Here is a 72,089-nt window from a genome sequence, read left to right as displayed (position 1 = left end):
GCAGAAAAGCTGAGATGCAACAATGTTTTGGATGATTCAGCCCAAACAGTCAAAGGTCCAAGCTCTAAGTGATGGATGATGAAGGAATGAAGGTTACTCAAGGGTTTTTGAAGGGTTTGTGCAGAATTCGTGCTTTTCTTTAGACCAAATGCAAATGGCCAGGCTTTTGTTGGAAAAGGCAAGTGAGGTTCAGCATGAGTGAATTGGTATGCTGTTGTCACTAGTTTTTTGATGACAGAAGAAAAAATGCAAAATGGCCAGCAGTGTGTGTTTTGTGGTGGGAGAGTAAGGGTTTTCTTGCTGCAGATTTTTCAAAAGTGGCCAAGGATGCGTATGTGCATCAGTGGAGTTTTCTGGTTTGGTTCATGCAGTTTCATGACAGAAATAGGATGGTGGAGCTGTTGGTTTGTGGTTTTGTGTTTTACAGGTTTTGAAGAAAATTCCAAGTGAGGTCTGTTGGGCTTTTGGTTTTTTCTCCTTTTTGTTATGACAGCCAATGGTGAATGCAAGCAAGCAAGGATGATGTTGGAGAAAAATGAGTGAGAAGTCTATTATGTGTTTTTGTTAGCAGGTGGTTTGTTGCCTTTTTGTTGACAGGAAAGTGAGGGCAAGGTTCCCTTTTTGACAGGAATCACAAATAAGAAAAAATGCCCTGCTGTTTTGTATTGTTTTGGCCAAATGGTTTTTGCCCTGCTGCCTTGCTGCTACTGTCCTCAAAAGGACAGAAAATACCTCACCAAAAAGACTGTTGTTGAATTCTGCTTTTGGCAAGGCAATGTCCTTCAGTTATGGTTTTTCATGCTGCTGTTGCTGTTCTCCATGACAGAAAAATCCTGAATTCTGCTGCATTAAATATGGCATGGTATGGTTATTCTTAATTGCACAGCAGGGTGAGGTTTTTTTTAGAGAGTGAGTGGTATGCAATTGGTTATGTGGCTGTGTTGTGTGTGTCCAAAACAGAGAATGATGGCCCAAAAATTCTGCTATGTGAGAGTAGTACAAGGCAAGGTTGCAAGAGGTATGGTTCATGAATTGGACATGTCCTTTTTGCCAAAATTCAAGTGAGCAAGCATGGCTATGTGTACCATTGGTTTTGGCTGCAGAATGTATTCATAATTGACAGTAAAATGGCCTTCTAATCTTCTGTTTTGAGAGTACAAATCATGGTATGGTGGATGCATAAACAAGTATGGTGCAAGCATGGTTAAATGGTACTTTTCTTACAATTCAAGCAACCAAGCAATATTCACATGTGCTGCATAATTTGACTTTGCAAACACACTCAAAATGATATTTATGAGCTGTTCCAATTGGCCAAATGCTGAAAAAATGTTTGAGTCAAAAAGTCAACTCTTGGTCAAACTTACATTTAAATGAAAAAGGTCAAAATTTGCCATTTTGATTGGTGAAGTTTTGGGTCATGAAATTTATATTTTTGGAAAGAGGATGAAAAATGTGGTTTGTAGGAAAAAACCCCACCAAATTTGGCCAAACGGTTTGGGAGATATGGCCTTCTGAAGTTCAAGATTTTCTGAAATCGATTCGATCATAACTTGCCAACCACACATGGGAATTGAGAGTTCTATGACTTTTTGGAAATGGGAGAACAAGATCTTCAACTTTCATGTTGGGCAAAAATTCATTTGAGGCTTGTATCATGATGTAAGTTTGAGGATCAAAACTTTCCATTTTTGGTAAGTTTCAGTTACTGGCCCAGTTTCCGTTTTGGGAAATTTTTGATCTGGCTTCAAATTCTTCCATGATGGTGTTTGGCATGATATATGATGACTAATTGGACATGAATGAAATCTCACAAACCAATTCCAATCATCAAATCACTGATTAAATGGACAGTTGACCAACAGTTGACTTTTAGGGTTTCTGACTGATTATGCATTGACTGATGACTTCCAAACCCTAATTCCTTGAGAATTTGACTTCAAATGATGTCCCAAGTTGTATGAACTCTTGATTATTGACCATGGTGCCCAAATTCCACAAGAATGACCACCATCCATTGCTTTGACTGACAGTTGACTTTCTTTGACTTTTGACTGTCTGTGTATGAACTGCTGACCTCTGAGCCCTCAGCCCTTGACCAAAATACTTCAAATAGGCCTCCAAGCCATGTGAACTTGTTGGACAAACCCCAAGGCCTTGATTCAATGAGAAATCCCTTTGCTTGCTTGGTTGACTGATCAGGAGATTAGTTTGACCTAATCCTTGATTGGCTTGCACTTGAGGCAACTGTGAACAAGGCAAATGCTATGCAATGGACCATGATATGCTATGACCTAATATGAAAATGTATGCATAATGATAGGTGCAAATTTGAGGTGCTACAGCTGCCCCTATTCAATCAGCTGGGAACCCGAATGGATGAGAGCAACGACTGTCAGACTTTCAGGGTAAACAGGGATTGAATACCAAAGAACCGTAGAATTTGCACAGACTGGATATAATATAAAAAGAACCACGTCATTTACCGATGACGACTGCAATTGACAGCTTCAGAAAAGCAAAACCATTTACCGATGGTTGAAGAACTGGGACTTTTGATATTTACCGATATCAACTTCAGCACGACCATTTACCGATGGCGTCTGGGGAAAACAAACTTCTGAGAAACAAAACCATTTACCGATGGTTAGAACTTTGATATTTACCGATATCAACTTCAGTCAGACCATTTACCGATGGCTGCTGGGAAAACAGATTTCTGAAAAGCAAAACCATTTACCGATGGTTAGAACTTGATATTTACCGATATCAACTTCAGCCAGACCATTTACCGATGGCTGTTAGGAAACAGATTTGATGTAGAAAGGAAGCCTGACCATTTACCGATGGTGGCTTTAAAGAAACTCGACATTTACCGATGTCAACCCTAGCAAGACCATTTACCGATGGCATGTTGCAACTGGGAATTCGATATTTACCGATATCGAAGAAAACTGGGCCATTTACCGATGGCATTTCCACTTGGGGAGGGACAAAATCTTTGTGGTGATACCAGACAAGACGTTTACCGACGACTTCTGGGGATTTTGATTTTATTGACCAGACATTTACCGATGACTGGGAATGAGACTCGATGTTTACCGACATCGAAAGATGATGTTTACCGACATCGAAAGATGATGTTTACCAACATCCAAAGAAATGACCAGACATTTACCGATGACTGGGATGAGACTCGATGTTTACCGACATCGAAAGATGATGTTTACCGACATCAAAAGAAATGACCAGACATTTACCGATGACTGGGAATGAGAAATTTATTGGGGAGATACAAATATTTGCAACTGGAAACCAGATAGGACATTTACAGATGACTCTACTGGGGATTTCTAGCTGGGGATCTATCAGACATTTACCGATGACTGAGGAAAAGACTCGATGTTTACCGACATCGAAAGATGATGTTTACCGACATCAAAAAATGACCAGACATTTACTGATGACTGGAGAGAATACCGATGTTTACAGACACCGAAATAATGGCGTTTACCGACACCAAACAAAGAAACACACGCGGGCGCTAGCATGACACTTACTGGTATCACAAGAACGACATCTGAGATATGTCAAGGCAAGGTTGACCACTTGCTGAGGGTTTCACTGGGGAGAAACAAACTTTCTGTCACCAACGGGTGAGGAAATAAACCTCTGTCACCATCGGGTGAGGAAATAAACCTCTGTGGGGAATAAACAATTCTGAATGCTGTCAAGAGCAACTGTAGCAGTCTTGCTGTGCTGATGTCGAATGAAATGATCCGCCTCTGCCGGGGATACGGTCTGGTGAAGTTAACACATGAATGCATATGTTTGAATTTTTCTATGGCGTAATGCTCCATTTAGGAATGGGAATGCTACGCGATTTTTGAGGATGCAATGATCACTACATGCGAAATGCAAATGAACCCTGGCTAAGGAGCCAAAAGATCAGATACTCTGACTCTGTGGGGGAGACTTCTCTTGGGGGAATATTCTGCGGGGAACTCTGCTTGAGGAATGGTAAAGCGACTTCACACTCATGTTGAAGAATAGCACTTGCCGCTGGGGAAAGATAAACTCCGCTGGGGATATCCTTCAGTCCACAGATAGGATAAATGCTGGAGATAAGTTTCAATGAACCTGCCTCACTCGGGGAGGACATCGGCAAATACAGGCCCGCTGGGGGTAGGCAATCCCTAGATCTGTTGGGGAATAGAAAGCACTATCCACAGACGTCTTCGCAGGAGAACATAGCTCTGGTAGCTTCCAAATTTGCTTGGGGAATATATCTGCTGAGGAAACGTCCTCATAGATGCCAAGCACAACAAAATGCCCCAGGGGGTACATAGACAAGATACGCTCAAGTGTCCTCAACATTCAAAATGATTTTCAAATGTTTCGTCATCCTGCGAGTTATTGTTTAGCCTTCATGTTCTTATATGCAATGCTTATCAAAAATTCGGACATTTTTGCAAACAAAACAGTAAAAATAAAAACAAGAGAGCTATTTATCTGAATACGATTTTTATTGATTGAAAATGCGCCTGAAGAGGCAAAATACATTGAGAAGCAATTCCTAGAAAGAGGTAATTGCTTACAAAAGGAAAAAATCTATCCTAATGGCAATGTGAACACGGCATCCACTATTTCCCAATTCTGTTATAACTCACAGATCATCAGTTTTCCTCCCAACTCCTTGCTTTCTGAGAAGAATGACTGGACAGATCACATCTTTCGAGATGGCAGACGACAAAGCTTGATGAAGTACAGACAACTCAGACTGTAGTCTTCGCTTTAATCCCTAATTTTTGCCTGGATCGCCCTTTCGGGTTTTCAATCCACCGGGATACCCATTTTTGCCTAAGCCACCCTTGCGGGTTTTCGCCTTACCGGGTGTACAAATTCTTTTCATTTTATCCCTAATTTTTGCCCGAACCTTTCTTTCTGTTTTTTGGTTCGCCGGGATGCCCCTTTTTTGCCTGGACTCTCTTTTTTGTCCAGCGGGTCAATTTATGCGAAGTATTTTTTGACTACATCTGAGTTGACAGGAGATGGAAAATCTTCACCATCCATAGTTGTAAGCATCAAGGCTCCACCGGAAAAGACCTTCTTCACAACATACGGACCTTCATAGTTAGGAGTCCACTTGCCCCTGTTATCTGTACCGGGAGGGAGGATCCTCTTCAAAACTAAATCACCGACCTGATAGCTTCGAGGACGCACTTTCTGATCAAAGGCTCGCTTCATCCTTCTCTGATACAACTGTCCATGACATACAGCTGCTAGCCGTCTCTCTTCAATAAGGCTCAACTCGTTAAACCTTGTTCGAATCCACTCGGCCTCGTCTAACTTGACATCCAATAAAACTCTCAGAGAAGGAATCTCCACTTCAACAGGTAGGACAGCTTCCATACCATACACAAGGGAGTAAGGGGTTGCCCCGGTCGACGTACGTACTGAGGTACGGTACCCATGCAAAGCGAAAGGCAGCATCTCATGCCAATCCTTGTACGTAACGACCATCTTCTGCACAATCTTCTTGATATTCTTGTTCGCCGCTTCTACAGCACCATTCATCTTCGGTCTGTAAGGAGAAGAATTGTGATGTTCAATCTTGAAATCTTTACAAAGCTCTTTCATCATCTTGTTATTGAGATTCGAACCATTGTCAGTGATGATTCTCTCAGGAACTCCATAACGACATATGATTTCTTTCTTGATGAACCGGGTAACCACTTGTTTGGTAACGTTAGCATAGGAAGCTGCTTCCACCCATTTGGTGAAGTAATCAATCGCGACCAGGATGAAGCGATGTCCATTCGAAGCAGTAGGCTCAATCTTCCCAATCATATCAATGCCCCACATAGCAAACGGCCAAGGCGAATTCATGATATTCAGAGGGCTTGGTGGTACGTGCACCTTATCAGCATAGACTTGACACTTATGGCACTTCCGAGCATACTTGAAGCAATCGGATTCCATAGTCATCCAGTAATAACCTGCTCTCAACAATTTCTTAGCCATTGCATGTCCGCCGGCATGAGTACCGAAGGAACCTTCATGAACTTCTTGCATTAACATGTCTGCTTCGGGTCTGTCCACGCATCTGAGCAAGACCATGTCAAAGTTTCTCTTATACAACACATCATCCTGATTCAAGTAGAAGCTTCCAGCTAGCCTCCTCAGGGTTTTCTTGTCATTCTTCGACGCACCTTCAGGGTACTCCTGAGTCTTGAGGAAATTCTTGATGTCATAATACCACGGCTTCTCATCAATCACAACAGACTCGGCTGCAAACACATACGCAGGCCTCTCAAGTCGATTCACCGCAACATGTGGCACATGATTCCACCAATGAACTTTGATCATGGACGACAAAGTAGCCAAGGCATCCGCCATTTGATTCTCATCCCGGGGGACATGATACAATTTCACTTTCTTGAAGAACGTCAGTATTCTTCTGGTGTAATCTCTATACGGAATCAGATGTGGCTGATTCGTATTCCAATCTCCATTGACTTGGTTGATCACTAGAGCTGAATCTCCAAAAATGTCAAGTGTTTTGATCCTCAGATCAATGGCTTCTTCTATCCCCATGATACAAGCCTCATACTCAGCTTCGTTGTTGGTGACGTCAAACGTCAATCTGGCAGAAAAAGGTATATGAGCGCCTTTGGGATTGATCAACACTGCCCCAACACCGTTACCGTTCATATTCACAGCCCCATCAAACATTAGTGTCCATTTGTCATCTGGATCCGGTCCTTCCTCGACAAGAGGCTCTTCGCAATCTTTCATCTTCAGATACATGATGTCTTCATCAGGAAATTCAAACATCATAGGCTGATAATCTTCAATCGGTTGCTCGGCAAGGTAATCTGACAGAATACTACCCTTGATGGCCTTCTGTGACGTGTACTGAATGTCATACTCTGTTAGAATCATCTGCCAACGAGCAACACGTCCGGTGAGAGCTGGCTTCTCAAAGATGTATTTTACTGGATCCATCTTAGAAATCAATAAGGTAGTATGGTTCAACATATACTGTCTCAGTCGGCGAGCGGCCCAGGCCAAAGCACAGCAAGTTTTCTCGAGCAGTGAATATCTTGTTTCACAGTCGGTAAACTTTTTGCTAAGGTAGTATATGGCATGCTCTTTTCGACCAGACTCGTCATGCTGTCCCAATACACACCCCATCGAGTTCTCAGTCACTGACAGGTACATTATCAGAGGTCTCCCTGGAACTGGAGGTATAAGGATTGGAGGTTTCTGTAAATACTCCTTTATCTTGTCAAAAGCTTTCTGACAATCATCATTCCACTTGATCGCTTGATTCTTTCTAAGCAGTTTGAAAATTGGTTCACATGTAGCAGTTAGATGAGATATGAACCTTGCAATGTAGTTCAACCTCCCTAAAAACCCACGGACTTGCTTTTCCGTTTTCGGTTCTGGCATCTCTTGAATAGCTTTGACTTTCGCTGGATCAACCTCAATCCCTTTCTCACTGACAATGAAGCCTAAGAGCTTCCCGGATCTCACCCCAAACGTACACTTGTTCGGATTCAACCTCAGCTTGAACTTTCTCAACCGGTCAAACAGCTTCTGCAAATTAACCAGGTGCTCCTCTTCTGTCTGCGACTTCGCAATCATATCATCTACGTACACTTCAATTTCTTTGTGCATCATGTCATGAAATAGAGTCGTCATTGCCCTCTGATAGGTAGCACCAGCATTCTTCAGCCCAAATGGCATCACCTTATAGCAAAACGTGCCCCAAGGTGTAATGAATGTCGTCTTTTCCATGTCCTCTGGCGCCATCTTGATCTGATTATATCCGGAGAAACCATCCATGAAAGAGAATACCGAGGATTGAGCCGTATTATCAACCAATACATCAATGTGGGGTAATGGGAAATCATCTTTCGGACTCGCTCTATTCAAATCCCGGTAATCGACACACATTCTAACTTTGCCATCCTTCTTCGGCACAGGAACGATGTTGGCCACCCACGGTGGATAACTGGTAACAGCCAGAAAACCGGCATCCCACTGCTTCTGAACTTCTTCCTTGATTTTAGTTGCCATGTCAGGACTCGTTCTACGAAGCTTCTGCTTGACCGAAGGACATCCTTCCCTAAGAGGTAATCGATGCATCACAATGTCTGTATCTAAACCAGGCATATCTTGATACGACCAGGCGAACACTTCCACATATTCTCTCAGCATCTCAATCAGCCTCCTCTTGACAGAGTCCTCTAAAGCAGCCCCAATCTTGATTTCTCTTTTGGCGTCTTCAGTACCCAGATTAATAGTTTCCAACTCCTCCTGATGAGGTTGGATGACCCTTTCCTCCTGCTTCAGTAATCTGGCCAATTCTGCAGGGAGTTCACAGTCTTCCTCACTCTCCTCTTCAGCTTGGTAGATGGGATTATCGAAATCATACTGAGCCATAACAGAACTGTTCATAGTGAATGCCATAAGGTCGCTTCTGCATGTTTGATGCTTTATTTTAGAAAAAGAGTTCAATAAAGTCACAAAAACAAAAAACATTGCCATTTTTATTGTTTTGAAAAAAAGTGAAATGAAAACAAAAAATAGAAAGACAAGGATCACAAAGTTTGTTCAAAAAATGTCCTTCATTAATGATAATCATTAAAACATGATGAGGCCCTACAAAAATGAATCACTACGCCTTGGGCAGAACGTAGGATTTTCATGCAAAATGACAAAACAACAGAAAATTACTCTGTCAGAAGAGTAACTTGAACCACTTCTTCAGCCGTCCAGTTGTTGATAGACCCCCCTGGTGCACACGGGCGAACCCAGTTGTCCAAATCACAATCGCTGTCACAGTCTTCAATACCGGTTGCGGAGACGTCACCATGATTCATCAGCCCAGCGCTGGTAAAGGTACTCGGACCCGCTTGACCATTCTGCTCTGCTTGGAGAGGCTCATAACCAACACCAAATTTGTCTTCTTTAACTGGCAAATCCACCATCTTGCCCCAGCCTTCAGCTTTGCCAGAATCAACAACCTCCTTAGCCTGCTTGTAAGAGGTAATTGAAGCACCTGGCTTCCTCTGCTCAGCGTACGCCACTTTCTCAAGAGCCACAGTCTCAAACGCCTGACATAGGGTTTCGTGGATCTCGCCATCCACCTCAACATATTTGAACGAGGATAGATGACTCACCAGAATCTCTTCTTCACCGCACACAGTCACAATCTGACCGTTCCAGACATACTTGAGCTTTTGATGGAGAGTCGACGATACTGCCCCTGCTGCATGAATCCATGGACGCCCCAACAAACAACTATAGGCAGGCTGGATGTCCATGACATAGAAGATGATATCGAATACCTCAGGACCTATCTTCACAGGCAAGGTAACTTCTCCGCACACAGAACGTTTGGAACCGTCGAAAGCACGAACGATCAGGTCGCTGGGGTTAAGCACAAACCCTTCTGCATCAATCTTCCTCAGAATCTGCTTAGGCAACACATTCAGCGACGACCCGGTGTCTACCAATACATGAGACAATACTGCCCCCTTGCACTCCATGGTGATGTGCAAGGCTTTGTTATGGTTTCGCCCTTCAGGTGGTAAGTCCAGGTTGGTAAAACCCACACCATGCCTGGTGCTCACATTGGCCATCACACCCTCCAGTTGATTGACAGAAATCTCCTGAGGCACGTAAGCCAGATTCAACATCTTCAGCAAGGCATTACGGTGTGCCTCAGAGCACATCAACAGTGAAAGTATAGAGATCTTGGACGGAGTCTGATTCAACTGGTCTACAATCTTGTAGTCACTCTTCTTGATTATTTTCATAAACTCCTCCACGTCCTTCTCAAATGACCCCTCGGGTGCTTCCTTCTGGACAGGCTCTTCCTCAACCGCAGCTTGCTTACCCTTTGCTCTGGCGAGAGCCTCAGCATTATTGTCCCTCAAAGGCTGCGGTGCGAACAGACGACCGCTTCTGGTGAAACCTCCTGGACCCCCTACATTATCCACAGCTGGACCAACAGTTGCGGGAACTCTATTCGGTAAACCAATTGTCACTGGAGCTTGATTCACTGGTTTTGTCTGACTTTCAGCCCTTCTGTAACTGCGGTGAGCATTATCATACTTCCACGGCACGGCTTTGCTATTCTCAACAGCCCTTCTTCCCGGCGCAACGATAGTAGTTGGAACACTAATGGTTACAGGCACGGGAATGGTAACTGGGGTACCATTTGCTGCAGGTGCACTGACGACCCTTTGTCCACGCTCTTCAGACGGTTTAAAGTAAATGGTGATAGTTGACGCTGTTCCACGATCTTTTACAGCCCTACTGAATTGCAAACAACCTTCATCCATCATACCCTGGATACCGGTCCTCAACTGGTCGCAACCATTCTCAGATTCTGCACAGCCCAAACAATTCTCGTCACAGCCTGGGTAGACACCCCCATTCAGCAAACGGCCCTTCACAACTAGCAGAGAAGTCTGAACATCATCAACATTAACAACCAGATCTTCAGCTTCTTTCCCTTCAATATTGTTCACTCTATGCCCACCATGCTGAGGCATAGGGTTGTTTACGACATTTGGCACTGGAGCGAAATTGATTGCCTTGGCATCGATCAAATCTTGAACCTTGTGCTGGAGAGCTCGACACTTCTCAGTATGGTGGCCCGGTGCCCCAGAGTGAAAGTCACAACGGGCGTTTGCATCATAACCAGGAGGCAGCACTGTAGGCGGAGCCATTGTACGCAACTCAATCATCCCCAACTTGAGTAGTTCGGGTAATAACTCTGTGTAAGACATGGGCAGAGGATCAAATCTTCTATCAGCCTGCAATTTCTGTCTGGGCTGATAAGGACGTTGCTGTTGTTGTTGTTGTTGTTGCGGTTGTTGCGGTTGTTGAACTCTTTGTTGTTGTTGACGAGGTTGAGGTGCCAGAATGGTTACTGCAGCAGCTTGACGGTATTCAATTCTATTCTGATCTCTGCGGTGTTGAACAGCATTAGTTTCACCCTCTCTTCGACGAGGTGCCCCAACAAACGGCTTCCTAGAAGAAGAGGATCCAGCATCTTGAATCTTCCCAGCTTTGATCAAACTCTCAGTCCTCTCTCCACAAATGACGACATCAGAAAAACTACCGAACGGGCAGCTCCCCATCCGGTCCATAAACACACCTGAAGAGTACCGATAAACATATCTGTCAACTCCCTCTCCAGCATAGGGGGTTGAACTCTAGCAGCTAGTTCACGCCACCTCTGGGCATACTCCTTGAAGCTTTCATTGGATTTCTGACATAGACTCTGCAGCTGAGTCCGGCTAGGCGCCATGTCCATGTTATGTTTGTATTGCCTCAAAAAGGCCTCACCCAGATCTCTCCAGCATCGGATCGAATCTCTCTTCAATTCCATGTACCAGTCCAAAGAAGCCCCAGACAGACTATCTTGGAAAAAATACATCCACATCTTTTCATCATCGGTATACGCAGAGATTTTTCGATAATAAGCCTGCACATGGGTGCGAGGGCAAGAAGTACCGTTGTATTTGTCGAAGGACGGTGCTTTGAACTTGTGAGGGATTCTCAAACCTTCTACCAACCCCATATTAGTAACATCAAAACCGAGAGAATTCTGACTTTCCATAGCACGGATCTTCTCAGCAAGAGCTTCAACTTTGCGATCTCTCTCATTAACCCTTCCCAGAACGTCTTCGTCTTCACTGAGCAGAGAGAACATGTCTTCTTGTCTGTCAACAATCGTAGCAGGATTACGGGCCGGAGCACGGACTACTCTGGCATTAGCGGTATCTGGAACAATAGGTTGACCGTTGATTCGAATACCCCCCAACTCATCACCTACAGCATAGTTGTTGACGGGTACAGCAGCAGCAATATTGTTATCATTGACCGGGCCTCCCTCTGGCGGAGCATGGTTGACCGGTGGATTTGCAGCCTCTTGTCTCTGAACCATAGCTCGAAGTTCTTCTTGACCTTGCGCAACCCCTTGCATCATATTCATAAACTGGGCCATGCTTGCCTTCATCTCAGCCAACTCAGCTTGAAATTGATCCATACTTCTCTGTTGATTCAGTCTTATTGAGTAGCGGTGCGGACGTTGATCAGCTATCCTGCCTGAACAGGAACCAAGAGTGAGAAGTCACGATCAAGAACACCTGTTATGTAAAATGATATGAGTATGATGCTAATGATGCGTATGATGCACATGATATGCTCATTTCTCAGGCATTCAAAGAGCCTGACCCATCCTGAAAAGATGGCAACCTGCAGCAACAAGAGAACAAACAGATACAAGGAAATGCTGATATCCTTATATATACATAAGAGTAAAAAGGCGTACAACCAATGTCAACAGAATATCTGAATAAACAACGTACAAAGAAAAAGAATCCCATCCAACAAGCCTGGAGGTGATTCTCGACAAAAGATCCAAGAGATGGCTTACACGCAAATGAATCCCATCCAACAAGCCTGGAGGTGATTCTCAACAAAATACAATCAGAGATACAAACTAAGACAGACGGTCTTCCGGAATGAGGGTCTTCAGGTAATGGCACTGGTCGATCAACAGTGAGCATTCTGAACAGTCTGGTAAAGGAGTGATCTTCTCTTTCAACTGTCTTCTCAGCTCTAAGACTTCTCCTCCAAGGTGGTCCTCTGATTTCTGTCTCAACTCCATCTCTTTCTTCAACTGACTGTCTTTATCTTTGAGTTGCTTCTCCAAGTCTCTGATCTTCTTCTGATAACTGGCTTCTGCTCTCTGCAGCCTCAGACATTCCCTATGCTCCGCATCTAACATAGACTCTATCTCCTCATAGGATCTCTTCTTGCTTCTCAGTCTGCCAGCATCTTCTCCTTGCACCTCCCTGAGTTGATGGGCCAAGTGCAGCTTATCAGCCTGAGCTTTGTACAACTCCATCTGGGTATCTTGCTCCTTCTCCCTCAAACGACGATTCTCCATCAGGGCTTGCTTATAGTGCTCAGCAGGCACACTATCAGCAAGAACCAAAGGTGGTTGCTCCTGCAACGGCTCCATCCTATCGTAGGGCAACAACAAAGTTTCTACTCTCTTCTTGACCCAATCAGTGTAATCGGGCATAGCAACGGCACACTTCTTCCCTAAGACAGATCCATCCTTCACACCAATAGACTTCCAAGCTCTCCCTACCTGCTCCAATCTAGCTGGGTCACTCTTCTTCTCAAAATACACACTCTCAGCTACTTCAGCCTCAAGTGGTCTTCCTTTCATCACAAACCCCAACTGGCGAAGAGAAAGAACCGGGTTGTAATTGATGCAACCCCTAGTCCCTATGAGTGGCACATTACAGAATCCTCCACAGCTCATAATGACGTTACGCACATCCATCCGGTAAGATTGCCACCTGATATCATAGGAGGTAAGAGACATAACCCTCTGAGTCCACTTCAGAGTGCTCTGGGTATCCACAAACGGTCCACTGGCTGGCAGAAGAGACATGAACCATTTGAACAGAAGAGGTAGACAACACCTGATGGCTCCACCCTTACCATGCCTACTGTGGATGGCATAGTAAGTATCTGCTAAGAGGGTTGGGACTGGATTCCCTCTGATGAAAATGCTGATAGCAGTGAAGTCAATGAAATTTGGCATACTCGGAAACAAAACGATCCCATAGATCATGACGGCCAACTGAGCATGAAAGGCTTCCCAACTTCCCTTCTCTGCTTCTTCTCTAGCTACCCTCAATAGAAACTTCAAAGGCAAACCTACAACATCCCCACTGGACTTCCAACTCTTACTAACCTCCTCAACACTCAAACGGAGAGCTCTGGCAATCAATCTAAAGTCAACCTCCTTTGGGACGTCTAAGAAAGGAGTCTGGTGCTGAACTGGGATACTCAACATGATAGAATACTCCTCAAGAGTCGGTGCTAACTGGTAATCCTGAAATGTGAAACATCGGAGCTCTGGATCATAAAATTGAAGAAGCGTCTGCAGAGGCACTGGATCTACTACCGTCTTCAATACTGTCAAGATGTCTCCATACCGCCCAACAAAACTCTTCAGTCGATCGTCTGTAACGAGGCTACCCAACTCAACTAGCGGAGTCAACGGCTCACGGTGGAAACTGTAGGAACAGGTCTTCCGCTTTGGCCCGGGGACCGTTGCCATCTCTATCAGTAGACAAGCTCGGGAATGTACCTGAGAAATGATATGCATGCAAGGATTAGTTTTTTTCTTTTTTTCTTTTTTTTTTTTGGATTTTTTTTTTTGCGTTTCTTTTGAAAAATAAATATGCTATGATGCACATGATGCAGACTGGACTGGCTGGTTGTGCAATCTCTGATCACTAGGTCGAAACTTCAGTCAAAATCAGAACATAAATCCAACTTAAGGTCAACTGAACACTGTCTGAACACAAAGTCACCATCAGAACCAAGTCACCAACAGAACCGAGTCACCAACGGTACCTGTAATGAATAATCCTTCCCCACTCACGGGTGTAGTCTAGGCCAGGGTAAAGCTTGAGAGAAACGCAGCATAAATAACCTTTCGCAGAATACTGTCATATACACACCCGAAGTATGTAACGACAGCATCCCACCAGGGTCTGAACTGCTCGTGATATCAATGTTCCGCTAAGTGGCGCCATACCACCCGCTTCCCACGAATCACTCTATTCCTAGGTATCCTAGATTGCACTCATGGTCTGGGTATTGGACCTTTTACCTCAACTGACTCTTCCCCCCCCACACAGAGAGAAACAACAACCAGCCAGGTGAACAGATGAATAAATGCAAACATTAATGCAAACATAAATGCAAACAATAGACAATGAATGCAAACAGTAAATAATGAATGCAATAAATAAACACAGCACAAAGCAACCAAAACCCTAACCTAGAGAGCGCTAGGAGAGACTCGCTCAGGGAAGACGGACCAGCACAGGTCAACTTCTCTATTATCCCCAGCAGAGTCTCGTATGTGTCGCATCGCGCGAAAAACCGGCGGGAAAAGAAAGAACAACAGAGCCGCCACCGTGCGTTATTCATCCCAAAAGAGGGAAAGGAAACGCTCAGAGTAAACCTGGGAAAGGAAAGGTCTCGCGACCAAAGAGAATGGGTTCGGGAGTCGGTTATGCGAAGGGAAGGTATTAGCACCCCTACGCATCCGTAGTACTCTACGGGATCCACGCACACTAGAAAGGAAATTGGTTGCTAAACACTGCTCAAACACACACACACTGGCTGAAAAGAAAGCGAGAGACTGACTGAAACTGAACTCGGCAGGATGTCGCATCCTGGGCCTACTTAGTCTATCAGGCATAGACATCAGAGTCCAAGTAGTTCGGACTGGGGAAACGACACATGCTCGCTAGGATATTGCATCCTATGCATACGTATCTTCTCGGACGAGAGAAGAATCAGAGCATTCGTAGCTCGGCTGACACGCACACAAACAAAACAAGACACAGGCAAACGTGGAGCCCGACTGCCAATCGATGGACTTATGTCAGCATCCGAACCTAAACACACGCAAAGAGGCAAACGTGGAGCCCAAATGCCAATCACTGGACTTACATTGACATCCGAACCTAAACGACACAACAGATAGATAGGGAGTCTGGGACTCAGCCTATAACTGTCAAACACACACAAACAGACAGCAAATGCTAAGGAGTACGGGGACTCGAGCCTAGCAAAGGTCAAACAACACACACAAAAGAAAGAAAAGGCGCCCGGAGAGATCAGCTCAATCTCCTGCCTACATACTTCATCTGGTATGAAGATCAGGGCGATGTAGTTCCCCTACGCAGGGACAAGGGTTCTAGCCTAACCAAATAACAGAGGGAGACACAACTCTAGGGAGACTACGACTCGAGCCTAGATGTTGTCATGCAAAATCAACCCTAAGTTATGGTTTCTAGCTAAATGGCACAAGGGCCAACCTATCCTAAGCATGGCTCACACAGGAAGCAAGCCACACACACTTAACTTGCACAGGAAGCAAGCCAAGCAAAACCTAACTTGCACAGGAAGCAAGCCAAGCAAAACCTAACTTGCACAGGAAGCAAGTCTAAACTAATCCTAACTTGCACAGGAAGCAAGTCAAACAATCCTATCTTGCACAGGAAGCAAGTCAAACTATCCTATCTTGCACAGGAAGCAAGTCAAACTATCCTATCTTGCACAGGAAGCAAGTCAAACAAATCCTACAAGCACAGATAGCACACACTATACACAAGCAAGAGGCTCAAACAAGGGTTAGGCACTAGGGCCAACTGGAATAGGGTAAAAGGTGCTCTTAACCTTGCCATTGAGAGACTAAGGTGAAGCAGATGAAAGGTGAAGTGAGGATAAGACCTCACAGCTCTTATCCCTGGCCTGGGAGAGCTCAAGACAAGAATGTGTGGGTTCAGAAAGTGGGAACCCTTCTACACATTAAAACTGACTCAACTGTACAGCTGTACAAGATCTTGGGTTTGTATCTGCAATGCATCAACACAGTGGTGTGAGCAAGGCAGATGACACACTGAATAGTGAGGGATAGATTGCGTATCCCTACCTTCCACCAATTGCCTCTTCACTTAGGAGGACTTTGACTCTATGCAAGGACAAAGTTAAACATCCACAAACATTGCCTCTTAAGGAGGACTTCAGACAGTTGCCTGGCCAAGTAACAGGCCAGGTCTTCCAGACTACATGAAGACAAAGAGACATACCTCAATGCAAACTGCTTATACAAGCAAAGCAAAGCAAAAAGTTCACAAGGAACTAAGCAACTAAAGCACCTGAAACAGTCAAGCAGATGTTAGTATGCAACTTCAAACAAAACAAACAGAAACAGACAACAACAGTCCATTAAAGGCACATGGATGTGCAAGGCACAACGCTTAGGGCATGTGAGCCAAGCCACCTACAAAACAAAGAGGTTAGACAATGATACTTGAGCAAGCTCAATCAAATTAATTGGTCTCAATGGCCATTTGATGGTCAACCTGAAAACACAAACTCAAAGGTGAGTAGCAGGACCACTAGGGCAAGCCTAGGGTCAAAAGTAAATGATAAAGTCAAAACAGCAAAGGATAAGCATCCAAAATCATGTTCAAACCATTAAGAAACAAAACCAATTGGGTTCACATTCATATCAATCACTATCATCATTTCATGAACAAATTAGGTCAAAGCATGGCAAACAGAAGCTCATAGAAGTCAACAGCAAGACTTGCATCAAAAATGACCTAAACATTTTCCAAAAATCACCAAATAAATCATGATCAAACCTAACACATAGCATAGTAAGCATGTCAAATTTCATCCCATTTGGGCAAGTGGAAGGCAGTCAATGAAAATCATGAAGTCAAACCAAATTCAAGCATGCACAAAGAAAGTCAACAAGCATGGGTCAACTTCAAAAAATCATATCAAATTGAAAACAGATGAGAAATGAATGAGATTAACACCAATGCCAAACTTGAGATGTCTAGTTATCACATATCAAATTTCATGTCCATGTGATATGGTATGAGGATTTCACAAAAGATTTGGCAATGCATAGCACAAAAAGTTAACAAATGACCAAGCATGGAAGAAAATTCACAATCAAATGGAAAACAGCAAGATTAATCCCAAGAAAATTCATACACAAACTAGACATGTGATAGATGGTTCATGTAAAAATTTGGGGTCAATTGGATAAGAGGAAGCATGTGAACAAAATTAGAGAAAATGCATGATCATGGTATGACACCAAATGCAACACATAACTTCAGAAAATCATAACTCTCAATCCATAAATGATAAATGCACAAACTTTATATGGAAATGAAGGTCAATGTGTCTATTTTCACCACAAAAAATTTCAAGCTCATTGGATGCAATATGACAATTTCACAAAAGGAATGGCACAATGTATCATTTTGCATACATGTTGGGAAAATAATTATCATTTAAAATCCAGCCACTGAAAAATTAATTAAAATTCACAATAAAATGAAGGACATATTCATGAGTTTAATGCAAAAAAATCCCACAATTTTTGGAGTTAAAATGAATTTAAAATGAATTGTTGAAGTTGAATGGATAATTGAACAAAGTATGAAACACATAGCATGGCAAATGGTCAACAATGAGTCAACGAATGGCAGAAGTGTAATTCTGGGCTCATTAATCAAAACTATGCGTTTTGGCAAGGCAAATAAAATGTTCCTATTGGCTCCCAGCCAATGGAACAGTAACACGGCCAACAAGTTGAAAATTCTGAGTTTCACATGAACCCTTAGGGTTTTAGCAACCACATGGCATTGGCAACAACAGCAGCACACAAACAACATCATGCAATCATCAATTCAAGCAACAACATTCACATAGACAGCAGGAAATTCAAATGTAAAGCTCATGAACAGCAGGGTTCTATGGTATTTGCTCTTGAAGCAAGTTCATCAGCATAAAAAAATCATGCACCAACACACAACAGCATAACACTCACTCTTGTAACATCATAGCACAAACAAGCAAAGCATGATATATGTGGATTTCTGGCAAATATTAATGTTCAAACACAGCAGCAGGACATTAATGTTTATCAATCATTATCAATTGAAATTCAGCATAGCAGTACATGTAACTTCATCAGCAAAACAAAATTTCAACAAACCCAATCAAACAGCATGGTATTAGTGTTCCAACAAAATCATTCAGCAACACACAACAATCCAAACTTCATGCAAATTCAGGGAATGCTAGGGTTTCTAATACAGCAAGGCATTGCAACATGTTAACATAATAATCAATGCAACAATCAAGTGGCCATAATCAAACACGACAAACACAAATCATTGATTTTCTGGACATATGCAGTACTGCAGCAGGATTTTAGCAGCATGGCCTTCAACATTGTATCATCAACATCCAAACATGAATCAATGAATAAACCTCAATAATTAAGCCTGGCCATTAATCATCAGTACTAAACAACAGTAGTTAACAAACAAACAAAACACATCACATGGAATTTCTGGGCAGAGCTCATGCATTTAGGTCTTAGCAGCCATAGCATTCAGCATTCTCAAGCAAAACCAAAGCAATTGAAAATCCAAAATAGCACGCAAACAACATTTAACATGGTTCACATGGATTCTCTAGGCATGTTCATAAGGTTTAACAGCAGCAAAATGCATTCATGTGCTTAAAAACAAAATGCACAGAAACAATAAATGAACATTGCAATGTGATCCTTAAGCATCATACATGCCTAATCCACTATTCATTTTCATCAAAGTACATGAACAAACAGGATTCGAGCAAAAAACAACATGAGCACTAAATTTCAAATCAGCATATCTTTTGATAGAATCAACCAATCTCAAAACTAAAGCTATCAGTGAATTCAGCATCCAAAGATCTTTCCAAAACATGCAACAATTTAACAAAACAAAGGGGTCGAAAATTACTTGACTTCTGCAGAAAAGCTGAGATGCAACAATGTTTTGGATGATTCAGCCCAAACAGTCAAAGGTCCAAGCTCTAAGTGATGGATGATGAAGGAATGAAGGTTACTCAAGGGTTTTTGAAGGGTTTGTGCAGAATTCGTGCTTTTCTTTAGACCAAATGCAAATGGCCAGGCTTTTGTTGGAAAAGGCAAGTGAGGTTCAGCATGAGTGAATTGGTATGCTGTTGTCACTAGTTTTTTGATGACAGAAGAAAAAATGCAAAATGGCCAGCAGTGTGTGTTTTGTGGTGGGAGAGTAAGGGTTTTCTTGCTGCAGATTTTTCAAAAGTGGCCAAGGATGCGTATGTGCATCAGTGGAGTTTTCTGGTTTGGTTCATGCAGTTTCATGACAGAAATAGGATGGTGGAGCTGTTGGTTTGTGGTTTTGTGTTTTACAGGTTTTGAAGAAAATTCCAAGTGAGGTCTGTTGGGCTTTTGGTTTTTTCTCCTTTTTGTTATGACAGCCAATGGTGAATGCAAGCAAGCAAGGATGATGTTGGAGAAAAATGAGTGAGAAGTCTATTATGTGTTTTTGTTAGCAGGTGGTTTGTTGCCTTTTTGTTGACAGGAAAGTGAGGGCAAGGTTCCCTTTTTGACAGGAATCACAAATAAGAAAAAATGCCCTGCTGTTTTGTATTGTTTTGGCCAAATGGTTTTTGCCCTGCTGCCTTGCTGCTACTGTCCTCAAAAGGACAGAAAATACCTCACCAAAAAGACTGTTGTTGAATCCTGCTTTTGGCAAGGCAATGTCCTTCAGTTATGGTTTTTCATGCTGCTGTTGCTGTTCTCCATGACAGAAAAATCCTGAATTCTGCTGCATTAAATATGGCATGGTATGGTTATTCTTAATTGCACAGCAGGGTGAGGTTTTTTTTAGAGAGTGAGTGGTATGCAATTGGTTATGTGGCTGTGTTGTGTGTGTCCAAAACAGAGAATGATGGCCCAAAAATTCTGCTATGTGAGAGTAGTACAAGGCAAGGTTGCAAGAGGTATGGTTCATGAATTGGACATGTCCTTTTTGCCAAAATTCAAGTGAGCAAGCATGGCTATGTGTACCATTGGTTTTGGCTGCAGAATGTATTCATAATTGACAGTAAAATGGCCTTCTAATCTTCTGTTTTGAGAGTACAAATCATGGTATGGTGGATGCATAAACAAGTATGGTGCAAGCATGGTTAAATGGTACTTTTCTTACAATTCAAGCAACCAAGCAATATTCACATGTGCTGCATAATTTGACTTTGCAAACACACTCAAAATGATATTTATGAGCTGTTCCAATTGGCCAAATGCTGAAAAAATGTTTGAGTCAAAAAGTCAACTCTTGGTCAAACTTACATTTAAATGAAAAAGGTCAAAATTTGCCATTTTGATTGGTGAAGTTTTGGGTCATGAAATTTATATTTTTGGAAAGAGGATGAAAAATGTGGTTTGTAGGAAAAAACCCCACCAAATTTGGCCAAACGGTTTGGGAGATATGGCCTTCTGAAGTTCAAGATTTTCTGAAATCGATTCGATCATAACTTGCCAACCACACATGGGAATTGAGAGTTCTATGACTTTTTGGAAATGGGAGAACAAGATCTTCAACTTTCATGTTGGGCAAAAATTCATTTGAGGCTTGTATCATGATGTAAGTTTGAGGATCAAAACTTTCCATTTTTGGTAAGTTTCAGTTACAGGCCCAGTTTCCGTTTTGGGAAATTTTTGATCTGGCTTCAAATTCTTCCATGATGGTGTTTGGCATGATATATGATGACTAATTGGACATGAATGAACTCTCACAAACCAATTCCAATCATCAAATCACTGATTAAATGGACAGTTGACCAACAGTTGACTTTTAGGGTTTCTGACTGATTATGCATTGACTGATGACTTCCAAACCCTAATTCCTTGAGAATTTGACTTCAAATGATGTCCCAAGTTGTATGAACTCTTGATTATTGACCATGGTGCCCAAATTCCACAAGAATGACCACCATCCATTGCTTTGACTGACAGTTGACTTTCTTTGACTTTTGACTGTCTGTGTATGAACTGCTGACCTCTGAGCCCTCAGCCCTTGACCAAAATACTTCAAATAGGCCTCCAAGCCATGTGAACTTGTTGGACAAACCCCAAGGCCTTGATTCAATGAGAAATCCCTTTGCTTGCTTGGTTGACTGATCAGGAGATTAGTTTGACCTAATCCTTGATTGGCTTGCACTTGAGGCAACTGTGAACAAGGCAAATGCTATGCAATGGACCATGATATGCTATGACCTAATATGAAAATGTATGCATAATGATAGGTGCAAATTTGAGGTGCTACAGTATGCTCTGAGCGCAACGAGTAGGTACCAATCTGATCCTGGTGATGCTCATTGGGTAGCTGTCAAGAATATCCTTAAGTATTTGAGAAAGACTAAGGACTCATTCTTGATATATGGAGGTCAGGAAGAGCTGGCAAACTCAACACGGTTATAATCAATTACATTTTTATCACATGTGAGAAAATATAATTAAAACTAACACCCTTTCTATGACAAAAACCTTTCACCACCAATATGGATTTATACCTCGAGCATTTAAAGTTACTTTCATGTTTCACTCTATAGATCCACTTGTTTTTCGAACCTCCCCTTTCCTTTTGGCAATGTCACCAAATCATAAGTGTGATTATCATAAAACTATTTCATTTCATCTTGCATTGCATCTAACCACTTTTGATTTTATTCACCTTTTATGGCTTCTAAAAACATTCAAATTTCCTTTCATTGTCAAAGTCACACATTCATTAAAATCATATGTTATAAAAGGTTTTCTCGACCTATTTGACTACATAAGTTAGAATCACCGTCATTTTCATCCTATCACATATCATGTTCATACCATCATCATCACCTGGTTGAATATTTGACTTATCTCCAAAATGTGGATCACCAACATAATCACGTGGCTCACGATTTTGAACATTTCCATCGATAATATTTGAATTAGGATCAGGTAACTGAAATGGATCAACATTAGAAAAGATGTTATCTTTCTCATGCATAGTGCTTTTCTCCACCTTATCAATGTTTTCAATAGTTTATCCTTATATGAACACTACAATATAACTCCTAATAAGCTTTTTACTTATAAGATCATACGAGTTGTAACCAAATTCATCTTGGCCATAACCAATAAAGATACACTGCTTTGAATTTGCATAAAACTTGGATCTTTCATCATTTGGAACATGCGCAAAAGCCTTACAACCAAAAAATATCAAATGATCATAGTGGACTTTCTTTCCAAACCAAATCTTATCAAGAACCTTACTATTCAAAGCAACAGTGGGATTAAGATTTAGAACAAGCATAACTGTGTACAACGCGTCACTCTCTCAACTAGTGTTCGATTCATCCTCTATACTAAACTCTTCCTTTGACGGGTTTAAGGAGGATTATTTTCATGTGCAATACTATGTTTCTTGCAATAGACATCAAAGAGTCCATGATACTAATTATTGTCAGTACGAACACGTTTCAACATATTGCATGTATGGCTCTTAACCAAAGTATGAATTTTTTTGAACTTTTCCAACACTTGGTTTTTTATCTTCAAAGAATAAAAGCTTAGTTTTCTTGAACAATCATTACTAAAAGTAACAAAATGTCACTAAAATATTTTACCTTTAAAGGTCTACAAACATAAGAATTCACCAACCAAAGCAACTCTAACTTCCTTGAGAGTGGATGTATTTTGAAGGATACTCTAGTCTTCTTACCGACCATTCAATGACAATATTTCTCCAAATCTTCCTTATTGAATCTTGAGCACATCCTTTCGGGATAAAAACTTCAACCTTTTCTCCCTGATATGGCTAAGCCTTTAATGCCGCAAAAATGCTTATATATCCATAACATTGACACTATCTTTAGCAACCAAAGCTTTTTTCTAATACAATTTAGAATTTTTCTCCTTTCTAGTCACAACCAAGTCACCTTTGTTGACTTTCCACTTTCTATAAGCAAAGTGATTATCAAAACCATCATCATCAACTATATGTACATAGATCAAATTAAATCGAACATATGGAGCATGCTTAATCCATTAAGCAATAACTATATTCCCATGTTGGTTTGCAAACAAACATCACCAAAACCAGTTACCTTAGATACACCATCAATTTCCATATTCAATACTCCAAACTCACCTGAAGTATAAGAGGTGAATAACTCATTCATTTATGTAACGTATATTGTATCACCATTATCAATTATCCACATGCTCTCATTAGATGCAACATTAACTGACTCATGGTCACAAAGAACAACAAGATCATCACTAGTACCAATAATAACACGATCATCACCATGACCTCTTTGTTTGTGCTTAATTTTCTTGCCTTTATTCTACTTTTTTTCAAAGAAAACAATTCTTCTACATGTGCCATGTTCTTTGACAATAATGAAACTACACATTCTTGTATCGACCCCGAGACTTACTTCTGCTATTATCTCTACCATCCATTGATTCCTTTTTATGACTTCTCCCTCTATTTACAATTACAAGTATTTTAGACTGGGATTAAGAACCTTGTTCCTTCCTTTTCATATCCTCATTAATAATCCCATAATTATTCGTTTTAGAAGAAACAACATCTATAGGAGTTAAACTCGTTATAGAAACCTAAAATGTCTCCTAAGACTCTAGTAAATATAACAACAGAAATAGTCCTAATAACTTATCATCAAAATTAAATATCATTCATAACATTGTATCAAGGAGATATTTAAAATTACTTAAGTAATTTGAAATAGAAGTCTCATCCTTAAACTTCAAACTTATGAAGCCATTCAACAATAACAATTTATTATTCTCTAATTTAGAGGCATAAAAGGACTATACCTTCTCCCATAAAGTTTTTGTATTTGTATCATAAAAAATATGAGTATAAACATCATCTTTCACATATTTTCAAATGAAACCACACACTTTTTGATGTTCAAATTCTCAGTCTTTGTTAGATTTAAAATTTGGTTTTTAGAACCAAAAATAACAAGATGCATTTTCTTCACAAATAACAAATATTTCATCTCTCACTCCCATAAACGCTACTTAATGCCATTCAAGCTCACCATTTTTATAATTATATATTCCTCCATCATTCAAGAAAGCCAAACATATTGCTAACCAAGAGCTCTGATACCATTCTGATAGGAATTAACACAAAAACACATTAACAAATAATACACAATAGATATAAAATTCTTAACTTGCAAGAATCTTTAAGGAGAAACAAAAAATATATGGAAACAACTAAAGATAATAAATAAGTACCAAATGTTTAACGAGGAAAATCCCTCAAAGTAAGGGGAAAACCCATTATCCATTCAAACCAAACAAATAGATCCACTATGATAAAATGGGATTATAAGAGAGTATCAAAATAATGCATAAATAGTGTTTGTGATACCCCAAAATTTACCCTTCCTTTTTCTACCTCTTGCTCAAGTTTCCTTTGCATACATGCATCATCATAACATTAGCATGACCATTACATTTGGTCATTGGCTCACAAGCATGGCCACATTCTTTGGTTTGATCTTAACATTAGGGTTTTCACTTTGTTTTGATTATCAACTAACAAAGCATCAGTAAGAGATGGTATTTGTTTGTTCCCTTGTTCATGTAGGTGATCATGCATCAATTCGAGACAAATAAAAGGTCATTTTGGTCAAGAAAGATGCATGTGTGGTTTATTAATTTAAGGGTGGTTCATGTGTTTATTTCCATGTCGTTTCATCCAATCTTCAAGCCATCCTCAAGATCATTCAAGCCTTAATCAATTTTTCGATAAGTTGGGATGAAAGAGTGTTTATTTTGGCTTGGGATGCAAGAGAGTTTTAAGTTTTCACAAGTTGGCACAAGGTTGGTTGACCTAATTTGCAAGTGTGGCTTACTTTTGGTCCAAACCCCGTAACTTCTTCAATTTTCAACCAATTGACAAGCTTCTTTGAGCAAAATGTTTCTACTGAGTTCCTCTACAACATTTCTTCAGGGCTCAAGCATCAATTCAACCCTTAAGGACCTCAACTTTGGAAAGGTCTAAGTTTCCAAATTGTGCCAAAACCTTGTCATGACCCCCACTAGGTAGCCATGCCATTTTCAACTCAAGTATCCTGTTGATCTCATTCCTTTTTCCTTTTGTTAAGCTTATATCAAATTCATTTGTCCTAAGTTTGGCTCAAAATGCACGAGGGAATTAAAAGTTATGGTGTCATGAACTTGGAGTCCAAAGATGCCCAAAACATGCCAAAACCGTTTGACCAAATGTCTGACCTAGAAGGCATGTCATGACATCAACTTTCAACACTTTCCGTTTTCACATCAGGCCTCCTTTTGAGGTGGTTCTTTTTGCACTAGATTCATATAATTGAGGTAAAAAAAGGCACAAAGAAAATCACAAAAAGCACAAGTGAATTCTATTTGGCCTAGCTTCAAACTTAGCAATTTGAACTTTGTTTTGCACGAAGCCCGAATTTTGCAATTACATGTCATTTTGCATTTTGGGACCACTTACACATGTGCAACTTACTCGTGACACCAAAATGCATGCAAATAAGCTGAAAACGACCATATTTCATCATCAATTCATGTTTTGCTCACCTGTTTTCACATGAGCACCATTTGACACATTTTCAACCCTAGCTCACACAATTTAAAGTCTATTTGGCATGTGTGAGCTTTTCATTTCATTTTCTATAAATAGGGGAGTCATTTGCCTTCATTTGCAAGCTTAAACAGCCAGAAAAATCTTGCCTCACTTGAACCCGGTATCACTTCAAAACCAGTTTGTGGTTTCTTCGATTCAAGCTCTTTCAACCTCAAATCTTTGTCCAAAAAGCTTTATCTTGCATTGTGCTTCCCATTTCTGCCATTGTTTACCTTCAAAGCTTCAGCTGGAAAGATAACTACGAGTTAAATCCTTGAGCAAAAAAGTTACCAGTCTCTTCGCATTGTTCCACTGATTAAAAGCCCTTTAATACCATTCATTTATCTTTTGTATTAGTCATTTAATTTTACTTTGAGCACTTATGCTCATTCATGTTCTTGACCAAAATTCTACCTGCTCAGAGCCATCAATGACTCTGATGCAGGAAGACATGAACGATGATGTGCTGCGAAGCTAACTTCATGCTTGAGTGTTACTAAAAACATGAGTTCATGATTTGTTGAAATCGAGCTCAAGGTTGAAGACGAAGTTTAACTGCACACATTTTTGTGCCAAGATTCAAACTCAACCAATCACATTGTGCCAACGCATTTTTTGAATTTCTTGACCGTTGGCGCCTTAATTCATTTATTTTATTTTTCTTTATCTTTTTCTTTTATTTAATTTCTTTTCCAATTAATTTATCAGTCAATTTTAATTCAATTTGATCCATTTTTTTTACGCAAGGCCTCTAAAAATATTTTGTATCATATACATTTTTCTCACATTTTTGTTAATAATTTTTGCATTTTTGGTTTTTTTTTTTAATTTTTTTTTGCAATTTATTTTTTAATCATTTTCAAGCCTTTTTGCATCCAACTTTTGAGAGATATTCATGTGTAATATTTGAGACTTTGTGTATTTTTCTTGGACATTTATTCATTGTTTTGCTTATGGTTTGGAATTTTCTCTTTGATTTCCCTTTTTAATCAATTTTAAATCCTTTTTATTCCATTTTTAATTCAAATTTTGTCATTCTTGTGACTTTTCTTGAGTGATTGCTTGGTTGATGAGATCTTCAACATTTTAAATAATTGATAGATGGTCCCTTGGTTGATTCAATCTTCTCTAATTCAATATGTTGATAGATGATCATTTGATCATATTTTTGACACTTTGAGTTATTGATAATTTATACCTTAGTGTAGCATATGTGTGAGTCCTTTGACTTGTTGATAGATGACCCCAATGTGAGGACTTGAATTTGCCTTCTAACATCTAACTTCAAACCTCTAACACTTTACATTCTTGCAATTTCTATTCTTGCAATTTACTTTTATGTATCATTCATCATCTCACTTCATACATTATTCATCTTATCTTGTTCATCTTATGCTTCTTATCTTATGCTTGGTTTGTTTGACAATCTCAATGTATCAAAACATGATAAAATGGATATACTTGATCCTTAAGACCCATTCTTGATTTGGAGCGATACTTTGGACTTTTGACTTAGGACTTAGACCTATGCTTGATTTGGAGTGACCTTGGACATCTTGACCTTCTGATCATTTACACCTTCTTCACCTGTTGAACTTTTGAACTTCTGATCTTGTCGTCTTGTTTGTTGTTCATTGCCTTATGTATCTACTTATCACATTCATTTTTTAGGTTAGCACACACATGATTTACTCTTGGGCTACCTAAAAATGAGACCTAGGCTAAGTACACTTTTGCAACCACATGGCTTACTCTTAAACTACCTAACAATGAGACCCTAAGCTAGTCCTTATATGATCATGCATTGTGTTTTATCCATCTTCTTCCCTTTGATTTAGCTTGACCAAATTACACTTGATCAACTAGATCTTTTGACTTCGCACACACACTCTTTGTCTTTGTCAAGTGACCATAACTCTATTGGTCACTTGATGGAACTTGTCTACGTCACCTTTGAGCTCAAGCTTCCTAACCAGTACAAGACCTCAAGCTCAAGTAAAGGCATCAACCATCTGCCTCATCCCCCACAATGCATCCCTGAGGATATGTTTCAACAAACTTGTCAGACATTGACAAGGATTGCATGTCATGAGCCTGAAGAAAAAGAGAAAGGGTGAGAGGGAGAATTCATATCCTCATTCTGAATATTTTGGGTACGGGACGAATGACCCAGTTGCTCAGAGTATTCACCTCTATTCACATACTTTAGTGCAATTCAAGTCAATTTCTTTACAAACCTTCTCCAGTAAGCAGCATTAGCAGAGCATTCTTGCACCAAACACCAACACCTTTGGACTTCCTTTTTTTCCTTTGGTCCAGACACCTTCCTTTGGTTAAGACCCCTTTCTTGGATCAATTCCTTTGGTCTGTCTTTTTAGTCTCTTTTCTTAGACAAATTCTCAATCACTTACCATGTTATTCTCATTGCTTTCGTAAGCCCCTGTCATGTTAGTCTCATTATCGTGACAGGTCCCTTGTGTATCACTTACCATGTTAGTCTCATTGCTTTCGTAAGTCCATGTCATGTTAGTCTCATTGCCTTGACAGGTCCATGGTGCATCTCTTACCATGTTAGTCTCATTGCTTTGGTAAGTCTCTGTCATGTTAGTCTCATTGCCTTGACAGGTCCTTTATGCATTACTTACCATGTTAGTCTCATTGCTTTGGTAAGTCCCTGTCATGTTAGCCTCATTGCCTTGACAAGTCCTTTGTGCATTTGTTTTCCATGTTAGTCTCAGTGCCTTGTCAAACCTCAACGTCTTTTTGTTTGTCTTTTAGCCTCATTTTCCTAGACATATTTCCCTTGCCTTCTTAGTCTTGTTGCTTAGGCAATCAACACTCTTTCAATTCAAACACTATTCAAACAATACTCTCTTTCTCTTTGACCACACCATTTATTGGTTAACGTCGCGCCTTTATTTCCTTATTTGGATAATCACCATATATTGGTTAATGCCACACTCTTTTGCACTCTAATCAATCATATCTTTCTTCCAGTCTTAGTCCTCTGAACTACGAAGCTCTAACTTTCTTATTGCACTATGAGGATACGTAGGCGTGAGGATGCGAATCCTTGGCGAACACTTTTATTTATTTTCCCCCTTTCTTTCTCTGGTTCCACGAACTACGAGGCTCTAACTTTCTCATTGCACTATAAGAATACGTAGGCATAAGGGCCATAATCCTTCTCGAGCACTCAGTCTCTAGCCCATTTTTTATTTTGCAGGTACATGAAGATAGCAACACCCATTCAAGCAATAGCAATCAAAACGGTTTCCATGGAGTACCATGGATGTGAGGGGTGCTAATACCTTCCCCTTGCAGAACTGACTTCCTTACCCGTTTCGCTTTTCCCTTGGGTTTTATCAATATTTTCCCTTCCCTCTTTGGGGATAAATAAAGTTCGGTGACGACTATGTTGTATGTTCGATCGTGCGACGCGTTCAGATATATTTTCAACTAACTTCAATGTCAACAACCAGACAAAACAACAAAGCACAAAAACTTACAATTTGAGAATGAGAAACAAAGAATCCACAAAAAAACCTAGTGCAGAGCGAACACGATATCTCTCTGGTAGTACCTTGCTTCAACAGTGAAAATGTAACACTAAGTCTCACAAACATTTTGTTCAAAAGTTAGCTTGATCCAATGGTTAACAAATCTAGAATCACTATTTTTTTTTACCATATTTGATAAAATTGAGAAAAACGCTTATCACTTCTTTTCTCACTAATATGTGATTTTCTCATCTCTTTTATCTCAATGTACTGACCGTATAATGAATATTTCTACTTAATATAAGCGAGACATTGGGTTAACATATTTGTGAAACAATTTTAAATATTTTGGGTTTCTCTTGATTCATTTATATAGAATTTAAAGTTTGAAAGTTTGAGAAACAATTGAGTAGAAAATATAATTTGTTTTTAAGAATTTTAGAGACTATTTTCTTGTAATTCATTTGTAATATTATGTAACAATTTTTTGAAAAAGTGAGTCGAAGAAATTGCTCTCTTCCTCAAAATAGATTGATTTGATCGAACCGAATAAAAAATATTTTTTGTATACTCGTCTTTTATCTTCATCTTATTTGTTGTGGATTTGTGAAAATTATTTGACACGTTAGTTTTTGTTCGAGACCGTTTATTTTAACAGTTATTGTAATTAATACTTTTTTTAGTTTTTCAACTAAAAATTCTTATTATGGTTGAATCTTTTAATTTTAGAGTAGATTCAAGTAGACTTATAATAATTGTCTTTGTAAATTAGAGGTAAATTTTGCATAAAACTGATTTATGAAACCTCCATTAAACTCTCCAACTCATAACTTTTCTAATGAATGTGACCATACATGAATCAAAACAATCACTACAAACAAATTGCCCAAAACTTTCTTCTTTTTTTGGGTACAAAATTCCTATGAAACAAACTAGTAATAAAAACAAGCAAAGAATGTGACAAAACTAAATCCAAAAAGCAGAATCAAATCCAACTCTAGCTAATCCAAAAACTGACAAAGAAAAATAACATCATGGCTAAATCTTTTCAACATTTGGGAAGATCAGAGGGTGGAGGGGGCAGCTTCTGATTTCGTCCTTTTCCATCCTGAACAACCCATGCCATTTTCAGTCCCCAACTTGTATGCACTTCTAGATGACAATGCATGAACCAAACACCTATTCATGTATCATCAGCAAAATATCAATCTCAGATACCAGAAACACGACAACGATACTAACATGTTGACACAAGTAATAATTTGAAAAAAATGAATAAATTAAACTTAATCACCAGTGTTGATGTCGGTTTCAGACACTGACAAACACAAACACATATTTTTTCAGAGGTTTCGGTACTTTAGAGACGGTTAGAAACATATGTATTGATTAAAAAAATGGACTTGAATCTTTTTAAATGCAACCCACCTGGATTATCTGCAAGGAATCTCAAAGCAACCCATCCACCAGATGGAACACCAGCAGTGTTTCTCTCAGGAGGATCAACCAGATTGAACTTAGAAGGGTCTTTCTTAGGGTCAAAGTTTCCATTCCCTTGACCTACAATAAAGAAGTTAAAGCCATGTAGATGCAATGGATGACTCTCAGCACCAATGATACTTGTATCCTGCAACACCAACTCCACTTTGGTATTGTATGGCAAAACCACAACCTTTGTTCCACTAGTTACCATGATGTTCTTCGGCGGTGTTCCGGTGTAATTGAATTTAAAAGGTGGATTAGAAGGAAAATCAGTAGTGAACACTCCTTTAGATTTGTTGAAAAAATGAGCTTGAAGTAAAGCAGTGTTTGGCATCACAAATGAAACATTGTTAATAGCTGCTGCTACCCTTGTGTTGTTAGGTCCTTGACATGCTTGGTTTTTTGAACATTGGCTAATTCCTAAACCAACTGTGAAGAAAAAGTGTCTGTCAACAGTTTTCGGAAGTTTTGCTGGAAATCTCGAATTCGCCAAACTACGAAACTTCTTGTTGAAGTTCATTGCAAAGACAGTGTCATTGAATTTAGGAAGTGCTGGTTTAAAAAGTTTAAGATTGTTATTGTTTGGTTTAGTGTTTGAATGTGAATGTTTCTTGTACTCCAAGAAACCAATTGCGGTTGTGTTGTCGAAAGATGCAGGACCTGTAGCATAAGGTCTTGAAGCTATGATGAATTTGGCATTTGGGGTTATGGATTTGGTTTTGAGAAGGACATTGGTGGTTTGGCCCGGCGTGATGAGCACGATGTTTGTTCTGAATGGCTTTACATAGACAGCATCGGCTTCAACAACATGGAGGGTGTGATTAGCAATGCTGAAAAACATCTCATCATTGAGTGCAGCATTGATTATTCTGAGTAGATATGTTTTTCCCGGCTGAACCTTGAGCTTGAAGGTATCTGCATTAATTGAATGTAACCATATGTGTTAGTCAGTGTCATGTTAATGTAAGACACTAATATATATCGTCAGACACGTTTTAAACTAGAGTTTTGATGCTACGTACCTTTAGCTGAACAGTTGTTGAGAGGACCCGGAAGGCCATTGATGGTGTGAGCGTCTGAGGTATTAGGTGCCAATCCTGTTTTTATTGCTTGATTAATAACAGCTTCTGTGTCTGCTTTCCACCATTCCCCTACCATGTTATCAAGGTTAACATTAACATACTAATATAGCAAATAAAAAATGTACACTTTATAGTAAGTAGAGTTCTAACTTACCTAATACAATGGGAACTTCTTTAAATGGATGAGGGAATGGATATGGAACATGTCTTTTGGGAAGAATGACAATAGAACCATGAAGAGTAGCTCTAAGCCATGAGATATGTGCATGCCACCACAATGTTCCTCTTTGACCTATGATTGTGAAGTTGTACACATAACTTTGGCCCGGAAGAATTGGACATTGTGTAATGTATGCAGGTCCGTCTGCCCAACCACTTCTTATTTGGCGAATTCCGTGCCTGAAAAAATATTTATCAAATCTTATACGTGTATTGACAATGTAAAATATATTAGATACCTAATCAAATTTTATAAAGGAGATATTTGTGTAAATTAATACCAATGAATCGAGATATTGTACTTCACGTGGTTAACCACTTTAATTACGACTCTGTCGCCTTCTCTTGCTATGATTCTAGGACCCGGAAATTGTCCATTAACCGTAACAATGCTTTTTGTTTGACAAAGCCTTGTTACATTTTGCATTTTGATCTGAAAAAAATAGAGTAAATTAATACCAACAAAATTTAATTAAATGCACACAAAAAGTTAAAATGCAATACACATACATTAAACTTGTAATGCCTTGTTGTTCTAACATGTTTTGCATGTGCTAGCTCTAGCAATATCCACAAAGCACATAACACAATCAACATTGCTTTCATGAAGCTTGACATTGTTCTAGTTTATTGTTTTTTGATTTGGATGGAGAAAACAGCAAAATGATGCAACTTATATAGTAAAGATTGATTTAGTTTGATTAGATAATTAGGTGATTGAAAATGAAGTATTACAAATTTGGTATAACTTGAGCAATAATGTTGCAAGCTTTATTCATCATGCCACTTGCTTAAGAGCATAGAGTATTTTTCAAGCTAGATTAAGATTTCATATTTTAGAACATCCTCTAACGATCTAACATCATTTTCCAAAAATGACCCTTATTGAAACAAGTTAACTATTTCACTAGATCTTAACTAAATCAACATAATAGATTGTTTTAATGTCATTTAATGAAAATTAATGGTTCATGTCAATAATGACTAATCAAAAATTGAATTCCGGCCGTCGGATTTTTGCTGCATTTACGCTTTCAAGCCTCTATCAAGCATTTGATTTTATTCACATAGTTTAAAAAATTAGATTTAATTTTTTCAAAATAATTAATTTTAAATTAGAACTGTTCGATCAAGATCAGACGTTTAGATCCGACTGAATGCATAAATACATAATGATAACATGAGAGAATTAAGGTCCGACAAATCAAATTAACTTTTGCATGTTTATATTTGGTGACATTGGAACAAATTAGGTAATCTAACCATTGATAATAGGTCAAGGGTCAATTTGGTCAAATCATATTATTATCCAATATTTTTCTTGTATAGTTGGAGTGAGGAATAAAATAAAATAAATGTTGAGAAAGAAAAAGATTGATGAACTTGGTTGGGAGGTATGCTTCAAACATCTACCGTTAAAACTTGCTAATAAAGGAAGAAAAGGAAATTAGTTGCATGTTTCACAACCACATTGTATAGTTAGGAATGTCTGTTGTTAATTTTATAATATAAAAATCTAACAGCTTTTGATGTTATTCTTGTTGAAAGTGAAAGAACATTTCCCCTTCGGTATAAGCACTTTTTTATGTAAGCACTTTTTTGTGTGGAAATGGATACAACCATTTGTTTTAATCTTTACTCTTTTGCATAGAGGGCCATATTAACTTACTACTCCATATTATCATATTCCAAATTGTTTGAACTTATTTTTAAATTCATAACATTATTAATTTAATGTTGTTATATATAGTTTCTTGCAAATATCTAGAGAGGAAAGTATTTTAATTTAATATTTAACAATTTTAGAAATTATTTTAGAATATTTATAATATGAAGAATTAGGTCGATACATTTCTACACTTTTAATATCAAATTAAATATTTACTTCCATACATGGTATATAATGGCCGACTGCATACACATTGGAACTTAAAACAAAATTTGTGTGTTTCTACATGAATTAGAACATTTTAAAAAAAATTAAAGTTTTTAAATAATTTAAATGATTTAATTGAAGTTAAATTTTTTTGTTTGAATAAAGTATTAAAATTATTCATTTTAAAATTTTAAAAATATTTTTATAAACTTTAAAAGTTTGGGTCAAATTTGAAATTTGAAAACTAAGAATAAATTTACTATTTTTGAAAATTTAAAGGGATTAGTTTATAAAATTTGAAAATTATAAGGGACCGATTTGTAAGTTTTGAAATGTAAATGGACTAATTCATAAAATTTAAAAATTATTAGGAATTAATTTATAATTTTTTTTAAATTTAAGGATCAATTAAATTTTTTTTTAAAAATAGATAACATGAAAATTTGAAAGATTTAATAATAATGACATTTAGAATGCGTAAAGTGATAGGAAAAATTTCAAATTTCTTTCTCTTAGATTTTATTTTAAAAAATTTTAATTTAAACAAAATATTTTATTCATTTTTATCATTTCAAAAAATTTCATTTTCTTTATTAAAATAATGAATTTTAGTCAAGTTATTTTTAATTTCTTCAAAAAATTATTTTTCGACTTTAAAATCCATCGTCCAAACACAGTCTAAGAGAATTTTAAACACAAAAAAGAGTGTAACATTCCAATTATATAGAACACCGGACCGAATCAAACCCATGAAAGAAAGACAATTAAAACATAAAGAAACGAAGAAGAAAAAAGAGGTAGGAAAATCAAGAAAAACTAAGAGAGAATGTCAAATCGTCTCTAACCAATAATGATAGGGATCCCATCAAATTACACCAATAATGATGTGGTCATGGTTGACCAACTTATCTTCAAAAAAGTTATCTTATCTCCGAATATGAGAACGAATCAAAGATAGACAAAAAAAAACAGTAGTTAACTCATTTATTCCTTAAGCTTGAAGAAACTATGGGAGGGTTTAAGAAAGCTTATAGTAAAATGGTTTGGTCATTTTCTATCCACACTTGTCTTCAACCCTTAGCGTGCACATATTTCATGGCCAATATCATACAAAAAAGTGTTGGGAAAAACTGACATAGAAAAAACAAAACAAAAATATCACAACAGAATAATATAACGTTAAAATATTATATTAATGGATAGGTTACCACGTTCAATTTTAAAATATTATTTAATCTATAGGTCACCACGTTCAATTTGATATCTTGATACACGTTATACTTTGAAATCTCTCGTGCCCATTGAAAATTTAGTGAACACTGAGATTTTAAATCCTCGGAGAATCTCTGTCTTCAAAATATCAATGAGAAAATGTTGGCTCTATGCATGTTAATCACTTGTTCAACCACAACTTTAACATGTTCTCCTCTTACATTTTTTCTTGTCTGTTGTATTACATAATCAAAATTTTGGTTTATATAAATCAGTGCTATATTTCAAGGATTTATAGTATTCACTCAATCACGAGATATGCTGGGAACTTCTTTATGAATCCTATTTCCATCGTCTAAGTTAGGTGTGCCAAATACGTTTGTAATTCTACTTGATTGTATTGCTAGGGCTTAATATGTGCTTTGGTGTTCCCAACCACTGAATTAAGAATAATGTCAATGTCATGTATTATCATGTTCATCATTTAATGCTTACTACTAGTAAAATACTCGTGCTCATCTAAATAATTTTTTTAGATATACTTATAAAATGCTCATTTTAATTAAGAAAGTACAACGAATAATTATGAAATATAAATATTACAACAAAAGGTTTGCATTATCATTTCACAAACATGTGTCACTTTTATTGCCTCTATAAATTATCTATCATCTTGTAGAAAGTTCATTGCAAATCATCTTCTCTGAAAGTTTTATGTTGGAAACCGTCCATTTTTTTGATGTCTTCGTAATTTATTGGTCATTTCTTGACAGTCAACATCATCCGTAAATAATATAATTCATGTGTGCTTTAAGGAACCCAAATAAGACGACCAATGGTATACCCTATTTTCCTTGGCTTCTAACTCCTACTTGGTTTATGGTAAAAAAATTAGAGACAAAGTCACCATATCTTAACACTTTTGCATCATCATATTTTTTGTTTGCCTCAAACCATGTTGTAAACATAGATTTGGTAACACTTGGTTTGAGTAAAACATTTCCAATTTCCTCAAAGTCTATGAAGTAAATAGAATTTTCTCCTTCCATGTGAAAAAACAATCTTTCCACGGATGACTTCATACCATGTATATAATATGAGAATATCCTCCAACATGCTTCACTTGGGGGGATGTATCGACAATCTGGATATTGCTTGATTTCGTCAATGTTCTTTTTCTCACCAAATGTAGTATCATCAAAAGATCGAATGACAACAGATATTTGATCAGAACCTTCGTTTATATACTTGAATAAGTATTTGATAAAAGAACTTTGATTGCACCATCTCATGTTGATGTGGACTTAATACTTCAACAATAAATTTGGATTGTGAGGAACTACATGTCCGTTGTGAATGATGATTATGTTTTTCTTAATTGTGTGTATCTATCGTTTCTTCTCCTATAAACCAGATAGCCATCTTAATCAACAATAGTTGAAGATTGGAATTTTTTGGGTAATACTAGAAACATTTTCCATCTTTAATGCAAGGTGAAGTTAGACTTTCCAAACCACGAGGGTAATGAACCATATGAGTTTTAACCAAGTTGTACAACTTATGATCCTTCAAAGGATCGAACACTTCAACACTAATGATTTTGTCAATATCTTCAGGTTTTGGATATTTTTTAGAAGGATGCAAAAAGGTCAAGATATATGCATGTGGAAACCCTCTATTTTGAAACTCAATGGTGTACATATCTAGAAATGAATAAGAAAATAATAAGTTAGTGTTATCAACAACTAAATATATGAAAAGTAAGGGTGAGAAATAAGAACTTGCATGCAAGCACTTTACCTAACACACCCTTCTTTGTTAAATCCGATAGCAGTTGATCAAACTTAATTTTAAATATCCTTGATATCACATCTAGTTTATCTTGTGCTTTCAAATGAAGAGGTATAAATAATCTCTGTATCTTAGGCCAATTTGGATTCCAATTAATTGTTATAAACAAATCAGAAATCTTCATTTTTCTACAAATTTTCATTTCATCATAGTACAATTGATCCATAAACCTACGACCACCAACATAGGAAGATGGCAATACCACTCTTTTTCATGTGCTTGAACCTGTTGTTTGACTTTGATCATCCTCTTCGTTTATACTTTTGTACTTGACACCCTTAGTTTTGGTTAATTTTCATGAATCCATTATAATCTTTCAGAATCTAACATTATGTAACCATCAATCAAGAACTGTTGAAATAATCTTCGTGATGATAACAATATTTTTTCCTCATTTGATCTAATTTGATTGTAAAATGATAGCCATTATCTTATTGTAAGTATATTTCTCTTGTTGTCTTGGAAGATGTCTAGGTCTCTATGAACTATATTAGGCCTATAACCATCTTCTCCATACGGGAAAATCAATGGATATTGATAAGCCAAATATCTTGTATGAATCTCATTAATTCAATATAGTTGTCCTCCTTCTGTTTACATGATTAAATCCCTCGTATATGTTGTGTCAACATCACTAACTTCTGATACGGTTGGTTGATTATACATTCTTCGATCTATGGTTAGAAATGAGTCTCAATTTCAAGTATTTAGTATCACCATTAGATAACCATTGTTTGGCCATTTGAAAACTTTTTGCATGAGTGTTATGTTTGTAGAGCATATCAGATAATTGTTGTACAATCAACAAATCAATGTTTTTTGTGTTCCTAGACATGTAAAGGAAAAGAATTGAGTTAATATTTAATATGTGATACTACAGGATAAACATGAACAAAATGATGTAGGTAACATAGAGGAAGATGTTGTTGTAAATATAAAATAAGTTGTTTAGTAGTAATATACCTTATACCTTGCATCCCATTTTGGATATCATTTTCAGAGTCATAAATACATAGTTGTGCATATTTAGGAGGTTGACCTTTAAGGGGTAGCAAACTTTCAATCCGATGACACGATTGTCCTTGAATCCATAATGTTGGTGGTTCATCACCATTGTTAAAACGATTATCCAACTTTGTATCTGGTGATGTGAATGCAAACATCGTGTTGTAAATGCAAATTTGTTGTTGAAACTTCCTGCTAACTATAACGGGAGTTCAATCTTTCCATTTCCATAACATAATGAAAATTTGAGATTAGCTGAATGACAATTTTTGTTCATCCTCTCTTAATACCACATCATGGCTTTACAATAACGACACTCGATTAAAGGATCCCGGTGTCGTAATATTCTACGTAAACATACATATTTTTATAAACAGAGAAGTATTTCAAAATAAAAAATTGTCATGTGAAGATGTTATACCTTCAGAAGTTGTTGTATAATTGTAAATAACCGTAAAAGGTGGTTCGTGATCCTCAAAATCTGAACTTGTATCATCTTCAAATTGATGAGCTAGACTGAATTGAAATGCAATTTTAATAGTAGAAATGGCACAAATAAGGCTATATATGTAAAAGTACTATTGTGGTAAATACACAAAGAAAATATAATTCATCCGTCGTCACTATTAAAATCTAAATTGACACTTGATGTAAAAGTAGGGCACGATGATTGGACTCTTGGAATGGGGCCAACTTTGGGCTGTACAACATGTTTTTCCACAAATAAAATGGGTTGGCAACCGTCAATGCGGGATTGTTTATCATGAAGGCAATTAGTAGTGTTATTCCTAAAATTTTATGAATGTACTGCTATTGTTAACACATCAAAGTTGGTAACAATAAACTGCATACAAATTAGAAGCAGTATAGCAGGCTTCTAATACCAAAAACAATGGGATCATCACACTGAAATAGAATTGTACCTATGTTGTGATGAGCATCCAAATTGCATGAAAGTCGTCTCCTTTCGTATTTGTATGTGGTTTTGTGGCACATTTCGAGTTAGATTTATTGCTAGATGTGGAATTCTGGATGATTTTCTAGGCCGACCACGAGGGGATTTAACCGTTTTTGGAATGATGTGTCATAAATCAGACCATTAGATAGATAGTCCAACATATAATTGTATAGTTCTGTTCAATAAATCGTTTAGAAAGTCGGTAATGCCATATTTCCTCAAGGAATAAATATGTCGGATTTATCATGGTCATGCTGCTTGTTTCACTCAGCCTAAGCAGCATGCTCGGGATTATAGAGGTATGATTAAAATCTATAAAATACATAAACTTCGCATGGATATTTCGTAATTTAGTTGCTACCTTCTCCACTCTTTGTCCACTATTTAATACTTTGTCCATTCATATATAAAAGGATTCTCTGTATCATGAAATAGTATAGGTTAATGGGACTAACGTTCATATTTTTTGGTTTTGTTGTGATGAAGTTATCTTAAACAATGGAGTCCAGATTGGGACGAGATTTGACGTAGGTCATTGATGATTTAATGTGTTTTGTTGTTACAATGTATGTCTCTGATGCTTAGAACGCGAGTCTTTTATAATTAGATCTCTTTGTGCCCTTGCTCTTTTGGTTTTGGTTGACACCAATTTGGATGTATGATCCATTATTTGCAATATTCGTGATTTCAGAGCAATGGTACCTATATTTTAAACAATCATCATGTCAAAAACCACACATGTTGTGTCATATACATAAATTTTACCTAGTAAAGCCAAATGATCCTACAAAACAAGTGCATATGGAGAGTTGCTTGATACACAAGAATAGTAATTTGTATATCAATAAATATGGATTATGCTGTATGAATCATTGTGGAGATCATGTATTATGGTAACACACTAAATTACTTGTATTGAATAAAGGTTTGTTATGCAGGGGAAGAATAGGAAAGGCCACATGTGGTTGTGAATTGGTTTATATCAATTATCATGGGAGCACGGGACCAATTTAATGAGTTACCAACCAATATCCTTAACATTAATACATAACGATCAATAAGATCATTCACATTGTTGTAATAGTTGGAAGTAGGTAAAGAAACATTAATGATACTGTCACGCAAATAGCAACATTTATTCTTCTTCCTTTTGTGAAGTAGTGCGTGGCCTCTTCTTTATGGAGGAAGTGAGATATTTTATTTGCAATATTGAGAGAAGAATTATATAGTGGGGGCGTTAGTCAACTTTCTAATGGAAGAGAAAAATATTTTATTATTTTAATTTTTATTTATTTAATTAATTTAATTAATTACTATTTTTGGATTGGTGGATAAAAAAGAGTGTGATAATGCATATGAGTTTTTTATTAAATTCGAATTGACGGTCTAAATTAAATAAAAAAAACACATTTAAATTTAAAATGTCTACAATGTCCTTTTTAGATGATTTAATTGATTTAAAACAATTTAAATCAATTGAATCAAATAAAATTCACAACTTCTAAATTGAATATGATAAAAATAAAATAAAGATATGAAAAATTCAATTTAATTATCCCGACTAATTTGACAAAAGAATAAAAATAAAATGACTAAAAAATGAATAAAAGTTGGGCGCAAATATGCTCAAAAAATTAAATCGAATGCACTAAAATGATCAGCGCGAAATAAACCTCTTAGAAAAATACAGTTTTTGATCAGATTCTGAAATAAATTTTGATCGGTTAAACAGACATATGGTGATCAAAATGCGACTGAAATAGTAGTCGAAAAATATAACGAGCACACCAGGTTAAACTACGTGAACTGTAGATTGATAATAATGACGTTTGCAAGCTCGATTTTGAAACTTTTTACCCGTTGATTTTACATGTATTTGAGAAACGATTCAATCGGTCTGTATGTATATTCGAGAATTTATTCTAGTCAACATTCTATGTATTATTCATGATGAAATGCATTTGAATCCTAGTGTTGTACCCCAAAATTTTCCCTCCCCTTTTCATCTTTTCACTCAACCCCTAACTTGAGTTTCATCTGCCCACACTCACATTTCATTCATGTAGACACTTGTTAATCTATAGATTCAAAGCTCAGTGGTTTACAAGGTTAGGGTTTGTGCATGGGTCAAAGTCCTAGAATATGATTTGGCTATTCATTTGGCCATATTGGGTTCGAAACCCTGATTTGCTTGATCTTCAAGATATGGATTTAAGGAGACCCCATCATTGCATTCTTCTGGGGAGCAAAACCCTAATCCTTGATGGTGTATTTATGGAACTTTTTGGATACTCTTTGGACCTTATCTTAGCCATCTAAACCCTAGTGGGGAGCTCAAACATTGGGACTTGCTTGTGGAACATCGTACTTGATTCAGAGGCCTTGATTAAGGGACATGTCTCATGAAACCCTAACCAGGGAAGTTTGGTGCTAATATGCCTTGTGGCTTGACTTGTCACCTTATACCTATTGGAAACTCGGATCCATTCGGGAGAAGATCTTCCACTTGTTTGGGAGTTCATATGGTCCAAGGTTTTATTCAGACAACCATATATTTGGTGATTTCAAGGTTCATAAGTCTTTAATTCATGCTTGCACCAGTGCATTGGTCTTTTGGTCCCTAATTTGTCATTTGACCCATTGCGATTCAATCCATCATGAGACATCATTGTGGGTCTCTTTATGCATTTGATCAAGCTCATTCATATGGCTTTGAACATGTATTATGGTTTCAGGTCATTATTCATCACTTCCTTGCTTTACTCAAGTCCATTTTACACAACAAAGTCCTAATTCCTAATCCACGATTGACTTTGGTCAACTGTTGACTTTTTGGTCAACAAGTTGACCCAAGTCAACCATCTTTCCTAAGCCTTTTTTATCCATTCACTAGGCCATTTTGTTCATGTCATTTTTTTTAACAAATCAATCCATGTCGTTTTTGTTACTAACTTTTAATCCAAATGAACATGACTTGTGTTTGTTTCACATTTCTAATTGTAACCCATAACATAGTCCATAACTATCCAATAGCTTTCATTCAAATTAAACATGCCTTTCATGCACTTTCCAAATAACATTCATGTACATTCAAAACTTTCGACATTCAATCATATTTCTATCAGTTCAATGCATAATCCGTTCAAATTCCAATTTACACTTCCAATTCAAACCATTACATTAACTCATTCATTCAATTCACTTTCCAACGTCCAATCCATTTACATTCAAACTTGTCTAAACATTTGAATCTAATCATTTTCAAGTTTATACTTAAAACATTCCATTTATAATGCATTCATTAAATCTTAATAGCATTTTTTTTTCCATAAACCATGTAATTCCATATTCAAATTCTCATACATAATTCAAATTTCTCCATCAATGTAAATTCAATAACTTTTAATACAATTTAATTCCAAATGCTATTCAATACACAAAGTTATACTTTTTACCCTATTCAATACACATTCAATTTCAAATTAACTTCCCAAATCTCAGGCTATATTCAAGGTTTCAGGAAAGTAGAAGCTCCCTGCAGTTCAATTGTCATTTGATGTACATCATTAACATTCCAAGTTGTTTAATTGAGATATTCCAAGAAGCTCCCAGCATGAGTTATAACAGAAAATTCACAACTAACAGTTTCTCCTTAACTAACCTAACAGAACAGATAGACTTAATTGTCTAACTACATGTTCATAACAGAAAATGAAACTCAACCTTCAAACTGAAACCTAACAGAAAAAACTGAAAATAGAACTTAACACATAACAATCTCTAACCTTCTAACTGTTTCCCAACTAACAAACTTTTTAACCTAACTCATTCTAACATTGTAATCGAACCTCTAACTGATTTAAACTAACAAGATTTAACAGAATTAATCTCTGTTAAATCCAGCTCCTATATAAGCTAAACGATCAGTTTTTAATCACCATTTTTTTGCAGAAATCACAGAAGCTCTCTCACTCTCGCACACCTTTCATCAATTTCAAACAAGAACACGCACAATCGAAAACTCAGAAGCACGATACAACAGAAAAGAGGGAGAAGAAGAAGCAGAAAAAACGTACAATCGAAAACTCAGAAGAGAAAGAGAATTACCTGCGAACGTCACTGACGACACCGGAGCCACCGCATCGGAGTCAAATCCGTTTAGCTTTCGTCTGCTTTCTTTCTGTCGACTAATGATTCTTCCGCGTTGCAATACCAGAATGCGTCACCAATCGCAAAACAATGCATAAACTCAAAGTGCAGCGTCACCATTTCAATGTTGTGCATACGATCTCGACGAGTTGGAGAAGAAGAAGGAAGGATCGAAACTGAGGAGGGATAAGAGTTGTTATCCGTTCATAACTCCGTTTCAGTGAGTTTCTTCTGCCGGATCGAGATTCTTGAACGCGACGCAGACGTCCATGACCCTTACAAGTACGATTGATGTCGATTCGAGTTGATTCGAAGAAGACAAATCCGACTTCGTCGATTGGAGAATTCGATACTTTTGTTTTTCTCCGTGGATTTTGCGCTTGAGTGTTCGTCGGAGGGAGTGGAGGAAACGCGTGAAAACGGCCGAGGGATTCTACATGTTTGCTAGGTTGGAGGTTTAAGTGTATACACATGGGTCGGGTGTACCAGTTGGTTAATTAGTTAACTAGAATAATAGAATTTTTAGAATTTAGTTAATTAGGATTAACTTAATTAGGTTAATTAGAAATAATTAGAATTAGATATTTTTCTAGAATTTAAGAATAATTAGAATTATTTAAGATTTAATTGATTTCAATTAGAATTTGCATGATTAGAAAATTAATTCAATATTCATTGACTTATGAAATGACCGTTTTACCCCTTTGGATTTATCTTGCTATTTTAGCCATACAACATGACAAGCTCCCTTAGGGATTTTGACTTAGAATTTTAATTAGTTTTAATCAAGTTTTTGACTAATAAATGCATGTTCCCCTTAGGAATAGCCTTTGAATTATGTTATAACACTTAGCTTAGGGTTATCATCTGATATTAGTTAGTTGATTAATTCAATAGATTATTATTGTACATAATTCAATATATCATTTCAACCCCATTTATTAGTGCTGACCAAAGGTCGATTTGGTCAACCAAATCCTTTGTAATTGTGTTGTAAGCCCCAAGCTTATTTCAAGTGATCAAAAGGCCATTGATCACTTGATATGACAAGTTCACCGCGCTCAAGCTATTATGGATATGCTGAATCTCAGGAGCTCAAGACCTCAAGGTTCAAATACAAGATCAAGGCTTCAAAGTCAACATCAATCAAGTATAGCTAGCAAGGTGGACTACTGCTCAAGCACTGCAAAGGTATCAACACTTAGTGATCATAATTTATAGTGTGTGGCACGAGCCTTAAGAAATAGAAAATGAATGAGATTGGAGAATTCCATTAACTCATTCTGAATATCTTTGGGTACGGGATGCTTGATCCAGTTGCTCATCGTATTCACCTTTATTCATATACTTTATCATAATTTGAATTACATGATTGTCAAGTCTTCTTCTACAACAAGTAACATTACATCAATAAGATCAACACACAGGATCTCCTGTCAACAACTTGTTAATTTTGATTCGAGTTTCACGTTATTAGTCTTAAGAAACAAAGAATGGATGAGAGTGAAGAATTCCATTAACTCATTCTGGATATCCTTGGGTATGAGACGCTTGACCCAGTTGCTCAAGGTATTCGTCTTTGTTCATAGACTTTAGTGCAATTTGAATCATACAATTGGCAAGTCTTCTTCTTCAAGCAAGCATCATATCATTCAATACTTTAACAGTAAAACACCATTGCACATCAATCATTTCTTCCTCAGTGGATCATTAATCATACTCTCTTTGACATTCAGGCATCCTTTGGATCAATTCACTTATGATCAAATCTTGAAATCCTAATCAATCAACTCAATCATTGTTTGCCTCGTTAGTCCTCTTGTGCTTTGGCAAACATTTATTCATTGTGAGCCTTATCATGCCTCTTGTGCTTAGGCCCATTCAACTCAATCATTGTTTGCCTCGTTAGTCCTTTTGTGTTTTGAAAAATCTTTATTCATAGTGAGCCTTATCATAACTCTTGTGCTTAGGCCCGGTCTATTCAATAAGTGTTTTCCTTGTTAGTCCTCTTGCACTTTGGCAAAACCTTATTCATTGCTTGCCTTGTAAATCCTCTCGTGTATAGTCCAATCATTTTATAATCATTGTTCGTCTTATTAGACCTCTCGTGCTTAGACGAATCTCTTGCCTTGTAAATACTCTCGTGTGTAGGCCAATCATTTCATAATCATTGTTCGTCTTATAAGACCTCTCGTGCTTAGACGAAGCTCTTGCCTCGTAAATCCTCTCGTGTGTAGGCCAATCATTTCATAATCATTGTTCGTCTTATAAGACCTCTCGTGCTTAGACGAATCTCTCGCCTTATAAATCCTCTCGTGTATAGGACAATCATATATCATTTGTCTCTGTAGTTGATCACTATTATTGGGTAGTGTCACACTCTTGCTTGTTAAGCAACCTACCTTGCCTCTTAGCAATCAATCTATTCTCCTTAGTTTCAACCTTAGTAGGTTGAACTACGATTGCTCTAATTTTCTCATTGAATGATGAGAATATGTAGGCACGAGGGTTTGAATCCTCCGCGAGCATACTTATTTATTATTCCTTCTTCCTCCTTAGGGCACCACTCATATCTTTCACTATCCATTATCTACCTTCGATCATTAAACTGTTCACCCTAGTGACACATTGTTTCTTTGAAACCAAAATTCAGTTTTCTTTGGAATTTCATATACACCCTTTTAGGACCATATAGTGGCAATCTGCATTTGTACCTAGAGTTGTTTGGCTCGTACCCAAACATTTAATTTCTTCTTTTTGGCTAAGGCGTTGTTTCTCTCTATGGTACAAATTCCATTTCTCCTATGGATTCCAATGTATACCCTGACTTTTGGTTTCAAACTATACATTTTCAGTCACTTGTTACCAAATACCCTTCACTTTTGTGACTTTGGTAATTCATTCCATTCATCTCCATGATGCATCCATAATTTTACCTTCATTCACTTCATGTGATATACTGTCTCTTTGAGCCCAATATATTATCCCTTTATGCTCCATCTTGTGTTAGTTTGTGAACCAAGAGCTGTTTAGCTCATACCCAAACACTTAATTCTCCTTGTTTTCGGCTATACCATATAGTGGCAGACGCTTCCGGTTAGTCCATATATTGGTTAATACCAGTTTTACTCTTGGGTTCATATTCCACCATTTGTTGGAGTTCAAATAAGATAATCCTTTGGTTTAGACCATACTTCCTCATTGTACCATGAGGATACGTAGGCATGAGGGCCCCAATCCTTTAGTTTAGACCATAACTTAATTCTTTTCATCTCCCACCATTAGTTCTATGAACTACGGAGCTCTGAATTCCCCATTGTACCATGAGGATACGTAGGCATGAGGGCCCCAATCCTCACCGAGCACTTTATCTATGTCTCTTCCTTTTCTCTTATTCTTTTGCAAGTAATCTTCAGATACAACACCCATTCGAGCGAGAACAATCAAACGGTTCTCATGGAGTACCATGGATTTAAGGGGTGCTAATATCTTCCCCTTCCATAACCGACTTTGTTACCCAACATATCTCTTTCCCCCGAGTTTTATCAAAGTTTTCCCTTTCCTTCGGGAATAAATAAAGTTCGATGGCGACTCTGTTGTATGTTCGAGCGTGCGATACATTCAGGTATATTTCCGCTAGCTTCACCTATCACCAATAGTTTTGTTTTTTATTCATTTTAAGCCACTTTTTACGATGGTTGGTACTTCCAACCGTGGTGAAAAGTGGTGCCTGGTCATCAGTTTGAATCCTACAGTTTTGTTTTTACTTATTTATTAAAGGCTTAAATGTATTTTTGGTCCCCCTAGTTTGGGCATTTTAAACAATTGGTCCCCCTATTACAAAATCAACGATTCTGGTCCCTTAATTTTAATGGTCTTTTGATTTTTGTGGTCCTCTCCACTTTTGCATACGTGGCAATGATGATTAGGATAAAAAAATTATTTGTAAGAATATGTCATTGATGACATGGATAATTTATGAGTTAATATTGTTTTATTGACTAATATAATAATTAATTATTTTAATTAATTAATTTAGAAATTAATGAATTAAAATTATTAAAAGAAACCCTTAAAGTTCGGCCCATTTTCTTGCCAGCATTACCAAGGCACTCAAGATGACATTAGCTTGTGCATAACTGACATGTATAAACACAAATATTGTTTGTGATATAAACAATGTGGGACTTCAATAATACACAAGTTAGCATGTTCTTGAAAATCTTTTTTTTAATAGAATTGTTTCTCATTCTACAGACACATGATCCACTTTCCATATTCATGCACTCCCATCACATGCATTCAGGTCCCTTGGAGTTCACAATTTGAGTTGGGAAGACACATTGACCAAACAGTGTTGTAGTAGTGGTGGAATTCAAAAATATAAAATATGCTTATTGTCACCTAACAAGCATTGCCACGAGAAACAGGTTGATGAAGTATTACATGGGTCTTTGAGTCTCTTGGATATTTATAATTTAGTTAAGATTGTATGGTGCAATCAACGGATCTCTTACATGAACTTCAGTAAGTTATTCCTAGGAAGAGAGATATGGAAAGTGGAATTACAGTTGTGGGTGATAAATACTTGGCATATAGGAAGAAAAAATGAGGAAATCAATTGCAAAAGCTCTTGGAAACACGGAAGCAATGAAAAATAAGTTGATAGTTTCTTCAAAAAACAAAGACAACGAAACTTTATTCAATGCTTAGTATCTTAAAATAAGTAGAAATGTCACTATTTAACTTATTAAAGTCTTTATTGTTGTTTATCATTGGCCCAAAAGGTTTGTTAACATAGTAAATGGTCGGTAATCTCATAGTTGGTGTGTCCTAAAAGAATATTTTAGAATTCTCAATAATTAGAAACAAATAAATTCATAAAGGTTTATCTAGTGTTGCAGTTTCTCATCATTTCTAATTCCAAAGCTTCTTCTATTGAGAGTTTTCAAATTCATATGCCGAAGTTGGAGTTGTGCATTGAAGATATAGAAGATGGAGTTGAACACTAATTAGAACCAGAGTTTCACTTCTCAAATTTTTTAAACTACTTGCTGAACCCAAAACAAAGATGTATATGTTAACATAAAGGTTCTCATGCAAAGATACATTCTTAACATCAAACTGGTGAGCTAACCAATGGTCTGCTAGATTTCTTAGGTACCCCACATGTCTCTTTTTCCATAGAAGGTTTGGAAGTTGAGCAATGATGCTTGAGACAATGGCATATATTCCTGGTATGGTGGGAGGAATGCTACTTCACTGCAAATCATTGCGTCGATTCGAGCACAGTGCTGGATGGAAAGGTGGAAACTTCAGGGGTTGTTAAAGAATGAGAAAAAGTAATCTTGTAAAAGGTGTGTTGTTGAAGATGTTAAAGATGAAAAATCCAGGAAAATAGTTGTTGTGGAAGAATGGGATATTTAAGAACATGCTTACTTGTTGTCATACCCCAAAAATTACCCATCATTTTTCCTAAAAAAAAAAAAAAAAAAAAAAAAAAAAAAAAAAAAAAAAAAAACGAAAAAAAAAAAACGAAAAAAAAAAAAAAAAAAAAAATTTAATTAATTAATTAATTAATTAATTAATTAAATAATTAGAATAAATATATAAATAAAATATAACAAATTATTTTGGACTTGGGTCTCCCTCATTCCAAGCCCATTACCCACGAAATTAGTCTATAAATACTGAAGTTCCAGTAGAGGAAAAGAGGACTTGGAGTTTACACTGGGAGATTCACTGGAGAAAGAAGGAAGAGAAGCAAAACACTCTGAGGTTTCCTTGGAACAAAACCTTGAGGAAAAAGAAAGAGAGAAAACAGAGAAGGACGGATAGAAACTTTGGCATAGGAACCCTGCCTACCCGGAGAATTCAGAGTAAAGAAACCCTGAAGGCAGCCCATCTGCACCGAAGCCATCGCCGTCCAATTCCCGCTGCCTAACTTATTCCGATACTACAAGGGGTCAATCCCTTCAACCTTGAATTGGCAAACAGGTTTGCGTATCTCTATTGTTTATACTTTCAATTGGCCATATCTACATATATAATGCATCATGATTAAATGTTGATATATAATTTGCTTTCGTATGGGAATTTAAATATACCTGAATACCCTGAATGTTTGACCATGTTATTCCTGTGATAAAATGCCATAAAATTCAAAGTTCCTAACGTGGGGCTGTTTTCAAATTCAAATCCGTGGCCTATTCTGTGTTTTTTATGTTTTATCATAGCCATGCATTATTCATCCTATCCTATTTATTGTTGTGATATTTCTCCGGTGTAATCTTCGATTGCACCCTGATTTGGTGTTCTGACATGTTTCTTTTTTTGAGTTTCGTAAAGGTTCACATATCCCAGGAAAAGGTTATTGGCTAGGTATTCCACTTTATTTGTGGGATACCCTTGTGGAGTTTCACCCTAAATTAATTTTTTAATGTATTAATTTCTAATGTATTAATTTTTTAATATATTATTTTTAATAATTTTAATGTGGAATTTCATCCTAATTATATAATTAATTGTAAAACTTTGCCTTTGAATAAGTGATCTTGGACCTCTCTTTGTTGCCTTACGATTACGATATTACGGTCATGTCCCGCGAACGTGGGGATACCCTTAGCAAAGACCCTTCGGTTAAATCATCATAAAATAAATTATAGTCCCTCGGATGTTGCCTTCGAATATACAACTTTGTCCCTCGATGACCCTCCGATGTTGCCTACGGTTAAAAGATGATAGTCCCTTCGAATGCTAAGGTATCCTCGTAACTGTTGCCTTCAATGACCAATCGATGACCCTCCGATGACCCTTTTACATCCAAAGGATAAAACTACTTATTTCTCAATAATAAGGACAGTTTTACCCTCATAAGGATAGGAAATACTCATAAAGACCTTGGGTCGGTATAACTCTTAATTGCTGGCTCACAACCTAAAACATTTTTTCACACCTCACACCTTTCAAAATACCTTCAGAAAATCACCACTTGGTATACATTCATACTAGAATCATTACCGAGTTATATTTTTCCAAACAATTTTCAAAACTAAACGAGATAATCACTTTGTATACATTCATACAAGAATCATTACAAAGTTAAATTCTCTTTTCAAAAAAACAATTTTTCTAAACAATTCACAAACACTTTTTTTTTAGACAAAAATAATATAAGTGATCGAGCAATTAAGAGCCCATGGATAACCATGGATACAAAGGGTGCTAACACCTTCCCTTTGTATAATGTACCTCCCGAACCCAAAATCTAAATTAAGGTTTTTTCCTGTTCTTTTCCACCTTTCCTTATTGGATAAAAGAAAAGTCGGTGGCGACTCTTGCTAACCGCGACATTGCGATTAAAACCACAAAAAGGTCCAGTTCACCGTATGACAGAACTGGCGACTCTGCTGGGGATGCTCGGAATATTTAAAAAGAGAGGTTACCTTAAAAACAAGATCACTTATTCAATTTGTCTGATTTATTTTTAAGGGATTGCTTGGGTATGTTATGCTTGAGTGAAAGATCCTACACCCGGATCTAGTGTACCTTAGGTAAGTAGCAAGAGATCATCGCGACTGTCCGGCGTATACTGGAATGGTCAAAATGATGGCTACGGTTAATGTGGCACTTTGGATGTCCTGATGTTCCTCATGTTAGTTGAGGAAATATTTGGCATTCGCGTGGTGTCATAAAAGCATTAACCAGACCTTTAGAACCCTAATTGACTCATCCTGGCCATTAGAAAGTAGTGAGATAACTGGCTTCGGTTCCGACTGGAGTTGGTTGAGACTCGATACTACACTCTTTGAGATTGGACTTTAGGGAAGCTTCGGTCAACCACTTGGTGTTGCACTGAAGTGGACTTAAGGAAAGGTCAATGATTTGAGATCCTTCTAGAACCCGGTTACTATTCTAAGACAGGTTGAACCAACCAAACTTCAGTGGGGAGGGTATTTACCTATGAAACTCACGCAAGCCTTAAAACCTAGGAATGATTGTTGTGTGACTTGCTTGTGCTTGTTATTTATCTAACAACATGACATCATAACAACATAACATCATAACATCATGGCATTGTACTAACCATTTCAAGGATTTAGGGATTTAACTCTGCTAAAAAAAAAACAGAAAAAACAAAAACAAAAGCAAAAACAAAAGAGAAAAGAAAAAAAAAGCTCTTTTTGTTAGTTTATGCAAAGTTAAATCCCGAAAGTCCTTGAAAACATTTCATACATTGCATTGCATCGCATAACAGGTATTCTAAAGGATCAGTGTTCTCACAATTTTCCTATCAAACAGATTCCAGCAGATTCAAACAGATTGAACAATGGCTCTCGAACAAACTGTCAAAGATCTCCAGGCCCAGAATGCTCAATTCCAGAAAATAATGCTGAGCTTATCTAAGGGGCAGGAAGAACTGAAAGCTCTTTTGATGGAGAAGAAGAAGGACCAGAAACCTGTGGGTTACATCAACCCGGGGAGAAGGCTTAAGGGACAGGTTACAGGAGTCAAGATTAGAATTCCGAAGGATTCAGAAGAAGAGACCGAGAATGATTCGGAAGATGAGAATCCTAATCTCGTCAATTCTGAGGACGACGATGAAGATTATGAACATGAACAGTACTCTCCGGAGGATGATAAGTACAAGTTGCTGGAAGAACGTATGCTAGCTATGGAGGGGCAGAAAGTGCCCGGTCTGGATTTCGAAAACTTGGGTCTGGTCTCTGATGTGGTCATTCCCCGCAAATTCAAGGTTCCCATTTTCACTAAGTATGATGGTGCCTCTTGTCCTCAGATGCATCTAAGGGCTTATGTGAGAAAGATTTAGCCGCACACTACTGATAAGAAACTGTGGATCCATTTCTTCCAAGAGAGTCTGTCTGGCACACAGTTAGAGTGGTATTATCAGCTTGAGAGCTCTAACATCCGCACATGGACTGATTTAGCAACAGCTTTCTACAAGCACTACCAGTATAATTCTGAGTTAGCGCCTACTCGGCTACAGCTACAAAATATGACTATGGGCTCTAAAGAAAGTTTCAAAGAATATGCTCAAAAGTGGAGAGATTTGGCTGGCAGAGTCAAACCCCCCATGACTGATCGAGAATTAGTGGACATGTTCATGAGCACACTGACCGGCCCATTCTACAGCCATCTATTGAGAAGTTCCTCATTGGGTTTCACTGAACTTATATTAACAGGTGAACATGTTGAAAGCGACATTCGAAGTGGAAAGTTACAGGCGGCTACCTCTGATCCACCTGAGACTCCTAACGTCATCATTGCTCCTCTGCCTAATCATGACGAGACTGTCAATGCTGTGGAAGATACTGATAACGATTATGACTTGGATATCTGGATTTTCCCAACAATTGGTGACGGACTCGACAATTGGAAGGCTGAAGACACTATCCTGATTTCCTCTAGTCATGAGTAATTGTTATTGCTTGTTTTAATGTATTAAATTTTTGTTAAAGGTTTTGTCATTTTCATAAGCATATTCATATTCAATAAATCAATGGACTTTTTGCATTCAAATATTGCGCTCTTTATCTTTCTTGTCATTTTTCAAACAAGCTATGCTTTCTTGCACACACTCACGTAACAAATTACCGATCCATATCCACTCTGGATCCTATTGATAGTAATTCTGCTACTGTTCATTATGACTTTGAAAATCCGATCTACCAAGCCGAGGATGTAAGTGAGGAAGATTGTGAAGTACCTAGAACTTGCCAGACTACTGCAAGAAGAAAGGACTATTCAGCCGCATGGGGCATCGATCGAAATCATAAATCTGGACCGCATCGCCCGATTTAGCTCCCATTTGACCGCTACTTGCAAACCCATCTTCAAATTACTAAAAAGGAAAAATCAAGAGATGGTATGGAATGATGAATAACAAAATCAGGAAATATCTCCAAGAACCTCCAATTCTGAAGGAAGACCTCTAACTAGGTATTTGACCGTGTTAGAAAATTCAATAGGGTGAGCTGGGGCAACATGACGACTCTGGTCGAAAAGAGCATGTCATACACTGCCTTAGCAAAAGGTACCGACTGTGAAACAAGATACTCACAGCTCGAGAAAGCTTGCTGCGCTTTGGCTTGGGCTGCTCGCCGACTAAGACAGTATATGTTGAATCATACCACTTTATTGATTTCTAAGATGGATCTTATCAAATATACATTCGAGAAACCTGATGTCTCCTGAAAGAGTTATCACTGATAATGGTACTAAATTGAACTCTGCATGCAGTTCAAAATAAAACACCATAACTCTTCTCCGTACCGGCCAAAGACGAACGGCGCCGTGGAGGCTGCTAACAATATCAAGAATACAACGGTAACATACAAAGACTGGCATGAGATGTTACCTTTTGTTCTTCATGGTTACCGCACTTCGACAGGGGCAACCCCTTTCTCTTTAGTCTATGGAATGGAAGCCGTTTTACCAGTGGAAGTTCAGATTCCCTCTCTAAGAATTGTGAAAGATGCAGGCTTAGATGAAGATGAATGGATTCAGACTCGACTCGATCAGATACATTTGATTGATGAGAAGAGACTTGCGGCTGTATGTCACGGGCAGATATATCAGAAGCGCATGACCAGGGCATTCAACAAAAGGGTCAAGAGACAAGTGTATCAAATGGGCGACTTGGTGATAAAGCGTATCATCCTACCACAAACTGATCCCAGAGGCAAATGGACTCCCACATACGAAGGGTCATTTGTAGTTAAGAAGGTATTCTCTGGTGGAGCCATGATACTTGCTACAATGGATGGCGAAGATTTCCCGCATCCCGTGAACGCGGACATAGTTAAAAAATACTACGCATGAAAGAGACCCGCTAGATCGACGTATCTAGGCAAAAGTAAGGGCATCCCGGCGAACCAAAAGGGTTCGGGCAAAAATTAGGGATATATATAAAAAAATGTACACCCGGCAAGTCGAAAACCTGAAAAGGCGGCTTGGGCAAAAAAGGGTATCCTGGTGGACTGAAAACCTGAAAAGGCGGTCCAGGAAAAAATTAGGGATTAAAGCATATGACTATGTCCCGTTCTCAGTCAACTTTATCCAAGTTCAAGGGATTGACCAAGCCAATCACTTCTATCCGACAACAGGGGATGAGATGCTTGAAGACATAATGACAGTAGTAGACTTAAAATCAATAAGACTTTTCTGCATATTTGTTTTTGACAATTTCCTTTTACTAGGATTTCTGTCTCCTTGTACACAAATTGCCTGTTCATAGGCCTCCTTTCAAAATCAATGCAATTCATTTCAAAAAAGATGCTTTTGTTTTACTTTTTCTGTTTTGTTTGCGTAAATGTCCATTGATTTAATTTGAATTAATATGTGCATTTGAATATGATAAATGTTTACCAAAATATATGCGTAGAATAGCAATAGCAATTACTACCCGACTTCAGGATCGAGGAGAAGGTCTAACCATGCTTCCAATGAATCCGCTACCAATTCTATTCCCCCAGCAAGTCTGTTATTCCTCAGAAGAAATTAGCAGTATTCCCCGGCACAGCCAGTTACTCCCCAACAGAGGTCGGCATCATCAGACAGATTGATCATCTCATCCATCCTCAGCCAAGATCTGTGGAATATTTCTACCATCAGACAGAATCAAGAACCCCCTGCCGAGAAAGGGTCATCGTTACAAATATCTCCAATCAGTAGATGGGGATTTATTTTCCCCAGTAGAGTCCCCAAGCAGAACTTCTCATACGCATAACTCATTCATTACGTCATTTCACAGCATACGCATGCATACAACATTCGCATTTATTTTAGCATAACACGAAACATCTCATACATCATGACATAGCATGAAGCTAACTTTTCTTTGCAGGTTATTTATCCTCCTGATATAGTCAAAATAAAAGGTTCATTCAGACAGACACCTTTATCAATCACATTCAAGATTCAGATACATATTTCAAATACAGTTCATGGGAACATTCATTCTGACAACACTTCGATATCCTCCTAACGATGGCATCTTTAAGCCCATCCCAGACATTTATTGCAAGTACAACATATACAGGTTATCAGATACAGCCTAACGTACGGTTCATTCTGATTCAGCCCAACATATGACTTCTTCAGCAACTCCAATGCGGTCTAACGTACGACCCATTTGGACCTTCAAATCCTCAGATGCTGCCTAGCGTACGGTACATTCAGGGGTGTAGTCTAGCGTACGACTACTTTCTTCTTCGGATACAGCCTAACGTACGGCTCATTCTGCAACTCAGATACGATCTAGCGTACGATCCATTCTGAACTCCAGCAACTCCAACGCGGTCTAACGTACGACCCGTTTGGATCTTACAACCCTCAGATGCTACCTAACGTACGGTACATTTCTGAAGTGTAGTCTGGCGTACGACTACCGCTTTCATCATCAGATGCGGCCTAACAGACGACTCATTCTGCGACGGTCTAACGTACGACCCGTTCGGATGTCCATCCCCTCAGATGCTACCTAACATACGGTACATTTCTGAAGTGTAGTCTAACGTACGACTACCCCTTTCGTCATCAGATTCAGCCTAACGTACGGCTCATTCTGCAACTCAGATACGATCTAGCGTATGGTCCATTCTGATCCTTTATCCCCAACAGCATATGACACACTCCGACTCCCCAGCGAAGTCGGCAGCCTAATGGATGACTCATTATACGGTCTAACGTACGACCCAGTGTGGCACCCATGTCTTCAAATTGGCCTAATATACGGCGCGATCTGAAGCTTTCGTCATCAAACCTCTCGGATGGCACCTTTAAGCCCATCTCCATCAAGACCAACTGTCGATTCTCAAGTGCAAATTTTTGGGGCATTCTAGTGTTCAATAATCTTCCACCTCCAGACCACGAATGGCATACACGCCATCCTAACTCTCTCGGTTCAAGAATATTGAACAGGGGCAGCTGTCATACCCCAAAAATTACCCATCATTTTTCCTAAAAAAAAAAAAAAAAAAAAAAAAAAAAAAAAACGAAAAAAAAAATTAATTAATTAATTAATTAATTAATTAATTAATTAATTAATTAATTAATTAATTAATTAATTAATTAATTAATTAATTAAATAATTAGAATAAATATATAAATAAAATATAACAAATTATTTTGGACTTGGGTCTCCCTCATTCCAAGCCCATTACCCACGAAATTAGTCTATAAATACTGAAGTTCCAGTAGAGGAAAAGAGGACTTGGAGTTTACACTGGGAGATTCACTGGAGAAAGAAGGAAGAGAAGCAAAACACTCTGAGGTTTCCTTGGAACAAAACCTTGAGGAAAAAGAAAGAGAGAAAACAGAGAAGGACGGATAGAAACTTTGGCATAGGAACCCTGCCTACCCGGAGAATTCAGAGTAAAGAAACCCTGAAGGCAGCCCATCTGCACCGAAGCCATCGCCGTCCAATTCCCGCTGCCTAACTTATTCCGATACTACAAGGGGTCAATCCCTTCAACCTTGAATTGGCAAACAGGTTTGCGTATCTCTATTGTTTATACTTTCAATTGGCCATATCTACATATATAATGCATCATGATTAAATGTTGATATATAATTTGCTTTCGTATGGGAATTTAAATATACCTGAATACCCTGAATGTTTGACCATGTTATTCCTGTGATAAAATGCCATAAAATTCAAAGTTCCTAACGTGGGGCTGTTTTCAAATTCAAATCCGTGGCCTATTCTGTGTTTTTTATGTTTTATCATAGCCATGCATTATTCATCCTATCCTATTTATTGTTGTGATATTTCTCCGGTGTAATCTTCGATTGCACCCTGATTTGGTGTTCTGACATGTTTCTTTTTTTGAGTTTCGTAAAGGTTCACATATCCCAGGAAAAGGTTATTGGCTAGGTATTCCACTTTATTTGTGGGATACCCTTGTGGAGTTTCACCCTAAATTAATTTTTTAATGTATTAATTTCTAATGTATTAATTTTTTAATATATTATTTTTAATAATTTTAATGTGGAATTTCATCCTAATTATATAATTAATTGTAAAACTTTGCCTTTGAATAAGTGATCTTGGACCTCTCTTTGTTGCCTTACGATTACGATATTACGGTCATGTCCCGCGAACGTGGGGATACCCTTAGCAAAGACCCTTCGGTTAAATCATCATAAAATAAATTATAGTCCCTCGGATGTTGCCTTCGAATATACAACTTTGTCCCTCGATGACCCTCCGATGTTGCCTACGGTTAAAAGATGATAGTCCCTTCGAATGCTAAGGTATCCTCGTAACTGTTGCCTTCAATGACCAATCGATGACCCTCCGATGACCCTTTTACATCCAAAGGATAAAACTACTTATTTCTCAATAATAAGGACAGTTTTACCCTCATAAGGATAGGAAATACTCATAAAGACCTTGGGTCGGTATAACTCTTAATTGCTGGCTCACAACCTAAAACATTTTTTCACACCTCACACCTTTCAAAATACCTTCAGAAAATCACCACTTGGTATACATTCATACTAGAATCATTACCGAGTTATATTTTTCTAAACAATTTTCAAAACTAAACGAGATAATCACTTTGTATACATTCATACAAGAATCATTACAAAGTTAAATTCTCTTTTCAAAAAAACAATTTTTCTAAACAATTCACAAACACTTTTTTTTTAGACAAAAATAATATAAGTGATCGAGCAATTAAGAGCCCATGGATAACCATGGATACAAAGGGTGCTAACACCTTCCCTTTGTATAATGTACCTCCCGAACCCAAAATCTAAATTAAGGTTTTTTCCTGTTCTTTTCCACCTTTCCTTATTGGATAAAAGAAAAGTCGGTGGCGACTCTTGCTAACCGCGACATTGCGATTAAAACCACAAAAAGGTCCAGTTCACCGTATGACACTTGTGTATTACTGAAGTCCCACATTGTTTATATCGCAAACAATATTTGTGTTTATAAATGTCAGTTATGCATAAGTCAATGTCATCTTGAGTGCCTTGGTAATGCTGGTAAGAAAATGGGTTGAACTTTAAGGGTTTCTTTTAATAATTTTAATTCATTAATTTCTAAAATAAATAATTTAAATAATAAAATATTATATTAATCAATAAAAAATAATTATTATATTAAAAAAATGATGTTTTCTAAAATAATTAATAACTTTAAGAGGTGATGGAGTTCTGAAATTTGTTAATGAAAGAAATGATATTTTCGAGTTTTTCTTATGGAAGAAATGATGTTTTCGAGCTTGGCTTAGTGGAGAAATAGAGTGTCGTAAATGGAAGAAGATGTTTGGAGGTAGAAGATGAAGTTTGTCTAAGTTGGAAGTTTATCTAAGTTTTAGATTTCACGCGGATCACTAATGGTAGTGTCTTGAGCGTGGATACTCACTAAATGGACGACAAAAATTTGTTTAAGGACGGTGAATAAACTCAATAAACACTCTTACATAAAGTGGCTTAAAAATAAATAAATACAAAATTGTAGATTCCAACCTATCACAATATTACTTTAAATAACCCTTGTTGTATGTCTTTTAATAAAGACTTGAATGCACTTTTGGTTCCTCTAGTTTGAGCATTTTAAACAATTGATCCCCCTATTACAAAACCAACGATTATGTTCCTTAATTTTAATGGTCTTTTGATTTTTGTGGTCCCCTTCCATTTTTACATATGTAACAATGATGATTATGATACAAAAATTATTTTTAAGGATGTGGCATTGATGACATAGGTAATTTATGAATTAATATTTTTTTATTGATTAATATAATAATTAATTATTGTAATTATTTATTTTAGAAATTAATGAATTAAAATTATTAAAAGAAACCCTTAAAGTTCATCCATTTTCTTACCAACAATACCAAGGCACTCAAGATGACATTGGCTTATGCATAACTGACATTTATAAACACAAACATTGTTTGTGATATAAACAATGTGGGACTTCAATAATACACAAGTGAGCATGTTCTTCAATAACAACTATTTCCCTTGATTTTTCATCTTTAACATATTCAACAACACACCCTTTACAAGATTGCTTCTTCTCATTCTTTAACAACCTCTGAAGTTTCCACCTTTCCATCCAGCACTGTGCTCGAATCGACGCAATGATTTGTAGTGAAGTAGCATTCCTCCCACCATACCAGGAATATCTTCTACTGTCTCAAGCATCATTGCTCAACATCCAAACCTTCTATGGAAAAAGAGACTTGTGGGCTACCTAAGAAATCTAGTAGACCATTGGTTAGCTCACCAGTTTGATGTTAAGAATGTATCTTTACATGAGAATATTTATGTTAACATATACCTCTTTGTTTTGGGTTCGGCAAGTAGTTTAAAAATGTTGAGAAGCGAAACTCTGGTTCTAATTAGTGTTTAACTCCATCTTCTATATCTTCAATGCACAACTATAACTTCGGCATATGAATTTGAAAATTCTTAATAGAAGAAGCTTTGAAATTGGAACTGATGAGAAACTACAACACTGCATCAACCTTTATGAATTTATTTGTTTCTAATTGCTGAGAATTCCAAAATATTCTTTTAGGACACACTAACTATGAGATTGTTGACCATTTACTATGTTAACAATCCTTTTGGGCCAATGATAAGCAACAACAAAGACTTTAATAAGTTAAACAGTGATATTTTCTACTTCTTTTAAGATACTAAGCATTGAATAAAGTATCATTGTCTTTGTTTTTTGAAGAAACCATCAACTTATATTTCATTGCTTCCATGTTTCCAAGAGCTTTTGCAATTTCTTTCCTCATTTTTTCTTCCTATATGCCAAATATTTATCACCCACAACTGTAATTCCACTTTCCATATCTCTCTTCTTAGGAATAACTGTCTGAAGTTCATGCAAGAGATTTGTTGATTGTACCATACAATCTTAACTAAATTATAAATATCCAAGAGACTCATAAACCCATGTAATACTTTATCAACCTGATTCTAGTGGCAATGCTTGTTAGGTGACAATAAACATATTTTATATTTTCGAATTCCGCCACTACTACAACACTGTTTGGTCAATGTTTCTTCCTAGCTCAAATTGTGAACTCTAAGGGACCTGAATGCATGTGATGGGACTACATGAACATGGAAAGTGGATCATGTATCTGTAGAATGAGAAGCAGTTCTATTAAAAAGAAGATGTTGAAGAACATGCTCACTTGTGTATTATTGAAGTCCCTATAAACAATATTTGTTTTTATAAATGTCAGTTATGCATAAGCCAATGTCATCTTGAGCGCCTTGGTAATGCTAGCAAGAAAATGGGTTGAACTTTAAGGGTTTCTTTTAATAACTTTAATTCATTAATTTCTAAAATAATTAATTAAAATAATTAATTATTATATTAATCAATAAAAAAATATTAATTCATAAATTATCCATGTCATCAATGACATATCCTTAAAAATAATTTTTTTATCCTAATCATCATTGCCACATATGCAAAGGTGGAGGGGGCCACAAAAATTCAAAGACCATTAAAATTAAGGGACCAGAATCTATGGTTTTGTAATAGAGAGACTAATTGTTTAAAACTCCCAAACTAGGGGGACCAAAAGTGCATTTAAGTCTTAAACTTATTATGCAATGGTTAGTAACTAATGGTTACAACAGGTGTGTATTTTTTTTAGTTTGCATTGCAATGTCATAGAAAAACCTCTCTTACAAGTTAGAGTGTCATGCTAACTCGGGCTATAAAGTGTCATAATTAAAATACTCAATCAAAATAGTATGTTATGTTTTATGTACTTGAAAGCATAACAAAAGATAAACTATATTATAAAGTGTAACTTGAGTATATACATATGATGATAGGAGAAAAAGAAATCGTACCTTGTAGGAAATTAGACCTCAAATCGTGCAAAAAAGTACAACAGGTTGTGATAGCTGATAAAGGTAGCAAGTGGCATTTAAGGACGAGTTGACCCTTTTCTGCAGTTATTCCCAAAAAGCAGGAAGCTGTCAATTTCCACCATTTTCACACTGCATACAGGCTGGATTAATTGTGCAATCTTGTGTTTGAGAAAAACATGGTTAACAACACTTTCATAGTACAATAATAATGTTGACATGATGCATGAGGATATCAAATAAGTAAAACAACATTGCATATGGTTGAGCATCAAACTGGGCAAGGAGTTGCTAGTGTCCTAATCTACAATGTTCATATAAATGTATGAGTTTTAAAGAAAAATATGTACTATATGTTGAACCATTGTAAAACACATGAACCCCTACACATAAAATTGAATGCCCCTACAAAATTTTGTGAGGTTTAAGATTGATATTTGAAAAACAAATTCCATATAAGTGTGTGAAGTAACCAATGGGAAGTGCAGGAAAAATACAAAAGGACATATTGTGCAAGTAAATAATCATAAAATGAAGTATTTGAATATAAGTTTTGAAATAGCATTGTATTTGACTTTGTTACTTAATGCAACAAGTGAATTTTGGTATGTAAGTTATGAAGAAGAAGGTTTTCAAAAAGAGATGTCTATATAGCCTCTCTAAGTGTGAAATGCAATATTTCACTAATAAAATTGTTGCAAAGTGCACAGACAATTGGCATTTAATCTCTTTTGCAATGTATATTTGAAAAATCTATTCATTTACATGGACACTTGCAAGTAGATAACAAAGTCAAACAGTTTAGAATGATTGAATTAATTATGTTAACCACATCAAATATAGAAAATATTGACCATTAGAAGTAAAAATATAAGAAGTTTTTATGAAAAAATTTCAAGTAAAGCAGAAAAAGAGACATAGATAACTTCAAATAAATACAACTTAGCAAAATTAGATAAATACATGGTTGTGACCAAGATAGGAATGTGTTAAAATCCTTACACACATATAGGTATGCATTAAAACTTTAATGATATGTTAAAAACCTAATGTAGTAGGATTATGATTTAGATAAAGTGCAATAAACACACATAGCTCAATTCTAACAATAAGACAATCATTAAATTTGCAAACATCATTACGAAACTCTTAAGTCATTCGTTCATTAGTTAAAGTTATATTGAAAAGGAAAGCAAAATGTAAAACGACACCATAAAAATGACATAGTTCTTAGAAGTTGGCATTAATACTTACATTAATGATGTCAACAAAACATTATAATGCATCAAAAAGCGAGGCTTAACAATTTATGGCCATTTGATCACTCCTTCTTAAGGCTCTTAACTTTAGTGGAAAATTGCATTAGAGTTAGGACTTCATCTTGAAAAATATCTTTCAGTGATGTTGAGATAGCAACCCTTTTAGCAGTGGTCTTGTTGGAGCTAGTTAATGGACTCCAAGTTTGGTTGGAAGACATGGTTGGTTGTACATAAAATGTTTGTTCAGCAGATTGGCTCAGCTACATATGCCATAGATAAAAAGTAAGTACATTATAATTTGAGGAGAATGATGCATATAGAAACTAATATAGGAGATTAGGAATGAGAACATACAATTGGTTGATCTTGAACGTCGCCTCCAACGTTTGTGCCCAATTCCAATACACCAACATGTGAAGTATGCTGCCAACACATGAGTAAAGCAATTGCTTTCAATTAGTTGATGAGAATATTGACAAAATAATATTGAATGTGAGTTAAAGATAAATTAGATATTCATAATGATATTGTTGTGTACCTCATTTGGTTTAAGATTTTCAGTCAAGGTTTTGTAAACACCAGCCTCGTTAAGGATTGTCACAATTGAGAATTTTTGGAAAAAAGATTGATACTTGATTCAAAATGCTAGCTCTTGGTTCAATAGTTTTCCAAGCTGTATCGAATATATTTTTGCGTTATCCTCTCCATCCTAGTCCAAAAATACAATAGTTATTGTAAATTAGCTGAATGAAAATGAAAACTAAAAAACTCATGAATAGGTCTTTTAGATGTACTAACCGCCTTCATGACCTGTCTCAATTCTCTAGCAGTCATATTAATGACTGTGATACAATCTTTATCCCAAAATACAAAGAATCCCACATGGTTATCAAACTCGACTTCTATTTCTATTTTGTATCTAAGACATGAAAATAAAAATGGTTTATGGAAGTAAAGCATATTCATAAATAAGAGTTGTAAATTAATATGTAAAAAAGATAACTTACTTTGAAATAGGTTCAACATCTTTCACTCCACAAACATATACAATTTTTTTTTCCTAGGGACTCGTTAGATGTTTTGTAAGCCAGGCAAGTCTCAAAATACCATCCAAACTTGGAGGCTTTGAATCTTTTGGTAGTGCTAATGGTTGTGGCGATACAATCCTTTAATTATATAATAGTTTGTCAGAGAATAGATGAATAAGGTTTTGAGTAATGGAAAGCAAAAACTATAACATACCTTTCCCATTTTACTTATTTGACAAATAATCTTGACCTTGTTCGAGTTAGTCCAATTTTCATTGTCTAATTGTACAAATAAATATGAAGTTTAGGTCAGACAATAACACAGGGCATTTGATGGTTATGTTAATCCTAAGCTGAAAATTTATGAAATAGAAAAATCCATGTTGAATCAGAAAGCAGGTTGAATAAAGGTAAAGTAAGAACAATTGAGTGAACAAAACACAAAGTGTCATACTTGGATTTAAATGTGTGAACTTGGGGATAGTCTAAGTTAATGTGAAGTCTCGATCCATTCCATACGTTTGAAAGGCTTGGAAATCTAGATGTTGCACCTCAGATAGAGAGATATAGTTGCAGAAATGAATAATAAATAATGCAAGAAATAGAAATATGATTGGGATAATGTGGCTAACCTTGATTTTTCTTACACCATGCATGTGTTAAGATAAAAATTGTTAAACTAGGACTCTTGTTAGAGCTCTTATAGCTCATGAATTATTTCCCATAATAATCTCATAACTCAACCTCAATAATATTTCTAGTTTCATCACGTAAAGTGATAGTGGCACAAGATTTCTTACCACCACCACCCATTTGTGTTTTGACAATAACTTGCAGAACCCTAATAACATTTGAAGCACTTCAAAATAATATAAAGAAAAAATGTTAGAATGTCTTGATAATATTTTAATAGTAACAAAACCAAACAATGATATTGACACTATTTGTTTGCATAATTAAAAAAATCACCATATAACATATCACTTTTGAAATTTCCACTGAGAAAATGTTCAATAGGCTTAAACTTAAATTGATATGGTAGTATTTATGGTATTACAATTTTTGAAACACCGGTTCCTCTATTGAAGACAAGTTTTCAGCTTGTTATCATTTACCATAAGCTCTCCATTATAAAGACAATATTTTTCATGTTCCGTAAGTTGTTCAATCCAATCTTTAAACCCTCGATTCCGAGTTGTCACTTGAATTTGATCGCCCTGCAAAATGGTTGTTAAATTAACGGCAAGAATGACACTTATAGATAATTAGTATGGTCAATGATTACCTTCCCATCTTGTATGACCATCTCGATATGTTGTAGTCCACTTTTCTCCTTAATAACCCAAAGGCCAACAACTCTAATGTGCATTTTCCAAACTTGATTTCCTTTCACCAAGGCCTTGATGAAAATAGGTGGCCTTGACATGACCGAGTAAAATCCTATAAAATGTAAGAAATTCAGCATACAATGAAATGTAAGAAAAAGAAAAGGATAGATAACATGCCAAATATAGCAAAGTTACAAACTACAACTCAGTAGAAGCACGGTTTAAAACTCATGAAAGTTACAAAAATGAACTTCACCTTAACATATACAAACATGCGAACATGAACTTCAACTGCAACAAAGTAACAATAATAAAGTATAGTCCTTTTCACGAAATCCTTTGAAAAACATTATTAACAAGTTCAATTTAGTGAGAAAAATGGAAGTTTACTACAACCAAAAAGTTATATGTTTTCAGCAAACCACAACAAAGCATAAGACAAATGCATCATTGATAAAAACATGCTATAAAGCACAATATATTTTATATTTTAGAAAAATCAGAAACATCATAAGCATGACAAATAATAACCAATAAACATCGGGGTTTTATCTTGTATATATCACCAGAAGACAAATCACATGATATATCTAATATCAACCATGAATCTACTGCTGATAAATCTACTGTTGATAGATAGAAACATCACAACCATGAACTTCAAGTTCAAAAAAGATGTTGGGTTAATCAAACAACAAAAAAGTAACAATAACAAACCTCAAAAATGCAATGTTTAGGTCATTTAGATAAATGAAAAACCATAAACTGAAAAATAATAGAAGAAAGATGAAAAGTGAGAACCTTGGAATGATTGATGTTTAAGATACGTTAGAAAGTTTGACAAATGAGGGTGCAGAGAAACGGAGATAGAGTGTGAAGAGGGGTGTGGTTGCAATGAAAGAGAGAGAATAAAAACAGAAAGAGGGAGTGTAGAGGTAGCGAGATTGGAGAGAAAGAGAGAAAAGTAATGTTGAAAGGATGAACACAGATAGAAACAGAGATAGTAGGCGTGTATATGTTTTGGTGGAAAAGAAAATTTAAGAGTGGGTGCTAATGGGTGTGTGACATGTGTAATTCAAAGAGAGGTGTGAGAGTGTTTTAATTGGAATATTTGTTGATTACCAATTAGCCCATGATGTACTTTAATTTTTTTAAAGTGAAATGGTAATATTGTAAGTGCATGCAATATATTTATTATGGGTTGATATTAGATTGTCCATTTGTTGTATGTGTTAGACATATGACTCCACACATAATATGGGGGAGTTGAATTGTGGGGGTTTAAAAAAAGATGGTTTAAAAATATTTTGTGTCGACCAACGACTTCGGAACCCACTACTTCATGCCAGCCAAAGGCCTAAGGACCTTCTACTATATGCCGGCCAAATTCCCAATAGTACAAGGTCTACTTATTCTACACGTTCCATCAAGCCTAATGTATAAATACTTTCATAAAGGATTTTCAGGTACACAATTTCTAACTTGAGTTAACTGCTTTAACTTTAACTCTTTAACTTATTGAACCTCGTATTAACACGAGCTTTACAATCTTAATAAATTTTTAAGAGACTTTATATATTATGTCATGTAACCTTGTGTCAATATGATATCTAAAACATGACATATTGTCATAACAACTAGTTGTTCATGTGGATCATCCAAAACATTTCCATAATAATTGGGAGAGCCACAAATGTTGGCATTATGAAAGTTTATAGAGGATCATTAGGTTTATGATGGATTAACCTGTTTGATGTTCATGTTGATGGTTGGTCTATGATGAAGAGACTTTTAATAGAATACAAGTGTATATGATAAACAAAGTCATAGCTCGACAAACTTATTTGTTCAATGATATTTGTCATATTGTTCCATCGGACGTGCCAAATTTATTGCGAACTTGAAAGTTAACAAAGTGATCGACTATAATCCTTAATTATGGTTCGCTTCACAGTTCTAACGATTATTATGTGAGCTACTAAACTAAGAGGTGCATAAGTAAAGTGAAAAGTAGAAAGAAAGAAGGATAAATTACAAAAATAAGTTTCTTTGATTGATAATGTAAGTCTAAGTCTAATGAAAGTTACAAGACAATTATTTACTAGAATCACTACTCCCATTGGTTAAAATATCATGGGCTACAAAATTTAGACTTTTGACTATTTTTCATGAGGATTATATGATTATTCATGTTGTTGCTAGTATGCGCCACCCCCCGTTTGGCTCGTTTTCCCTCCTCTTTCTCAATATTTTTCATTTTCTCTATCTAGACATACATTTCTCTTAGAAAGATCTTCACTTTAAATAGTTGTTTTGGTTATAAACATGGAGCACGATTAAAATGTCAATTTGACTCAACTTTGACATATATAAACTCTCATGAAGAAAAAACACATGTCTTATATTAGACATTTTTTATCGAAACTTGACTTTGATACCTGTTGTTAGGAAACTAACAAATAAATAAATATTGGCGTATGCAAAAGCATATCCATAAAAACAAATTAAAAATTAAAACTCACAAAATCATACTTCAATTTCTAATTTTACAAAGACAAAATTATAAACTCTCTCATATAATTGTAATTTTTAAATAGAAAATTGCAAACCCTCCAAACTATAACTTTTAATGAAAAAAATTTCAAACTCTCTCAAATACAGTTTTTGGACAGAAAAATTGCAAATCTTCTTTCAACTATAATTTTTAGACAAAAAAATTGCAAACCCTCTTAACAAACTATTTTTGAATGGAAAAATAGAAAATTCAAACTATTTTTGAACGGAAAAATATAAAATTCTCTCTAAACACACGATTATCCAAATTCTCAATACATCCAAAAAAAATTATATTTTGTTATTATATAGAAAACTCAAACTAATCATCTCTATTACTCGTACTCTAATTCTATTTTCTTTCTACTATCAGATATGAGACTTACATGAATATATTATTTGATTCATCATTTTATATGTCTAATTCTCACTCGACTAACTTGATTAACTTTACCTTTAATTGCTTGCCATTTTCCACTAACAACATATTTATTTCTAAACGTAAACAATTTCCTTGTAAAATTGACAAGTTTAAAAGTATTACAAAATTAGCAATGTTAATTTGTTTTGTATTAACAGAAGAGTGATGTTACATTTTACCAAAGCTACCAATATAACAAACGCATAAATTATATTGAATATAACATAACGAATAAAGAAGTAATTGTATGAAATCCTACCACCTACGTATCTGTACTTTTCAAGCAAATAATTTCATATGAATATTACATTTTCAAAAAGAAAAAGAAAATATACTATTGCAATTTCATTTAATTTTAACATTGAAATATTGCAAGATTTTAAGTATGAACCAAGGGACTGATCTTGAGCCTAAGTTCCTCACCATAAACTCTCTCGAAAGTTAACCTCTAATCTTATTTGTACAATATGGTCCATCATTAAAATTGCATTAAAGAATTGAACCACACCATTGAAATGTGAATGATCTTTAATATCTTTAAGGCTTGATGAATTTGTACCATACCTCATTCAAGCATGTGTGACTAACTAACTATACATGCCCAACACTTTTTGGCCCACCAAATCACATCGTACCCGAGCCAATCCAACCCTAGATTTCAAAAGATCAAACTCCATCCACATATTTTGTTGTTGATGATGTCCAATGATGAATGACTCTACACCTAGTAGATCCGAGTTCCCGAATGTGAAGCAATACACTGAATCATTCCCTAGTACTTGATTTGGAACTCGATATAAAAGTTGGTCACTCGAAACCCTCATTTCAACTCCTTCAAAAACTAAACTAACACTTGGCAACTCAGGTAATTTTGATTGATTCAATGGAACACGATAGCAAAGATCGATTGCTTCTTGAAACACAAAATCCGAGTTGTCCAAAACTCGCAATGTACTATTTGTTTGATTGAGAAACTCTTCTCTCAAGACACTATAAACGGGCCCAAGTAAAAACGTAAATTGAGTACCTAAATCAAACATAGTTTGACCCGCCCCAGTGTGATCTGGAACGAGCATATCATCTGATAAATTAAGTAGTTTCTCTGAAACCTTGATGCCCATTAGCCGAACCGTATAAGCGGCCCGGTCAAAATAAGGTAAAGGGATGGATATTTGAACCAAGGGAGTGTAGTTCAATGACCCGACCCATGAGAAATTGGATCCTCCAAGAAGTAAAATACCCGATAAATCAGAACCCGATATACAATACGAGAATTTGGGTATCTTAAGCTGAGAAACCAAAGATAGTGACCCGAGATTCATACCCATTAACCCGGTTGTGTTAAAATCTCCATCAGAGTTTGTGCTAACGCTTGATTTCATACACCCGAATACAGTTCCCGGGTTATCGGATCCTCCAAACCCGAACGAATCAGAAGCAAGGTTCCCTTCGGAGGAAGAAAAATCTGCATATGAAAGAGTAGCATGGCAGAGATTGTTGGAGTCACATGAAGCGGGTATGGGGAAATCTCGGGTTCGGGTCGTGCAGGTTGATGAAGAACACGAAATGGGTTTGTAGGAAGAAGAAAAATTCGGGTTAAAAAACGGGTTGAGTGAAACCCGGTTTGTAGTGTTGTTGCAATGAAGCCATGAAAGTTCACTTCCTGTGTCAATTACTAATGACACGTTTTGAGGGGGGGTGCCAACAGTAATTGAAACTGTGAGAGAAACATTGTGATGAAAACGAAGCTTGTTTGGTGGTCTTGGAAGATACCCAGATGAAATAACTTGTGATTTGAGTGGTAAAGTTAGCATCTTTGTTTGTGTTAGGAGTGGTAATGTTTGTAGAATGAAGAAAGTGAGAATTTTGAGAAATGGGTTTGTAGGAATGGTGCATCTCATTATGTTGTTTTTTGAGCTTTTTTTTAATGTTGTTGCAAATGTGTAAGATTGGTTTGGTTTGGATTTTATGTTTGGTGAGGAGTTAAATGATGGGTAGGTTTTGAGTAATTGTTGTGTAGATGGTGTTGTAAATTTTGGAGACAAAGTAAAGTATATGAAGGACAAGAGAGTTACTTGATGTTGTTAACTTATTGGTAAGAGTTTGTATGGTTTGTTTTACTACACAAGAAAAAGATCAAGAGAAATAGTTGAAAGAGAAATAGTTGAGAACATACTTTTGTTTTTGTTTTATTGGATCACGAGAATGTGTTACTCTCAAGATATCATATTTGAATTCTACGATGTATTAATAATTTGTGTTGAGTCAATTCATATAAAATTTTGTTTTGACTTTAAACGATCTCTGTCAATGATGGATAGGATCGATCATTTTTACTTTTGAGCCAGTGGGTCGCAAGGCCGGATAGCAATTTTTTAAAAAAGAAACATACTTTTGTTTTGTTGTGTTTGGTTTGTGTATATTTATGTGTAAATCAATGTATGTATTTGATTTCATGTTGTACTCTGATTCATGATGTGATTCTCTTGTTGCTTTTCTATAATGTTATACATGTTAGGCTGTCTCTAGTCTCAAGAAAGAGGAATAAGAAAATATTGGAAGGCTATGTTGGAAGATTAATTAGGTGCAATTCATTTGTTTGTTTTGACAATATAAAATATAGATCAAGGGTGATTTGGCTTATAAAATGAGTCATTAGTAAGAATTTTAATACAAAACTTGTACCTTCATCACAAATGGTTACTGCTAGGTTGCAAAGTGCCACATTGCTTATTCTAAAAGGAAGTAATTGGAAAGAATATAATGATGATGGCACATTGGTATAAAAGGCATAGCTTCAATAACAGCTTTTCCTTCTTGTTGTTGTGCATGTTAAGAAATTATATAGAGACAAAGTACCTAATGCTTTGCTTGATTAGGAAACTGATTTTTGAAAAATGATTCTGCTTGTTAGACTTTTATTATATAAGAAAAAGTATACTCTTCTAAGATGTGATCTAGTTTGAACTTTGTAGATGTAGACTATTATGAATTGTGTTAACTAACATTTTTATCATTAAAAGTGTTATCCTATTTTATTCCAAATATATCTCTTACTCAACCTATCATATTCATGCATTCATAGAGTTAAGAATATACAAAATGACACAATTAAAAAAAAAGAAGCAAATAATTGTCGATGATAAAATGATTCACTTCATTCTTTCATTTTCGAGAGTATTCTATTTCTTTTCTAACTAATCTTTCACAAATTGTATTTTCTCTATCTGTATTTCTTACATTATTTTCATCTTTTACGTGAATACATTTTACTTCATATATATTTCTTAAGTTATTGCTATATAAGTTTAAAATGTACATTCTACATATATTTTTAGATTACTACAATTTAAGTTCACAAGATATATAATGTTTATAATATTTTAGATGTTACAACATTATTAAAAGATAGTGAAATAGTAAAAGATGTTTAGGTTATATTTAGAGCTCATAACCTTATACATATATCATTTATTTGTTTATTTATAATATGTAGTTTAATGTTTTTTAATTTGGACTTTAAAATAAATGATCATTGATAGTTCCTTGTACTACAAGTGAATTGAAACTTTTGGTATCAAATTAAATGTACAAAAAATTGTATCACTATCTTTGTTTTATTATTTTTTTATGACTTTAATTAAATCAATTTATGACACTAATCATATATATTTACAAGTAAACGTGTCATTCTGATCACCAGTCTTCTCTTAATAATGATTCATTTCACATTGAAGATATTTCTATACATAGTGATAATAAGCTTCATCACATAGTCCGACCTATTTATGGATTATATTATATTGTTGATATTAATTGGTTGTATTATACTCTTCTATTATATAACATTGATTGAAATGAGTTAGGTCAATCTATTGACAAATGTGCAGTCAAACTAACTATTTTATTAGACTTTCTATTATTAAGTTAGTTTTAATTAGTGTTAGACACTAGATTGTAAAAGGTGAAAAAAAATGGCCAATTATAAAAAAAAATGGCATGGAAAAACATGTAACACACTAACTCAAAATATACTTGTCAATATTATTTGTAAGTAATTTATTTTGTATCAACACAGATATCTATATATTTATGTAATTTTT

At 36.4% G+C, this 72,089-nt stretch overlaps 2 protein-coding genes and 2 long non-coding RNA genes across 4 annotated transcripts; all 4 read right to left on the bottom strand.

The window, feature by feature from the left end:
• Positions 1–30,484: 30,484 nt before the first annotated feature.
• On the bottom strand, positions 30,485–33,132 carry LOC127127615 (laccase-17). Its single transcript, XM_051056863.1, has 6 exons — positions 32,968–33,132; positions 32,739–32,890; positions 32,393–32,637; positions 32,179–32,307; positions 31,103–32,071; positions 30,485–30,853 (listed from the first exon to the last, which is right to left on the bottom strand). The coding sequence occupies exons 1-6, from the start codon at positions 33,073–33,075 to the stop codon at positions 30,723–30,725; spliced, it is 1,734 nt and encodes a 577-aa protein (XP_050912820.1). The 5' UTR covers positions 33,076–33,132; the 3' UTR covers positions 30,485–30,722.
• A 9,528-nt stretch (positions 33,133–42,660) lies between these two features.
• Positions 42,661–44,005, bottom strand: LOC127127613 (uncharacterized). The gene is made up of 2 exons (XR_007805381.1): positions 43,467–44,005; positions 42,661–42,894 (listed from the first exon to the last, which is right to left on the bottom strand). It is a non-coding gene; the product is annotated as an uncharacterized LOC127127613 (long non-coding RNA).
• Positions 44,006–62,647: 18,642 nt separating this feature from the next.
• LOC127127612 (uncharacterized) lies at positions 62,648–66,027 on the bottom strand. Its single transcript, XR_007805380.1, has 8 exons — positions 65,814–66,027; positions 64,970–65,124; positions 63,899–64,901; positions 63,664–63,822; positions 63,455–63,575; positions 63,195–63,365; positions 63,011–63,079; positions 62,648–62,916 (listed from the first exon to the last, which is right to left on the bottom strand). It is a non-coding gene; the product is annotated as an uncharacterized LOC127127612 (long non-coding RNA).
• A 2,278-nt stretch (positions 66,028–68,305) lies between these two features.
• LOC127127611 (aspartic proteinase PCS1) lies at positions 68,306–70,155 on the bottom strand. Its single transcript, XM_051056862.1, has one exon. The coding sequence runs from the start codon at positions 69,885–69,887 to the stop codon at positions 68,574–68,576; it is 1,314 nt and encodes a 437-aa protein (XP_050912819.1). The 5' UTR covers positions 69,888–70,155; the 3' UTR covers positions 68,306–68,573.
• Positions 70,156–72,089: the final 1,934 nt, after the last annotated feature.

Source organism: Lathyrus oleraceus, chromosome 3 (assembly GCF_024323335.1).
Source record: "Lathyrus oleraceus cultivar Zhongwan6 chromosome 3, CAAS_Psat_ZW6_1.0, whole genome shotgun sequence".
Classification (NCBI taxonomy): domain Eukaryota; kingdom Viridiplantae; phylum Streptophyta; class Magnoliopsida; order Fabales; family Fabaceae; genus Lathyrus; species Lathyrus oleraceus.
The sequence above is the reverse complement of the archived record's forward strand: the minus strand, read 5'-3'. Positions and strand labels throughout refer to the sequence as shown.

Bases quoted from the DNA above. Each gene is read 5' to 3' on its own strand.
- LOC127127611 (XM_051056862.1), bottom strand. From the start codon at position 69,887: ATGAGATGCACCATTCCTACAAACCCATTTCTCAAAATTCTCACTTTC.
- LOC127127615 (XM_051056863.1), bottom strand. From the start codon at position 33,075: ATGTCAAGCTTCATGAAAGCAATGTTGATTGTGTTATGTGCTTTGTGG. The intron at 32,891-32,967 runs GTATGTGTATTG...TATTTTTTTCAG, and splicing joins CAAGGCATTACAAGTTTAAT to ATCAAAATGCAAAATGTAAC. The intron at 32,308-32,392 runs GTAAGTTAGAAC...ATAACATGGTAG, and splicing joins AGAAGTTCCCATTGTATTAG to GGGAATGGTGGAAAGCAGAC.